General features: G+C 41.9%; 2 protein-coding genes and 1 non-coding gene across 4 annotated transcripts; 2 read left to right on the top strand and 1 right to left on the bottom strand.

The window, feature by feature from the left end:
* Positions 1-606: 606 nt before the first annotated feature.
* Positions 607-46,399, bottom strand: LOC132579082 (transmembrane 9 superfamily member 2-like). The gene is made up of 17 exons (XM_060249233.1): positions 46,037-46,399; positions 42,058-42,125; positions 41,711-41,804; positions 40,029-40,156; positions 39,679-39,808; positions 37,719-37,846; positions 33,696-33,807; positions 31,820-31,899; positions 30,863-30,971; positions 27,307-27,439; positions 25,260-25,379; positions 23,805-23,862; positions 18,593-18,752; positions 16,456-16,607; positions 14,022-14,133; positions 11,228-11,399; positions 607-1,212 (listed from the first exon to the last, which is right to left on the bottom strand). The coding sequence occupies exons 1-17, from the start codon at positions 46,172-46,174 to the stop codon at positions 1,145-1,147; spliced, it is 1,962 nt and encodes a 653-aa protein (XP_060105216.1). The 5' UTR covers positions 46,175-46,399; the 3' UTR covers positions 607-1,144.
* A 4,186-nt stretch (positions 46,400-50,585) lies between these two features.
* RBMX (RNA binding motif protein X-linked) lies at positions 50,586-61,920 on the top strand. Of its 2 annotated transcripts, none has more exons than XM_060250186.1 (8): positions 50,586-51,862; positions 52,047-52,153; positions 56,478-56,646; positions 58,098-58,217; positions 60,022-60,136; positions 60,250-60,375; positions 60,730-60,830; positions 61,323-61,920. In XM_060250186.1, the coding sequence occupies exons 1-8, from the start codon at positions 51,754-51,756 to the stop codon at positions 61,631-61,633; spliced, it is 1,158 nt and encodes a 385-aa protein (XP_060106169.1). In that variant the 5' UTR covers positions 50,586-51,753; the 3' UTR covers positions 61,634-61,920. The 2 variants fall into 2 exon arrangements, with proteins under 2 accessions (XP_060106169.1, XP_060106170.1); XM_060250187.1 differs by having other exon boundaries at positions 60,745-60,830.
* LOC132579790 (small nucleolar RNA SNORD61) lies at positions 51,906-51,978 on the top strand. Its single transcript, XR_009556008.1, has one exon. It is a non-coding gene; the product is annotated as a small nucleolar RNA SNORD61 (small nucleolar RNA).
* Positions 61,921-70,164: the final 8,244 nt, after the last annotated feature.

Here is a 70,164-nt window from a genome sequence, read left to right on the forward strand (position 1 = left end):
TCCAACACATGTACTTTGACTTTTTCACTACCACAAACTTTGGAGTTGACACCTGCAATGAACTTTACAGCATCACCCCAAGGGACCAAGGCAAATTCATGGGGGAAAAGTCATGATAATTTAACAGACTCTCCATGTTTACAGACCATATAGCCCTTGAACAACAACTGCTGTGGGACAACAGTAGGCCAGGGCTATTGCCTCATGTCCTGATTGTGGGCTTCCTGAAAGCACCTGGCTAGCCAACAGAGGCAAAAGGATAGTGGTCCTCTAGAGTTCTTCTCAAGATCTCTTTCTGCCCACTGACCCCACCTGGAGTTTCCATTGAGTATGAACTGCCATTCTGTCCCTTTAGTCAGTCTGAGTGAATTGTTATGGAGCTCTTCACTGTTTAGGACTTCATCATCAAGAATATAGCTTCAGTGCAGTAGCCAAAGAAATAAAGCTTGGTAAAAGGCAGTAGAATTGTTCAGAAAATGGAATCCAATCGGAGACACCAATTATTAGATACTTGACCATGACTTTTCTACCATTTCCAATGGCTCTCTGGGAGTTCAACAAACAAAATACATTTGCTGCCAACCTGTGAAATAATCGAACACCAAGCAGGCTGGAAATGTGCAGTTTTATTTAAAACAAGGAAGTTGGTATTTTTCAGAACCCGTACACACACTAAATGCTTGCACATTCGTATAAGGTGACAGGTTACCTGCAACGGGGGATGTAATGTATTATGTATAGTTGTACTTTTTAAATGTTAAAAAAGTCAAATTTTACATTAGATTTTACATGACGGTCCCATACTGTGACAAAATAATCAAATAACTGTAAAAAGAGGAGTAACTGAGTCACAATAAAATTCAACGGGGGTGGGGGAGATGTATAATGTACATTGTCATCTGTTGTTCAAACTGGTGTTGCTCTTTCAGCTTCACATTTTTTAAAAAAAAAACTTTGGATGTGCTACTTGTAAAAAGCAATTCAAGTCAAGTTCTTCAAAACTGTCCCACGTTTCTTCAATCCCATTCCATTTAAAGCCTGCAAACTCTGTAGTTCTAGCTATTTTAAAGATGTGATTGTTTATTCCCAATACATGGTTTAAAAATATCTAGCAGTGCAAGAGATATGGTCAAGAGCACACTCCTCAGTCCACTTTCACAACGCTGTAAATCTTACTAACGAACCAAAAGCAGGCAAAGAATCCAATTGTCCCTAAAAAGAGAGAGAGAGAAAGAGAGAGAGAGATAATATCCAAAAGAAGTTAAACAGCTCCTGAAAGGCAGCAGGGTCTCATGAACAAGGGCGGGCAAAAGATAAATGGCAAGCCAGAGGTGGATCAGTAAATAGTTTCTGGTGGATCAAGAACTTCCTTGAAAGAATGCAGAATGGGGATGGGGGCACACAGGGTAAGGATGATCATCCAACCCTGCAAAACACTTGAATTCTTACACAAGAATGCACAGATAAGATCCATTAATAGTTAATACAGAACTGATCAAAGGTAACATTAAAAAATTCATCACACACTAGGACCAAGATTCTTCCTTTTCCCAACCCCAGGCCTACCTCACTCAGCAAAAAGCAGTTACTCAATATGCTTATAATCCACAACTCCTGAACAGGACTAAAGCAGCTACATTGTAATTGTTGAGAAATGCTACATAATACTAATCTTTGTAAAATTACACACACAGTGAAGGGAAAATAAGTCGCATCTCTAATCTTGATTTCAGATTTGCATATCAATCTTTTTTTTCAGATGTATTTCTGTGTATGTATTCTGCAGCTGCAATCAAAACCCACATTTTTTCTTAATTGGGATGAGAACATACCTTGTGACATGCAGGGAAGGGGGGTGTTCAGCAAGCATCTTCCCTTAAAATCCTTGTGCATGCATTTTAGCATTAGTTAGCTGAACAGAAAGGAATGCAGGCAAGGGGGGGAAACCCACCATTGAAACTGACCAGACTTTTCCCACTGTGTGTGTCATTACAAGCTGTAATCATTGACAATGTGTGTGTGTGTGTGCATGCACCAAGCATTAAAAGATCAACACAATGCTCCCATTGGCCCCTTCTACAACTATTTCTCTCTTCTCTTCACATTCTCAGCCTCTCCCCCCACCCCCCAATGCTAAGCCTTGTTCTTCCTTCCAGGTTCTTTTTGCCCACACCAGATCTCCATGTTTCACTTTAATGGGACCTTCTTTGCAAACCTCAGTGGTTTAAGTTTTGGCATTCATAGGACCTTCTGGGAGTCTCTCGTTCCAGTAAGACTTGCTTTTCTTTTCTACCAGCCTGGCAATGGGAGGGAGAGCAACTTAAAAAGCCCACAACTGCAAAAAGCAGCTCTGTATGATGACGGGCTGTATTTTCCCACTCCCCCCACTTGTTAATAATACAATTTGTTGACTGTGAACTTGAAGCTTTCCAGAAACTTCATTCTCCACATGCAGAGTCCTACACCTCATTGTCTTTCCACTCCCTCCCCCAACACACACATATTCTGGCCCCTTTCCCCCCACATCTGTTTTCTCACCTTCTCCCTGGGGGGCGAGGGTGGTTTGCAAGAAACTTCCCAACAGGACCTGGCTCTTTATTAGTTTCTTCCTGGTTCCTTCCCCCACCCATGTTTTGCAGTGAGTTCTCAGGTCGGAACTGGTTGTCCCCTTACCTCTGGCCAAAGGGTTGCAAGTCTCAGTTCCCACCACCTCAGCTGATCCTGAACTGATGAGGAGGCTAGAGAAGCAGAATGAGCAGCTTTGCATTCACCACACTGCTTCTAGAGACAGCTTCTCAACTGTACATTGAGTTGTTGGTGATTTAAATCTTGCTTGTACACTGATGAACAGGAGGAAGACTGCAGAAGGTGCAGAGTGGGAGGCACGACCTCAATGTGGGTGGGGGACTGGACTCTGAGGGGCAGGAAAGGGGGAGAATTCAAAGGAATGTGCATGCTTTTGAATTACTGTAGTTTGTAAGCAAAGCAAGGGGGAAAGCACTACAAACCCACTTTCAGAAAAGCCAGGAAAACAGCAAATGGAAAGATAATTGAGAGCCAAAGGGAAAAAATCAATGCAGAATTTTAAAAATACCCAACAGACATGCAATGTGAAAGTGGGGGGGGGGGGGGGGGAATGAAGAACTAAAAAGATAATGCAACAGAGAGGCATTGTGAAAGTGAGGGAAACCACCGTTGTATAAAGGGGCCAAATCTAATGTTAATCTTGCAGCCGCAAAAACAAACCATTTAAAAATCTATCAGATCAAGCTACACATACATTGTTAAGTTCACAAAGACAATTGTATTTTTATCCTGCCCTTCCTCCAAGGAAGCACACACGTTGCTTCCTTCTCCACACTATCCTCACAAAATGAGCTTCACAGCTAAGTGGGGGTTTGAATCTAGGCTCTACACCACTGTGGCTCCAACAGATCTAAAATTGCTTAGTGGTTAAAACATCCTTGTAATTCACCATCTAGACTAACTTCTGAGCTACAGGAAAGAATGTATGACTTTGAGGGCTTTGTATTACTATTGCATCATATCCCACCTTTTTTACACTAGATTCCCAGGTGGTCTTCCATCTAGGTACTTGACCAGACCCTGTCCTGCTTAGCTTCAGAACAGTGGCTGCATCTCATGCTCTCTTTAACCAGTGGTGGGGAAGATCAAGATTTAAATCACCAACAACTCATGATGGTCTTACTATTTAGCCTCAGAATAAGGTCACTCATGGAGTAGTTCCTACCTCCTCCAACCTGTAGGACAGAGGAATCCCCTCTCTATTGTATACTTTAGACTCAGACAGCTGTCAAAACCTAGAGTCAGAATCTTTGCTGCAAAACAAGGAAGACTGAAGTGGCTCGAGAGAAAAGAATGGAAGTGGGCCAAGAGATATTAGAAAGCATGGCAATATATGTTGTGTTTCTTATGGTTCTTTGAATTCTGAGGGAACCAGGGAATCTTTATTAGGGATTCCTCAAAGCAAAGACCAGCCATGGTTTTTCAGGCTGTACGTAAAGCCATTTTACTCCCTGTTACCAATCTTTTCTTGCAACAGTGGAGGGCTGAGCAGGATAAAAGGAAAGACAGTGTTCTGCTCTTGTGGATCTTTATTCAGGAGCTAGAAGTTTTGGTTATGCCAATGTGCATAGCATTCCATTATTCTTTACTTCCTCTCAAGCCACATGTACTTTTTCTAGTTTCCCATTACCAATAGTTTATCATCCAGTTGCTACTTCTACATACCATCTTCAAAATAACCAAGTAATGGAGAGAAGACCAGACTCATTAGAAGCATCCTGCCTTCTTAAGTGACCAAGCCTCTGGGGTATTTAATAGTTGCAACTGATGAAAAGACATACTTAGGAAATAAAATGAAGAAGCTTCCCCCACTTCTCCCTCCCCTCCACACTATACACCTGGCTTATTTCTCCAGTCTCCAATATTGCCACTTCTCTTTCTAGTTAAGGCTTTTTCCCACAGCCTGCTATTATCTTCTGCAGATTACCCTCTTCCTCTGGGTTTGCAGCTATCATCCTCTCAAACAGTGGGGTGATGGCAGATTTACCGCGCTTGATAGGAGATCATACGCCAGCCACAAAAGGAATTTAATTCCTTTATGGGCTTGACATCTCCAAGTCTTTCCAGTTTACGGTCAATTCTCACTCCTCCCTACTGTGTGTGGCACTCCTGCGACCTTCATGGCCCCCCTCCCTGAGTCTTGCATTTGGAATCCTCATTTCTCATTTCCTTGGTATCCTCCTCCTTATCTTTGCCCATTTTTTAACATCTAGGGCTATAAAAAGGATTTCCATGGCTAAATGCTAAAACACCACATTTTTGGGAGTCCATGAACTTATCCTACTCAACCCAAAGACATATAGGAACCACTGTGTTTGGTACACTCTGAAGACTGGGGTTCTGGTAGCCAATCATTCACTGCCCCATATTACCAGAGGCCCCAGTAAAATGGTTCTCACAGGTCTGTGGGCATTTACATTATAAATTGAAGTGTGCCATATAACTGTTTTGCATGTTTTCATTCCTGGAGTCCCCAGTTTGTTTGTTCCTTTTATGCCATTTTAACACAATTGATGCAAAGACAGTATGCAGTGAGTGGGAAAAATTTTGCTTGAGGAAACTGAAATGTTGTAAAGGTTAAACAACAGACTCAGTTCACACAAGAAAGAAGCAAAAAACCCCAAAGAGATTTCCAAACTGAAATAGTGTGCCGATGAAATTCAGCAGAATCCTAATTTCAAACAGGAAGGGGACTTTTAAAAAAACACAAGTCTACAGATCCTACTGGCAGATCCTACTACAGTCTACAGATCCTACTACATACTCTTTTTAACGTACACGTTGGTCTCAAAACTGGCATGGCTTAGAGGTCCAGCATGATCAAGAATAAGATTCCATCACAGCAAACCAAGATCGCCTTCATGCAAACCATAAGTTGGTGATCTAGCAATATGATAGTAACTAGAAGAAAATTCAATAAGCCTCTTTGGGCTGTTGCAGCTTAGCAGCAGTGCTCACTGACACTGAAACCTGTCATCAATTAGTTCAAGCAAAGAAATAATTGAAAACATCAGTGAAGAACCAGCTCACAATTGCTTCTCCCAAACTCTCACAATGTGTGTTGTTTTATGAACACAATATTTTGCAAAGCTCTCTTTCTAAATACAGATAGCAACACACAAAGAAGTATGTATTTCTCTACCCATAACACTAAAATACTGGTCACCCAATCAAGTTGTAGGCAACAGATATAGGACAACAGACAAAATGGGTAACTAATGGAAATCACTCACAAGATGCAGAGATGGCTTGGAAATTGGACTAGAGTAGATCAGTGGCTATTAGCTATAATAGCAAAATGCAATCTCCATGCCTCAGGACAGAGCGAGAGCAGGGCCCAGAGCTGCTGCATTCATGCTGCTAGTGAGCGCTCTGAAATAACGTAGTTAGTGAGGGCGAGAAAAGGGATGCTGAACTTGATGGAACCTCTAATGCAGCAGGATTTTTCTTATATTCTTTTGAATTCAACAATAAGACCAACTTCTGTATGATACCAAATTTTAATGTAACTGATTGCTAATGTGATGCTTTGTGGTTGGAATATCAATATAAGATTAAGCTGAATTATTTACTTGATAAAACATAATAATTATAACTATCAAGGAAAGCATAAAACAGCATGGATTGAATTATTTTAACTTGGACAGACAACATAAGACATGGTTTGTTGTATGACAGTCCTTGGACACGAGTTATTGTTGATGACTGTCTCATATAAATATCCAATAAGCAAATGTATTGGTGATTGAGTCCCCTGTCATTTTTATCAAAGCCAGTTCATAAATTACAAGTGTCTGCCTTGGTGATGAAAATTATAAAGGGTTTTATTAAAAAAAACTCATAATGCAGATTAGTACACATTTATCCAACATATTCTAATATCTGCTGGAGATACATCAAGACAGGCAGATTTAATAACAGACCTGTCCAATAACTGAACCTTTTATGCATCAAGACTCAGATCTTAACTGCCTGTAAACCACCTCTGCAGCCATTGATCTGGTTTTTGTGCTATTTAAACAATGTTATATGTGATATATGGAATCAAACACTGACTTAAAAGCAGCAACAAGAATGTATTGCTGTGTGTTAGAAATCACAAGAACTTATTTCTTTAAATTATTTGATAGTTTGGATTTAGGAGTTACCTAATAGGTTTAAATTGACTCACTGGTGCAGAAGTTTAAGAGACTCTAGTAAGAACTAGAGCTGCAATACTGCAGTCTGAGCTCCCTGCTCATGGCCTGAGTTTGATCCCGGCGGAAGCTGGGTTCAGGTAGCTGGCTCCAGGTTGACTCAGCCTCCCATCCTTTCAAGGTCGGTAAAATGAGTACCCAGCTTGCTGGGGGGAAAGTGTAGATGACTGGGGAAGGCAATGGCAAACCACCCCGTAAAAAGTCTACCATGAAAACCTTGTGAAAGCAACATCACCCCAGGGTCAGAAACAACTGGGACCTTTACCTTTTAGGTTTATTGAGAAGTGTTTGTTTTTTGTAATAGCTTGAAACAATAAAATCAGAGATGGAGTTCAACCATATGTATTTTTAATATGTTATGATGTAGATAGTATGGTCTATTTTCTTTGCTATTTTCATTAATTTTTAATCAACTGCACTAATATCATACAGATGTTAAATTGTAAATCAAAGCTCTTCTCTTAAAAGTGATAGCATCTACGAAAAGGCTACTTTGCACACTTTGGCAGACACAAAGTCAGAAAAGTTTACTCTTTTATCAAAGGAACAATTCCTTTGATCACCACTACACCCTGTGTAGGGGAGAATACCTCTGGGTCAGGTTATAAATGAAAGATAGCTTCTTATACTACACACAAAGCTAGGAATTTATCAGGTAAGACACTGGAATGGATGGATCAGTAGTTGGACAGATAAGGGAGTTTTTAAAATGTTTTCTAATTCAGGAAGTATAGCAAAACAGTCAAAATGCTGGATTTTAGTTCATTTCAGCACTCAACTACCTTCTGTGATTGGCTAAAGATCCTATTTTCCATAGCACATTATTAAAGAATGAATCTGATTTAGTGCATGAAACAATGGTTCATTCAGCAACATAAATACAGATGCTTTTTAGGGAGTGGGTTTACCAAAGAGAATTGGCTGTTCCCATATTGACACATGCTAACTGAAAAAAAAGCACACATTTGATAGCTGATTCATTCCTTGGCAATCTTGTCCAATTGCTAACCCTCTTTATTGCAGAATATATATCACTGTATTCAAATGTTTGAAATAGTCTATAACCCAAAATGCCCCTTCTTACAGCAATAACTGCAGTATTTTACTAACCACTGCTTTAGTCCCAGGTTCTCAGGGCTCCATCTGCATTCTACCTGCAGAATGCAAACAGCATAATATAGAAAACACACAGACACACCAGGTAGCAGCTATCCAAGTGCAGTTTGACAGAACGAGCAAATAACTACAGAGCTCCTCCACACAAATAACTGTCAAAGTTCACAGCCAAAAGAACAGCCTGTAAACACCACTGCTGAAACTAAAGCAGTATGGATCCTATAAGTAACCGAGTGGGAAACTATGGGGAGCCCTCATAACTTGCACATAATATATTTTTAAAGGCTTAGAGCTGATTGAATGATATGTTCAACAGACTTCCTTCGTCCTCACATGTTAACAGTGTGTGTACATGTACATACATTCTCATAAAAGGAGCGTTCCTCTTTAATTACAGAGGGACACTCAAACATCCTACCTACCTTCTGCAGCAATGCAGTCCAGCAACAGACAGAGCATGACAGTACTGACTGCGCAGTAAAGTTCAATACTTTGAGATAGGTCCCAGCAACGCAGTGGGAAATCTTGTTTCCCAAACAATACGCAGCTCAACTGAGACCTGTCTTTCCTAAATAAGCAGCCCTCAGTACAGCAATGAAAGTCAGAGAACCCTTTCCTACCAGGCACTCTGTAGCTGTTGTTTTCTGTAGTCTGCCATCTTACAAATGTAGATGTGGTCTGATTTGTTGTGGGTTTTTTTGTTATCACTTCTACAGAACATTTTACCTGCCACAAAATTGGCAGGCAAGATGTTGCTCAGTGCTTGAAGTTGCTTTCTTTTTCCAAGAGCTGAAAGATGGCTAACTCATCAGAAATCAGACCCGTTTTATTATGCCCAGACAAACATCTCCTCATCTTCCCTTTGATCTTTTGCCTTCACTGCCTCTGTAGCTCGTAACACAGGATCAGCAGCAATTCTGAATTTGTATATCCCATGTTAGTGTGGGAAATGGCTGAAGTTTAATCAGCTGCATTTTTACATTATTTACAAAACACAACCACAGCCTTGGATCACTACAACAACCAAAGCCAAGATTCTTGAAAGCTAACTGCCTGAGTCCGCTTGCGGAGAAGGCAGGATAGAAATTTAAAGTAATAATAAATGAAATAATCTACTGAGCTCCTCACACCTTCATTTAATGGAGAAATTAAAATTCTAAGCATGGGATCACTGCAAGAAAGCAAAAGAGAAAGCATTCTGCAACCTCACTCTATATCATATTGCTTTCAATCCACAAACAGTGATGGCTGTTTCAGAATCTGGAATTCTAAACACTATTTATCCAGAAGATCAAAATGCAGTTTTGAAAATGTTATTAATTCACAAGTGAAAATGATGATCCCAAATAGAGAGTGCAGGACTGCCATGTATTTAGACTAAATGCAGCATTTTCTCTTCTGCCCAAAAGCAATAAGGCAAGAAGTAATAACAACCACCCCTCCTCAAATATTCACTTACCATATCATTGCTTTGAAATCCATACTGTAAATTGCTAGGACCAGGCAAAAAAAAAGGTAATTGAGAGAAATCATGTGATGTTGGACCAACCTAGCCAATCCCTGCATTGCTGTCATGAGCTACTGGGGCAGCTCTGAAAGCCCCAATCAGTAACTGAGGGATGCCCGGGGGGGGGAGGGGGCGGGATTGCAACCGCATGAACCCCTCCCATTCACTGCCATCCCACAGAGAAAACACATCAGGGCTATCTGAGACTCTTATTAGGCACTCTGGTGCTATTGCAGAAGGACTTCATTAACGTCCTTTCTCTTCATCTCATTTTCCTACGAACAATGACACTGCCCTATGCACACTGCTTTTACCTCCATTTTTGTTTCCCACAACAGATTACCCAGAGAGCCTGGTAGGATGCTTTTGGCAAGAAATATGCTGAAGAGAAAAGGGTTACGGAAGCCCTCTCCCCAGCATCAGTCTCCTACTTCAGCAGCTGCATTTTGTATAAATAAAAAAGAATCCCCCAGAAGACTCACAGGCTACAAATAATGCAGCTTTGCTGTCAGCCAGCAAAACCACAGTACTTGCAATGGCGAGGTGGTGCTTCCTCAGCCCATCTGTGGCCAGCCTTCCCTCAATGGGTCACAAATTCTAACTTCACATTGTCATACTGAAGGCGGTCTTTGACTGCACTAAAAAAATTGGAGGAGGGTCCATAGTTAAAGGCAGATATGCAGAAAGACCCAGATCAAACCCCTACCATCTCCAGTATCATAAGGAATGGGGCACAGGGACTAAAAAATTGGGACCACTGAAGTGTTAATGAGGAAAAACAAACATGCGGTTCTACAGAATGTTCCCAGATCATGGCTCGGAGAATCAGAACATGATGCCGGAACCAAGCCTTGATGAGGGAACACACAGACTCAAACTTCACCAAAGCATATTTAGGCCTCAGTGCCCTTCATATCAAAGAGACCAGGGCAGACATATCTGAAGATTTTAATCCCTTTCAGCAGCTGTTATGACAATTTCAATTATCATTTCCTATAAGAAAAGGATATTTCTAATTCTAGCAATTTCCATCATGCAAGTCAAACTGAAATTGGCAGAATGGCAGTTAACCTCAGCTAAAACCCAGACAGGCATTAGCATATTGTTTTAGTTCAAAATTAAAACTTTTGAATTTATTTGGGGTAAATTACAGAGGACAGCTGGAGCTTGCTTGCAGAGCTGGAACTTAAAAATGGGGGGGTTGATGGAAACCTGCCAGTTCTCATATTTGCTTTCTAAAGAAACGTGGGATTAAATCCTGCTTGCTTTTTATTTCCTTTCATTTGAAGACAAGAAAAACCTATTTCCGCAACCCCAAAACAACTATGAAAAAGGCCATCAGTGCAAAAAATGTCTCACTATTTGGTAGCTAACTCTGTAATGTGTTTCATTTTCCCAGCTACCCAACCCATATGCATTTTTTTTTTAAAATGTGCACACACACTATAGCGCTGGTCCACATATATGTGTTTGTTACTTCGCTGCTGGCATCTGAACATGTATAGATTCCTCTGAAAAACACTGAACAAGTGCTTGTGTTTTAAATAGGTCACAAATTCTAACCTCACATTCTGCTGTACTGAGGGGATCTTTGACTGCACTGCTAAAAAAAATGGAGAAGGGGTCACAGTTAAAGGCAGATATGCAGAAAGACTCAGATTTAACCCCTAAAATCTCCAGGCTAAAGACTTCAGGGTAAAGGGACTGGGAAACAGCCTTGTCCGAGACCTTAAAATGCCAGTCAGATTACTGAAGCACATAGTCCACTGAATTAGCAAAACCAAAGCTCCCAGCCTGGTTTGCTCAACTACTTGGCACTCACCAGTGAAAAGGAAGAAAATCAGAACCATGATCATGGTATATCCAAAATATAAAATAGTGCTGGCAGTTCCTGTAATCTGAAGTTTTGAGAAGAAATAATGAACTGCATAGATGAAGAGATAAAAGGCTGTGAAGCTGCTGGTTAAGAATGATCTCCACCACCAGTGATAATCCTGGAAGGAAAATGAAGAGAATATTTACTCAGTTACTTACAAAAGCTTTACATGCACAGCCAAAGGACCTATTTTAATTCTTCATTGGACATACCTCTGCTAATTACCCTGATCTACTGGGAAACAAAGTACTGCCATTTCTCATTTTAGTTTCCATTTGGAAAAACTTGGCCTAAGAGTTCGCATTCTTTAGCTTGGGTGGATAACTAGAGCTTAACATCTGGTACATACCTGACCTTAATTTACTAGAAAATTTTAAAAATTTGTCCCTAACCTTAAAGCATATTTGCATGGAATGTAATTAGGTCTTGGGATAGCTTCATTCACTATAGCTGATCTAAATTTTTGTTGGTAAAATGAGTACCCAGCTTGCTGGGGGGGAAAGATAACTGGGGAAGGCAATGGCAAACCACCCCTTAAAAAGTCTGCCATGAAAATGTGATGCAACGTCACCTCAGAATTGAAAACAACTGGTGCTTGCACAGGGGACTACCTTTACCTTTAAAATACTCCTGTACTTCCAACATTTAAAATGCATAGCTTTTTATATATGATGTAGGCAACATGAAACTAATATATAAATATACTATAATTTCTACAAGCACAAGGTATTCTCTTCCTACAGATTCTTCCCACCTGTCTATTGGAGATCTCCACATTAAGGGATGTGCATTTGTTAAGTATTGTAGGAATCAGAATCAAACATTAGCATGACTGGCCACCTGCCGATGTCACAGCACAGTTGAGTGGCCCACCCCCAACCAGAAATGCTGGATCAGGAAACATCACAGGGGCTTCTGGGTAATGTCCCATATCCTGATGGGATGCACACAGGAGGGAATGGAATCCTGACTCTTGTGTGGTTTTAGATCCATAGGCACTGACACAACTAAAAGGAGCATGATACAAATTGTATTCTACTCCTTCCAAAGAAGTCAAGACCAGGGAGGGGCAAGGAAAAGAAGAAAGACATGTTGGAGGGTCCCCAGATAGCCTACGGGTGAGGCAGTTGGCCCCCTTCCTGGAGCATCATGACTTGGCAACAGTGATCCATGCAACGGTCACCTCGAGACTGGATTACTGTAATGCCCTCTACATGGGGATGCCTTTGTGCCGAACCCGGAAGCTGCAGCTGGTGCAGAATGCGGCAGCTAGGCTGTTACTAGGGAACCCGAAGTGGGAGCACATACGGCCGGGGCTGTGCGAGCTGCACTGGCTGCCAGTTATATACCGGGTTCGTTACAAAGTGCTGGTCATTACCTTTAAAGCCCTATATGGTCGAGGGCCTGCCTACCTTAGGGACCGTCTCTCCCCATATGTGCCCCAGAGAGTGCTGAGATCAGGGGGAAAGAACTGGTTAACAATCCCCGGGCCGAAAGAGGCCAAATTGAAGAGCACGTGTGAAAGGGCCTTTTCGATCATCGCTCCGTGCTGGTGGAATCAACTACCGGATGAGGTGGGGGCCCTGCGGAGTCCTGACCAATTCCGTAGGGCCTGCAAGACCACTCTTTTTAAAATGGCCTTCGCCTAAATGAAGGCTTAATGTAGACCTGCAGTAGATATAATCTACTATATCCATCCGCCACACCCACTGAGGAAAGTATCCGAGATGTAGCACCGAAAATGTTAATTTTAATTGCAAATGATGGTTTTGTGTTGGTTTTATTTATGAATTATGTATTGAACTGTATTGATGTTTTATATTGTAAATTGTAATTTCATATGTTGTAAGCCGCTCTGAGCCTGCTTCGGCGGGGAGGGCGGGATATAAATAAAATGTAATATTATTATTATTATTACGCCCAGCTAGTACTCACTGATGGTGAGCAATGTGTATGAATATGCACATTTCAAATGTCCTAAGAATCTCTACTAGTCATTAAGGAAAGAAAAGGGTGGACTGGTCAGGGATTCAGGACACTGCATAGCTATCAACTTCTATATATACAATGTCCTGAACCCCCAATCAGCCCACCCCTTTCTTTCCTTAAGGAATGGCAGAGAATCTCAGGACACCAAAACTTGCATAGAGACTCTGCATCTCAGTGGTGCAGTTAAGTTGAGAGACTCTCACCCACTCCTCAACAATAAGCCATTTTCATGATGGTATTCAGCTCTGAAACTCAGAAACAAAAATGGCAAATGCAACCAAGAGCCCACACTGTTGTGTTTAAAAAAAAAAAACCTGTTCCAATTGGTGTACAGATACAACAGCATCTTGATGGTACAAAGAAAAGTGGATTTGGCTCTGGAACAGCAGCAGTCTGTTTCACTGGCAATGGCAAACAGAAAAATCTCAGTTTCTCTTCCCCCTTTAGCATCTTGGTCTTCTGCCAGCATGCAGAAGTGCTCCCTTCCCCCCTCCAACAGCTGGCCACAACCAAGCTGCTTATTACATAGAAAAGACCATCCTGACGTTCCAAGCATAGTATCACCCGCTTTTCTATCAAAGCAGTGAATTTCTGCACAGCTGGAAGCAATGACACCACAAATCTTTCCAATATGGCTCTGTGCTGGAGGACCAGTAACTTGCAGATGTGGCTCAGCTCTCCTGAAACCACCAGCTGGCCAATCTATCCAGCAATACACTGTGATTGGCTGTGAAAGGAGACGTCTGTTTACCTCAGCACATAGATGAAAATAGCACAGCAAGACTGTTGCCTCTGAACACGTGATCAGAAGGATAATAAACACTAAGAACAGGAAGCCAAACATGTAGTACATTTGGTGGGACCTAGAATGAGAGAACACACTCTGTTGATATGCAGTCCAGTCTCTCCCACCCTACCCAAGTATCCAGTTATCACTGTGAAGATTTAAAAGGGGATAACGAGTGGTAGTACAACAAGAGTTACTATTATTTTATTTTTATGGCACTGTCCATAGGAAGGATGCTTTATGGGGTATGAGAACATCAGTCCCTGCTCTGGAGACTCCATAACCTAAAATTCAACACAAGGAACTAAACAAAGCAAGGGGTGTGAGATGGTAGCAAAAACAATGGGGAAAACATGTATTTAGTCCCACTTATGGAAAGGTGAGTGAGTTTTGAGGAGGGATATGAAGGCAGCTAATTCTGGCTTGCCACCTGGGTATCTCTCAGAATTCATGATGTCTGTAATGCCATAAGAATTAGGGTGTGAGTCTGCAAACCCAAAACCTTTGTTTCTCATTCTTGCTAACATGGTTTTTCTTCCACTGTCCTTCAACCCATGTACACATCATGTCTATCTTTCAAACAGACTTTTGATTAATTCTCTTGCTCCGCTGCAACGCACACCAGCTGTGATCAGATACTTTTTTTTAAGAACTAGTCTAGCATAGTAGTTAAGGAAATGAACCATGAACTAGTAAGCCCCTTGTTTCAAGTTCACCTTGTTCATGAAGTACCTCAGGGCTTTTCAGTTTAGGGAAAAAAGTTTAAAAGTATGGACGAAGAAATAACTTTTTCTTCTCCTAAAATATTAGAACTCAAGGGCACCCAATGAAATTGAATCAGCATGAGATCTAGCATAGACAAAGGAAAGTACTTCTTCACATAACACATAATTAACTTGTGGAATATACTGCCATGAAATGGAGTGATTGCCATTAGTTTAGACCAGTTGGCCACTGTAAGAAACAGGCTGCTGAATGTTGGTCCAATTCAATAAGGCCTTTATTATGGTCTTTGTTCACTATACAAGCTATTGGCTCTCAGCCTCACTAAAACCTAGGGTTGCCAAGTCTCCCACTATGGCAGCAAATCCCTGACCACCCACTGGGTAGTCTGGTGAGGAGTAAAGCATACACGCACTGCCTTGGCTGCAATGTCATTTCCAGGCTGAACCCAGGTGGGATATCATACCACTTCAGAACTTGGCAGAAACTACATGGTTCTACCACAAAGTTTCCTCCAAGTCCTAGAGCAACATGACATCATTTCTCGTTCAGCCCAGAAATGATGTCGAGATGTTGCAGCAACACAACCCTGCCCGCCCCCCATACTCCACTCCAACCCAAGCAGGATCATTCATCTGAAATGTGGAAGAGAGGAATTCTAGCCAGCCTTGCTGAAGGGATTATTACATTAACATGTATGAAGCACAGCAAGGACTTAGCAAAGTGGTATGTTAACAGTAGCCCCATACTGGACACTGCCATCTTGAAGTGGTATCCCTAAGCCTACTAACTGGAAAGAACAGTTCTGACAGCTTAGAGGGACTTTCCCCCCTGAAATAAACTGGAGACAATACACTCCAAAACATATACTTTAAGTGGCAAAAAAGTAACAGTTGCCGATTGAAAGAGAAGCAAGCCATATCCTGTTGTTCTGTATGTGTTACTGTTCTAAGGGTGGGCCCAAGCCAGAGCAGAGACCCCCACAGACATGTAACTGGTAGCCTCCCTGGAGGACATGCAGTTTTGCCACAAGTCTCCATCAGAGGGGATTGCATGAGACCTTGCTCCCAAGGTAGATCCCCCCTCCCCCCATTTGTCACATTTCCTACAAGCCAGACAAGTGATGGCTTGTTGATAGTGCACACAGATGCAAGAAGTCACAGGTTCGGTCTCTGGCATTTCTTTGCATAGCAAGTAGCAGGTGTTGTGCAAGACCTTTCTCTGCCACAGACCCTGGAAAATCACTGCCAGTCAGAGCAAACTATCCTCAGCTAGACAGATCAATGGTCTGATAAGATAGCTAAGGGGAGGATCCCTGACTCAGTGCCACAGCACATGCTTTGCATGTAACATATCCCAAGTATAATCAATGGCATTGCCAGTAGTATAAGCAGGGGGACACTTTTCTCTGCCTGAAGCCCTGGAGAGCACTGCCAGTAGACAATACTGAGATAGATGGACACATCTTTTGACTCTGTATGAAGCAGTTTCATAAACTTTTGCTGCAAAAATGCAGATAGGTAGGTAAAAAGGATTTAGCCAACATCAGCAGAAACTCATGAAACAGAGTTAAGCCCAAGGCGATTAAAATCACACAGAGATACAACTGGCAGTCACCTCTGATCAAGTGTTGCCTGGGAATTAATAATTCAGAACACCAAAATTTCTCACTCACCAAATGCTGTTCAGAATGAAAAAGAGCTGAATAAAGATGCATCCAAAGGGCAAGATACCACCCATGATGATACCTGGAAGAGGTTTTGTGAAAAACGATTGCTCTGGGATCTGTCGAGGAATCTGGTTTGTACGCACTGGGTGTTCAATTGGCTATGGAGAGACATTGACAAATCAACAGGTCAAATTCCCCTAAACCAACAAACCAGTAAAATAAGGAATTGGATGGGGGAGGCAGAAAGCAGCAATAACTTGAACTATACAAAAATATATTTCTACATTTGTATTAATTTGGAACAGTTTGATCCCACCCTTATACCAACACTGGCATCCACGGTTAACTTGTATTAATACATTTGTATTAATTTGGAACAGTTTGATCCCACCCTTATACCAACACTGGCATCCACGGTTAGCTTGCACTGATATTGGAACAGTTTAATACAAACCATTTCCCCCACACAGTACAGTTAAATAGCCTAAACCAGAGGTGTCAAACATGCGGTCCAGGGGCCAAATCAGGCCCCCAGAGGGCTCCTATCAGGCCCCTGAGCAACTGGCTGTCACCTGTTTCCTTCTCTCTCTCTCGCTTCCTTCTAGCAGCTTGCTTTGCCAGGCTCTCTCAATCGCACAAAAGAGCTACCGAACCAACTCTCTTCATTCTGAGACTCCTCCCCCTCCTAGTCCCCTGGGAAAGGAAGGGAAGAGCCAGAACTCCTTTGCCCAGTTCCCTGGATCGTTTGGGAGAAATACAAAGAAATCACCTTTGAGTGTTAATGTTTTAAGGATGTTTTAAGGTGTTTTTTTTAAGGATGTTTTAAGGTGTTTGTCTGTGTCCTTTATAAAGTTTATATCTCTGCTACTTAATGTTAAATAGGTACACACATGGCCTGGCCCAACCCAACATGGCTCAGTCCAACAAAGTCTCATTTATGTCAGATTCAGCCCTCATAACAAAGGAGATCGACACCCCTAGCCTAAACTGCCATTCTTCACAGGACTGCCAGAGGACTGGGCAGACAGGAGGTATAAAGTTGAGAGTCTTCAATGTTGGTCTTTCCCGTTTAGTGAGAGAGGTTCCTGAAGATGCAAAGGAATCCAGTCTTGTACACAGCTGCAATTAGACTAGCTATATACATTTATTTACAACTATAATACAAACTAGCAAAATGCTCCGCACACAATTCACCATCCAACCTCCAACAAGTAGCAGAGTACTACTGTACATTTATACATGTCCTCTAGGTAAGTGACCAATCAGGTTTAGTGCTGAGTCATGGTCACATCACTCTGGCTGATGCAATCTGGCTGTCTTCCAGATTCATCAGATTCATCTTCCAGATTAGTCAGCCAGATCATCTAATGTCAATTAGATCCTTTGCTGTCAGCAGTGGTCTGTCGCCTGCAAATACACTGACATTCAACTCATTCTTTAGATCAGGGGTGTCAAACATTTGGCCCAGAGGCCAAATCAGACTCCCGGAGGGCTCCTATTAAGCCCCCAAGCAACTGGCTGTCACCTGCTTCCTTCTGCATAACAGCTTGCTTTGCAAGGCTTGCTCAGTAGTACAGGAGCTATAGAGCAAAACCTCTATTTTTCCATTGTCTGAGGCTCTCCCTTGCGGTAGAAGGGGAGGAGACAGAGCTTGCTTTGCTAGGCTCTCTCAATCATACAGCAGAGCTATTGAGCCAACCCTCTCTTCCTTCTGTTGGCTGGGGCTCCTCTTCCTCCTGGTCCCCTGGGAAGGGAGGGGAAAAGCCAAAGCTTCCTTGGCTTAGTTCCCTGAATCCCATGTAAAAAACACAAGAAAGCACCTTTAAGACCAATGAGTGCTAATGTTTTAAGCATGTTTTATTTTAAGGCTTTAAAAAAAATCTTTAATTGTGTTTGTGACCTTTATAAAGTTTATATCTCTGCTACCTAATCTTTAATAGGTACACGCATGGCCCAGCCCAACATGGCTCGGTAAAACAAGGTCTCATTTATATCAGATGAGTTTGACACCTCTGCTTTAGATGGTTCTGCTGCTGTACCAGCTACACATTACGCACTGCAGCAAGTCCAGCAGATATATCTCCAGAAGCAAGTGTGTTTTGCATTTAAGAAAGAAAAATAAAAAACATAATTCCCAACCTACCTTCTCCTTGAATCCAAAGTATGCACCAATAAAAGTTAAAGGGACAGATATTCCAAACCACATGGCCAGAATAGCAACTAGTGTGTCAAAAGGGATGGCAGCTGATGACCCTTTCACCCAAAGGATAAGATTCATGATGAAGAAGTCAGCAAAAACAACGCTGGAGAGAGAAACAAAAACAAAACATGAAACCACTCCAGAGTAAGTTTAGAGTTAACACAAAGCTCTCTAATTGCTACGCTGTACCCCATAGGATCTCGTTTGCAGCCTGAGAACTTTCAGGCCAAGAGAAGAAGGTATCACCACCACCATGGATGATGGTTATTGGAGACAACCTTACTACATTTCTTCATCACAACACTGATTTTCCTTCACTGGGAACTCATCAATTTTGCACAGGAATTGTGCCAGAGCTCAGAATGATGTTAGCTAACAAAAGCTATAGACACTGCAAGAATCACAGAATCATAGAGTTGGAAGGGGCTTCCAGGGTTATCTAGTCCAAGCTCCAGCACAATGCAGGAAATTCACAAATACCTCCTCCGCAAGCCCCAGGAATCCCTGTTCCATGCTCAGAAGATGGCAAAAACCCTCCAGGATCCCTAGCCAAACTGGCCTGAAGAAAAATTGCCTCCTAACCGCAAAGTTGTGATCAGTATTTTCCCTGGGTGTGTAAGAAAGGGCCATGAGAACTAAGCACTGATGCAACCCTTCCTGCCCTCCTTCTCATGATCTGCCTAAATTCACAGAATCAGCAATGCTGTTAGATGACCATCTAGTCTCTGTATAAAGAAGGAGAACCCACTACCTCCTGAGGAAGCCTATTCCACTGAGGAACTGCTCTGTCAGGAAGTTCTTCCTAACATTTAGCTGGAAACTCTTTTGATTTCATTTCAACCCATTAGTTCTGGTCCAACCTTCTGGGGCAACAGAAAACAACTGTGCACCATCATCTATATGACAACCCTTCAAGCACTTGAAGATGGTGATCATATTACTTCTCAATCATCTCCTCTCCAGGCTTCTCAATCATCTCTTCTTCAACCTTTCCTCACAAAACTTGGTCTTCAGACCCTTACCATCTTTGCTGCCCTCCTCTGGATACATTGCAGCTTGTCTATATGCTTCTTAAATTGTGGTGCCCCAAGCTGAATGCAATATTCTAGGTGAGGTCTAACCAAAACACAGTAAAGGGATATCATCATTTTGCATGACCTAGACACTATACTTCCGTTGATACAGCCCAAAATCACATTTGCGTTTTTAGCAACTGCTGACTCGTTCACGTTCAGTGTACAGCTCACTAGGACCCCCTAGATTCTTTTCACACATACTACTGACAAGACAAGTCTCCCCCATCCTATAATCATGCACTGGATTTTTCTTACCTAAATGCAGAACTTTACATTTTCCCCATTAAAATTCACTTTTTTTGTTTTAACCCAGTTTTCCAGCATGTCAAGATCATCCTGGATCCTGACTCTGTCTTCTACTGTATTTGCTACCCCTCTCAATTTAGTATCATCTGCAAATCTAATAAGCATTTTCTCTATTCCTTCATCCAAATCACTTATAAAGATGTTGAACAAAACAGGTCTCAGGACAGATCCTTGAGGACCTCCACTTGCCATTCCTCTCCAAGAGGATGAGGAACCATTCACAAGCACTCTTTGGGTATGATCTGTCAACCAGATACAAATCCACCTAACAGTAATAAGATCCAAACCACATTTTACTGAAATCAAGATAAACTATGCTTATAGCATTCCCCTGATCCAGCAAGGTAGTAACAAAAAAAAGAGATAAGGTTAGTATGACATGACTTGTTCTTGAGAAACCCATGTTGGCTCTTAGTAATCACAGCCATCCTTTCTAAATGTTCTAGGACTGACTGTTTGATGATTTGTTCTAAAACCTTTCCAAGAAGAGACATCAAGCTGATGGGTGGGGACTCCTTTTTCCCCTTCTTGAAGATGGAGGACAACATTTGCCCACCTCCAATCTTCTGGAACATCCCCTGTTCTCTAAGAGTTCTCAAAGATAATGGCCAGAGGCTCAGAACTTATGTCCATGAGTTCTGTTAGTACTCTTGGATGCAGTTCATCTGGTCCTGAGGACTAAGTTTTATTTAAAGAAACAAGGTGTTTATGTACTACCCCGTGCTGTTCCTTCTCTCATCTTGTGTTCTATTGTTGCCATGTTGAGCACCACTTCCCTTGCAAAAGAAGATTGAGGAAAAGTAGGAATTGAGAAACCCCTGCCAGCTTAAGTAAGCCACTGTGAGAAGATCAACTATCTTCATTGCACAACAGGAATTGGCTCTAAGTTCACTAAAAAGAGCACTAATTTTTGTATTGGAACAGAAATTCAGGGTTACTTTAACACAATCTGCAAAATCCATTAACATTAGATTTAATTTACATCAGGTTTCCTTGGAGCCCATTTAATACTAATTATCTAACAATACACACCTGATTTGTTTTACTTATCTCTCTCTATATATTTTATCTTGTCATTCCTTGAAAGAGGACAGGGGGGCACAAACAGTTTTTCCTCCACCATTTTATCTTCACAAGCACCCTGTGAAGTAGTTTAGGCTGAGATCAACTTGCTGGCCCAAGGTCACTCAATGAGTTTCATGAGAACATGGATCTAGCTATTATTACACCACACTGATTTGTACTTCCACTGTGAGACAACTCAGTCTTGTACAACTTGCTTATTATTCTGGAAAATTCTGGATTGGTATCAATGCTGGGTGATCACATACTAGCTTTTAAGATACTTGTATTTTATACTTCTACCTTTACAGAATGACACCAGTATAAGTGGAAAATGCAGACACAAGTTTACTGAGATGTTAACATTCCCTACTGTCAAAGTTATTAAGCTGTGAAGCCACAAACTATACCAAAACTTTAAGTACTATGAATGCAGAGAAGAGACAAGGATGAGGCCAGCATAGTTTTAGACAATACTCCCTCTAAGCTGTGAGGTCTTGTGAGCAAAAATTCTACTTTGTGAGCTCCTGGCATTAAAGTTGTGAGCTACTGCATAAATTAGTTTGCTCTGGGGCCATTTTTCCTGAACTAAGACAAAAATGTGTGAGCCAGAGGCTAAAAAACTGTGAGTTAGCTCACACTAACTCAGGTTAGAGAGAACACTGGTTTTAGGGTGCTGTTTTTTCCAGGAAACCCATGGACTAGATTGCCAGTGATTGAAAAGCTGTCTCCTAATCAATATGCACACATAAAGGCCAACCACGGGAAGATGCATATTTCCCCCTAGCATCATCTGTGCACATCCCATTGATTATAAAGAAGAAATAATTTCACTACAGCAGAACATTGCCTGGCAACTGAAAACATTGACCCCTTCTAAAACCAACTTGTGCAGCTGATGCTCCTTCTGTTCATTGGATAGCAGTGCCACACTCAGCAGCCTGGGACTCATTACGTAAGTATTCTTAAAGCCAAATTTACAAAGCTGTCAAAAGCAGATCCATTCTATACAATACTGAACCAAAAGAAAACAGATCACCAATTCTATTAAAGTCTTGGGAAAAAACTATACCCAAGACCACAGCCAAAAATATTTTGGAAACGCCCATGTCCTTATGAGATAAACACTCTGTAAACTATTAACAATTGTGAATGGCAGCCCTTTGTTTTATTTTAAAGCTCTGTCCAAGAAAGCTATCAATTCAGTTACTCCTCCAAAAAGAGAAAAGGGGGGAAAATCTACCCATCTTCAGATTCTCAAAATCAATCCACAGTACGTAATTGCCTCAGGCTGTTTATGGCATTATGCAAATGTGTTGAACTAGCATAGCATAATCAAGACATCTGTTCTTATTTTGTGCTCTCTCCCTACCCCCTTTCCCTGGGCAATCATTCTACTTCTATGAAGTGGAATTTATATACTGGAATTTAAGCTATCAGGATAGCATTTTGTGACCTACGAGATAGTATCTAGATGACAGCAGGAAACAAAGAGCAGTTCTGGCTGGAGTTTAAGGGGCTGAACAAAAAAAGAGGACACACAAAATTGGAGGCTATCCAAACGCACAAAGTTTATCTATGGCACAGTTTTTAAAATGATGTTGACAATGTAGAAGAACTTATTAGTAAGACTTTGCATTTGCACAGAGTAAAGTGAGATATTACCTGAGCAAAGCACCTACTTGGGCCACACAGGGTTAGGGGCACATAACATGTAGCTATTTCACATGGTAGCCCAGTTTAAATAGGACACTCAGTGAGTGTAGACTGTCATCATTTTCTTTTGCCTTACCAACCTTACTTATCAATCAAGCCTAAGTATAATCTACTCAAGTGCATTATTGTTTACTGATTATTTTTGCTTTTAATTTTGAAAGAAATGCCCCCATCAAGTTTGAAACAGAGTCCAGACATCCCTTAACCACAGTGAGCATTAATAATGCTTGCTCCCACCAGCAAGACACACTTGTTACCCTTCAAGAACACACACTGGAGCAACAGCAGAAAACTGCTTTAACCATAGTTTGCTCCCAGCACATTTAATGCTTAACCACAGCAAATGCAAGCCACTGTTTAAATGGAAGGGTGAAATGGCTTTCCAGGGACACTTCACCCGCACCTTTCTGCTGGCAGTGGCTCACAGCAACCAGCAGAAAAGTAGAAGACCCTTCACGGAGAATCCCCACCCACTTCTCCTGGCCACAGCCAGAAGAAAAAAGGAAAGGAAGTCCCTTCGCAGGAGATCCCCCCCCACCTCCGCTTTCTGCAGACTGCTGTTTTTCAGGCTGTTTTCTGCAATCCTTTTAAAGTTTAAAGGGACTATAGAAGACAGCTCTAAACAGCTGAGTTCAGCTGTTTTTTGGACTTTCTACAAACTCCATTTAAAGGGACTGCAGTCCCTTTCAATGGGGTTTACAGGGCCACAAACTGCACAGGCCAGTTTGGTTCATAAACAAGCCTCCTGGTTCAGGGTTCAGCCATCAACTGAACTGCATTTTTCAATTTTGTGCCCATCCCTACATGTGGCACTATAGTTAAAAGCTATATAGGACATGTGCATGCATAACTGGATCAAACCATCCCTACAACACTGGCTGTTATGTTGTAGTAAGCAACAGAAGCAAATGTGCATATTAGACAAATTTCAAGGACAACGATGTGGACAATTGCTGCAGTATGCATTGTGAGAGGAGGAAAAAGAGAATACTAACCCAGGGCACAACAGAGCAGTCAATAACACATTCGTCTTCCATTTTTCACCTCTGAATGCTGAGGAATAATGAAAAGAATATTCAACGAACATTTATAAAAAGTAGAAGGTTAAAGATAGTCTTGATAACATTATGGCAAACTAGCATAAAAATGATAACAAGCCCATCTGTGTGAGCCTAACCAGACATTATGAATGACACAATTTCACCGTGAGAACTTGCAACCATGCTGTAGCTGCTAGTTTCTGGTAGTTAACTCATCAGTATGATGCACAGCAGGATTTTATTCATATCAGGACCACTGTACAGGAGGAGGAGAAATTTCCGCCTTCTCCCCTTGACTGTTTTTGGCAGCTGAAACAGTCCTAGGGAATGGGGGGGGGGGGGGGCAGCAGGCAGTGTTATTAGCTCCATTGGGAGCTACCATGTGCACAGAGTGGATGTGCTGGTTCTCCAAAGAGAAAAAAAAAATGCTACCTGTGGCCCTTGGCTCTTTCAGACACCAAACAGCACAGGGAGAAGGCAAGAATTCCTCCTTCTCCTAATGCCAACTGGGTCCTGCTGCCACTCAGAACAGCATTCAGTACAGCTACAAATCCCTGTGGTGAACTCATGCAGTTAGGCTCTGAATCTTAATCTGTGAGAATGTGAAACAGAACTAAATCCCAGCAAATGGACATGTACATTCTTCTGCCAAAATTCAAATGGTGCCAATATCCAGTTCACAATCACCATTTACCATAATCCAACAAATTTATTTAAACTCTCTGCCCCCATTAAAACCCTGGCAAACTTCACTACAATTTGCATTCTACTAAGTAGAAGGAGGCTAAGAAACACAATGAGTCTTGAGTAGAGATTTTGAACCACTACCCCATGTCATCTACAGATCTGTGTTTAATATCTGCCAGTCCGGTTACAAAATAAAATTGACCTGCTGAGGACATGATTTTAGATCAATAAATCTTCAGGTTTCAGGTAAATATAAACTCAGAATTTGGGAATTTCAAGCTGGGAATCATTAGGTTTGCACAAAAAATTGTTGCAAGGATGTTATAGGGAAATGTGTATTTTATGACCTATGGTTTCAAAGACAGCCATTACACATTTTACAGTCCAAAAATCAATCACCATGTAACCTAAAAAACTGATTGATGTGACTGTGAAACCATGGGATTGATATGTGTAAGGAACAGCTACTATTTCCTTCCTATTCACTGTATGAAGACCTCTGAATAAAGCCAGACATCCTTTATAGCAACTAACATTTGCCATTACATCTGTATATTCAATCTTCCATAATGAAGAAATCTAGTATCTTGTCAGACAGTCAGTTCTGGGTCTGAACAATGAGAACACATCCCTTTTGTATTTCCACATATGGCTCGCCACATCAATATGACCCTTGCAGTTCCAACCAAAAGAAGGACACCTTCTATTAAGTTCTGCACTTACTTTTGTACATGCGAGCAGATACATAGCCTGCAGGAGTCCCTAGCAAAACCCAGAGCACAACTGCACAGGTCATCAAGGCCCCTCTGTTGGCTGGAGAAAGACATCCAAGGCAGGCAAAGACTGAAAACAAAGCATAGCAAGATTTGGAAGACTACAGTTGCCAACACATTGCCATATACTTTTCAGTTCATACCTGTCTACACCTCACCTTGCCTCCCTTCTTTTTGTCATTTCTCCTGTACAAAATTGCAGCATGTAAACCTCAGAGCAGGGTGCTCCATGCACTACACATATGTGATAGTGGTGTTTTCCACACGGAGATGGGTTTGTATGGTTTCCCATAACTGTTATGGCAACCAGTGGAGCACAGCAGCAGCAACAATTTCTTTGTGGGCAGCTTCCCTGTATTTTCCCTGCCCCAGCAGTTAGGGTTGTCATCCTACCCCCACCAGAAGGCTTCAAAAATATGCATTTGTTATAACATTATAAAGGTATAAAATATGTCTATCAGTTGATCAGGTTCTCTGAATTCCCAGCTTTTATTTTTAGGGAAGTAACTCTCTATCCTCTTTCACTGTGGATCACCTTGATGCTGTGGGGAAGCGGGGGTGGGGAACGCTTCCAAACAGCACCAAAGGCAGGACAAGCAACTCATGGGTAAATCCCAGCATTATATGCACAACAGCCACAATGACATAAATCCAGATATAAATAAATCTAGAGAAGCATTTTCACACTTGCCAGGAAACCCATGCATTACAGGGAGTTCCAGGGCACATTCAAGGGTTCATGCATGGTCAAGCCTGTTGTATCTCACTGTTGCCCTACCTCAACTGAGTGTGTGACCCAGAGCATAGCCTCACACTTCCCTACAGCTGCTCACTGCAGATGACGATAATCCAGTTTTCAGAGGAAGCTCACCAACACTGATCTTCTTATCAACAAATATCTAAAGAATCCTTGGTTTTCAAAGACAGTTTGAAAAGCACTGCTCTAGAAACACACAAGCTTCCACTTACTTTTTATTTTGCATTTTTTTATTTTTCATGTGTGGGTGTCTGTAACTGGAAGTCATGCCAACCTCTGGGGGCCTGGAGGATATTCAGGGAGGTGGCTGAATAAGCCTTTCCCAGCCTCCCAACTGGGTATTTCAAGGACAGACTCCCATCCAAGTACTAACCACAGTTGACCCTGCTTAGCTTCTAAGATCTAACACGATTGGGCTTGCCTGGACTATCTAGGCCAGAAAGCTCCCACTTACTTTTGAGGTTGTTCAGTTCTGATATATACAACTGTAGGGGGGAAAGCCTGCATGGAGCTAGCCGCTAGATGATCCCCTCTTCCCAAACATTGCACTTGCTGTTGTTACCAACCCAAGCCTGATGGTGCCCACATGCTGGTGGTGGTGTCCAATGAGTGTGTTGCCATGTTTCCTTTCAGGAAAACCAGCAAGTCAATGGAAAGTGCCTGTCCCAAAAGCATACAAAGGTGAGAAGGAATCTCAACAGCCAGTTCCTGAAGTTACTAATATATTTTCAGAAGAAAGAGAATACCCTTACCTTGAACCAGTTTATACTGTACACACACATAACCACACACATGAAGCTGCCTTATATCAAATCAGACCATCAGGGTCAGTATTGTCTACTGAGGCTGGTAGTGGCTGTCCAGAAACTCAGGCTGAGGTATTTCCCATCACCTACTATCTGGTCCTTTTATAACTGGAGATACCAGGGATTGAACCTGGGACCTTCTGTATGCAAAGCAGAGGCTCTTCTACTGAGACATAGCCCCTCTCCCCTAAGTGAAAAGGCTATTACAGTTATTTATAGAACCCATGTTATAATAGCCTGATATTATTAACATTATCATTTTACATATGGCAGTCATTCATCCCTTGTGATCAACACCCCTCCCCTCCCTTTATTGTCATATCTAAAAATTATACATTCCTTGGGGCAGGGATCTGTTTATTTATGCTGTGAAATTCCAAGTATATCATCAGTACTATATAAATAATAATTTTAGCCAATCCAGTGCTACTTACACAAAGTAATAAATGTCATTATGAAAATCTGCGTCCCCTGGCCCAAGAAGACAGACAGCAGCATGCCCTTCCTGGGAGGCCTGAATACATCTCCATGGACCAGCTTCCACCCAAATTCCTCCTGGGCATCCTCCTACAATCACATCTTTATTAGGCATACATCATGCAACAGTGAATTAGTACAAGCTAGACGTGAAATTCACTTTCCTAGCATGATTATCTTTCGGTTTTGTTTCTGAAGGGAACTAATTGCATCAGCTTCATTACTCGCTGATTTTACAACTCCCTAATGGACTGCTAGTTGGGGGTGGAGGATGCAGATTTATTAAGAAACGCTTATCTAGAGAAGGAGAAACAAACATTAACATACTTAGCTAGAGTATGCAACATTAATTGATACTAAACAAAAGATTGCGTTTAATTTAAGCTGTATCACAAGCCCTTAGCACATTTATCTGCCTTTTGTCTTCTACAGCCAGTTAAGCCAGTTTCAAATCCAACTAGAAAAAAAACAACAACATATCACATCAAAGCCCAGGTTCCATCAGGTGTCTTCCTATCATTTCCACACTTTTGATATTTTTTTATCACAAAAAAGCCAACATAACAAAATACAAATTATAAAATGCCATTTCAAACTGGAATTCCCTCATTGCCCACTTACCAAAGGCCAACTGAAAAAAAGGTGTTACAGTGATTCTGGAAAACATACAGGCTCAGGTTTTGGTAAGTCTCCAGGGAAAGAGAATTCTACAAGGTGGGGCACGGTATAATAGAAAGGGCTTATATATGCACATTTAAAATACACACATGTGTACCCAGAATCTGGCATACTCCTGCTTTTCTAGAAAGTCATCATCTGTATAAGCAAGGGTGTCAAAAGCCCAGCCCATCGGCCAGAACCAGCCCACCCAGAGTTTTAATATGGCCCACGAGCTGGCTTCAATATGCCTTGGTTTCCCATGTGCAGCTGGCTTTGCCTCCCTCTTCCCTCCTCCGTGCTTTGCCTTGCTATAGTGGATGGGGGGGGCGGTTCTATTTTTTTGCTGGGCTTCTTCTAGAGTCTCCCGGGTGCAGCTGGCTCTGCTTCCCCTCCTCCGTATTTTGCCTTCCTACAGTAGCTGTTTTATTTATTTTTATATTATTTATTCTTTTATTTAAGAACATAAGAGAAGCCATGTTGGATCAGGCCAATGGCCCATCCAATCCAACACTCTGTCACACAGTGGCCAAAAAATTTATATATATACACACACACACACACACATATACACACACTGTGGCTAATAGCCACTGATGGACCTCTGCTCCATATTTTTATCTAACCCCCTCTTGAAGCTGGCTATGCTTGTAGCCGCCACCACCTCCTGTGGCAGTGAATTCCACATGTTAATCACCCTTTGGGTGAAGAAGTACTTCCTTTTATCCGTTCTAACCTGACTGCTCAGCAATTTCATTGAATGCCCACAAGTTCTTGTATTGTGAGAAAAAGAGAAAAGTACTTCTTTCTCTACCTTCTCCATCCCATATTTTTGCTGGGCTTCTTTTGCCTTGGCTTTCCCTGGTGCAACTTCTTGGCATGCAAAGAGTCCCAGTTTGTATCCGTGGTACCTCCAGTTAAAAGAACCAGACTTTGGCTTTTAAGAAAGACTTCAACCTGAGACTCTGGAGAGCCACTGCCACTTTAGACTGGGGGTTGGGGAGGGGAGAGAAGTTTACAGTGCCCATCCATTTCATGTTTTCTCATGGGTTCTAGGCTGGCTCAGAGCACTGACCATGAGAACTGGTTTGGGAAGGGGTTTGCTCCCCACTCCAGGCAGCATGGGGGCATCAGAGTGCTGCTCTGCTGGCTCTCCAGTCTGCCTATGTGGATTTTCCTCTACACCTGGGGCCTTGTGGTGGGGCAGACCAATTTGATGCTTACCAGGAACACACAAAATCCATACCTACCCAGAAACTGGTAAAATATTTTTAATTGTGTGTGTCTAGGTTCGTTACAAAGTTTAGAAAATTTTAGATCTCTGCTACCTGGCATTACATTTTATGATACAAATGGCCTGGCCCAACAAAGTCCCATTTATGTAAGATCTGGCCCTCATGAGTTCGACACCCCATATCTTGTTAGATACTCTTAAAACTCAACACTGTAAAAAGAAAAAAAAGAACTCATAGGAATCCACTATCCCCAGAATCCAAGGCTATTTTTTCCATATTGAATTCAAGGGTAAATAGGAGTCCATAGGACAATCCATGTCTATTTCAATAGAATCCTGATCATATATTAGTTTAGTTTACAGAAGACCAGTTTGGAAAGGGGGCATAGGCAATTAGTCTTTACCCCATCCTTCCCATTCCTGAGTATCTTGTAAGAAACTCATCATCATGAGTGTGTTTTCCGCCACCACCCCAATATACTGGGTTGGCAAGGAAAGGAACAGAGAGGAACAAAAGAGAAGCATCTTTCCCCCATTCCCCATCTTTATTAATACTGGTCACAGACTTTATTGAAATATAGCCTTTAAAAGTTGTTCCTTTCCTCTGGTACTCCAATTCCTGCATCAACATTAACTCTACCTGGCACCAGCACTACTTTTATCCTTGAAGGAAGGGTATTTTAGGTGCAACAGTATGGGTCCGAGGATTTTTAGTACTATTAGCTTAGCCCCTTCCCCCCACAATCATCCTATTAAATGCCTAAGTATTTGGAATGAAAGCTTTTGTAGCAGCTGGAAAGAATAACAGAGATCATCAATTTGTTAAATATAGAATGTTAATTCTCCTGATAACACATCCAGAGATGTTTGCCAAATTAAATTGCCCATGTGACAAGACAGTTGAGCAAATTATTTTCCCTTGAAACATGGCAAGAAGTTCCAGTCTCACCAATGTCTTTATCTTGAAAGCCTGATACTATTCGATTGAGGGAGGAGAAAAATCAAATTATCTAAACAAACCATGAAAGCTGAGCTCTTGATTTGTTTCATATTAACCAAGGCACTCCTCACCTTGGGGAACCAAGATTTTTGTAAGTCTTTTCATTAGTTCCAAATGACAGCTGATGAAGTCTGTATCTTGCAGACTTTTGTTTTAATTAGTTAAGCAAATACTGCCTATTTGGTTAAAGTTTTAAAAGCTCTTCACAAAGGCAACCTCAGGAACTGTTTGCCATGCAGACCACCTGTAGCTTTCTAGTGAACAGTCTGGCAAGAGGAAAGAGAAAGCTTCACAAAGCAAACATACATTTTTAGAAACACTGCTGAAATTATGTGGCAGGCCTCTGAAGACTGACACAAATGGCTGCTGTGGAAGGTGTGATCACTTATCTCCTCTCAGGTCAGTATTAACTGTTCAGTCTTAAACAGGAAGCCAAGTACCCACAGTTTCCAATCCAGGACTCCAACAGAGGCAACTGTGTGCCTCCCTTAGTGTTAAAGGAAATTGCTACACCACCTTCAGTATTCATAGCCTTACTTAGGATTCCCCTATCTTCAGTCTCAAAGCTCACCTGTGCCTGTATGGATACATTCCCCAAATTCAGGAGCTGCATCTTACTTACAGAGGAGTCCATTTGGTTGTATCTTGCAATATCTTTATGAAGTGTCCTCAAAAGAATCATGGCCACCATTCCAGATAAAAAGAGAACTATCACAAGAGAATTCATTATACTGCAAGGGAAGACGAATGTAACATTTTAATACAGGCTCTTTCCGAACACTGGTAAATACTGAAGACACATCTGAAGTATACAAAGAGTAGAATTAAATAGTCAAATGTGCAATCATAAGACTTTAATAATCAAACCAGATAGTGTACTTAACAAACATCATGATGTTCTCGTCTAAAATGACAAGCGTATTTTAGACAAAAGTATTAAGACGACCACTGTGCCAAGAATTGAAAAGCTACAGTGCTGCTCTAGATTGCATACTACTACACAATATCATGCGGGTGCACCAAATTAAATTCATGTACTTCCATTAGAAATTAATTAATGCTCATTAAAAGCTCAGCAGCAGCTTCCATCACTTTCAGCTTCTTACTGCATACTGATTTCAAGACATACAAACATACTTTTAACTCAGAAGGGGGGGGAAAGCGGTCCATATTTATAGTCTGTATTTTTAACTAGTGATAAATACCAGCTTCTGACAAAAGACAGAACTCCAAAGTGAACCACAGGACAGATTGTTTTAAAGTTGATCAACAGGACAGATTGATCAACTAACACCTCAAATTTTCTGAAATAAGATATAAGTAAAATACAGAGGTTGCTAGTCTTCAGGATACAGAAGGCACATTCTTCAGATGAAATACAATACTTCAGCTGTTCCCAAGGGAGCCAATGCTGAAGAGTTACTCCACAAATGAAGATATAAAAGTTCACTTGCCTGAACATTCATGGCCTTTTTTTTTAACCACATAAGAAGGTACAATTCCCAAAATAAAACATGAAGATCCTAATCTCTCTTTGCTTGTCTGCAAGGCATTTATTCTAGAATGAAACATTTCTTACCTAAACCACTGAATATTGGTATGAGGCATAGATTCCAAGATGTAGTCCCATCTTGAAGCCCATTTAATGCTGTTATTTTCCTGCATGGAAAAAGCAGAGCTAAAATAACTGATGCCACTCCTAAAAAGATTCAAGTATTCACAGAAATCTGACTCTCACTGGCTAAGTTGTGTTTGTGTGATTCTGTGACTGGCAGACATTTCTGCATTTGCTTGTGTCACCTATTTTCAAAAGACCTACTGCAATGCCTGTGTCAGAAGCATGTTGCTTCTTGTGAATTGCACTTGCTATTGCAGGGATGCCACAGCAGTTCAGCTTCCCTATTTTTTACACATGCAGTTTCTTCTTTGGAAAACACAAGGGGAGCAATTACCCCTTCCCACAGCAACCTTTAAAATCCACTTTTGTGTTGCTCCTGGCGGTCCCTCATTCCCCTGGAGCAGTATTTCAAGCTACTTTGGGAGGGAGATGGAAAGGAAGTTGCATGTCTGTGGATGGAATTTAGATACTATCCAAACCAGTACATGAATCCTTAGTTTAACAGGTCATGTATGTGCCCATAGCTTATCCTACAATCAGTTATAAAAAAAACAATGGCCAAGACCCAGAAGCAACAAGCATACAAGGACTTTCTGTATTCTTAGGATTGGCCCTATTTTTTTTCCTATGTTGAAGAATGCTCAGTGATGACACATAGGAAGTTCCCTGACTCATGCAATATGTAGCATTACATACAACAGACATTACAGCTGCTACTTCAAGTTGATTACCTTTCCTCTATAATTGTAGAGACCTCCAAAAGGCACTGCATTATTTGAATGAAGTCAATGTTACAAACCCAAATTTCATCACACCTTAAAATCTTTAAAATACCGACAAGCAGTTCATTCATGTAGTCAAATTAAGAGGGCTGAGTGGCTCCAGGGAACAGTAATGGGATACAGAACCTTGCACTTCAAGGTCAGGGTTCAAGTCAAATTTCATTTGGAAGAAAACGAAAAGTTGTTAGCCTATGACGGGTTGCCTGGCCAAGCACCAGCTAATGGTCTTTGCCTACTTCCTCACAAACAGGTGTCTTGCATCACAAAAAGCCAGCCTTAATTGCCACCCCTTGGGGCTAGTCTCAACACAGTCATTGGGATTTTAGAGGATATGGAAACCAAGCTACCAAGCTCTCTCTGTAGTTCCTCATGCTGTGTCATGTTTAATCAGAACATGTCTTCAAAAGCTGTCAATCAACCACTCAATACCAACACAGAATTTTTCTTAAAAGTTTAAAGCAGAGAGCAGTTTGTTCAATTTTTTATTTTGTAAATTAAGATCAGCAATTGTATGTATTGTATGTAAGTTGACTACTAAAGAGAAAATTCATTCATGTACCAGTTTGCAGAAATCTCTCAATACCCCAGACAAACCTCACAGTTCATCTGATATTACATAAAATTCATGGTTCATCTGATATTTACATAAAATCTGCTAAAATTCATGGTTTAAATTCATACAGGTGTATTAATGACGGAAAACATGAGGTCAAACTAAAATTCAACAGTTGTTATGTACGAATGCTGCAGATGGTAGCACTTGCTGTATAGCAATCACATTTACAGAAGAGGAAAAAAATCAGGTCATTATCTGAATTTAATTTATTGGGATTTGGGTGCTTAATACACACCCAGCTCTGCCTAAGAAATTTATCTTTGCTTTATGATAAGTTAAAATCTGAAAAAAATTAAGAAATTACAGCTGCAAGTATATTGCTGCCTTATGTTGTTGCTATTCAGTCACACAGTCGAGTCTGACTCTTTGCAACCTCATGGACAAAGTCACGCCAGGCCCTCCTGTCTTCCACCATCCTCCAATGGTGTCTTATACTTACTACAAATTTCACAGAATAAGTGTAGATCAGATCCAGCTTCTCGGAGAACACTGCAGGAATTTCCATCGGGAGGCCTTCACAGGTTAAATCATTTTTTTCTGGATGTTTGTAACTGCAAAGATAATTATAATACATTTTTGTAAAGTATGCATTGATTAGCACAACATTTTATTTATTTTAGATAATTACACGCTGTTCTTCCCCATGGGAACCCAGAGCAGTTCCCATCATCCTCCCCTTCTCCATTTTATCCTCACAATCACCTCCCTTCTGAGGTATGTTACACTGAGAGTGTGTGACTGGCTCAAGGACTCCCATGCCACAGTGGGGATTTGAACTTGGATCATTAGAAATACTCCCTGTAAACTGTGGAGTCTTGTGAGCAAAACTTCTACTTTGTGAGCTACTGGCATGAAAGTTGTGAGCGGGTGATTTGACTACTGCATAAATTAGTTTGCTCTGGGGTCATTTTTCCTGAGTTAAGACAAAAATGTCTGAGCCCGAGGCTAAGAAACAGTGAGCTAGATCACACTAACTCAGCTTAGAGGGAACACTGGTCATTAGGATCTTGATGCAGAACACAGAAAGGTTTCCAATCTTCTGCCTGATTTGTGAAGCCTTCTCAGATGCACCTCAGACCAGGTTTTGATGCTAATGCTTTTTACAAGTTGGGCAGCTGGCCCACCGATGGAAAGCAATACAAGCAAAGCTTAGGTCAAGCTCAACTACAAGAAGAGGGGCAGACTAAAAATCTCTTCCACCAGCAAGACAGACGTGAATTTTTATAAGGTGCTTCAGAGCCACCTAATGGAGGGAGAAAAAATAGCTGCAGTAATGGAAACTGCAATGCATCTACCCAAATTTTAAGTACTTAAACCACTCAACAGCATGAACTTACTAAGTTGTTGGGTTGGGGGCACAACCTTTTCCTTTCAACTCAAATAAATCCTACTGCCAGAAAGCTTTCACCTTCAATAGCTGGCTGGTCACACTATGTTTTTGGGAGTCTCAGCACTTTGAAGGTAACAGCATTCAATAGCATGTTATGTAGATACTCCACCTGTATTCAAATAGCAACACTGCGCAAAATTTTAACAATTCAGCTCAAGCATTTCTGAACGCAAAAAAACAAAAGCATACTTTGCCTCCAAGTAAAAATGAACAGTGCAACAGTAAGCGGTACAGAAACAGGGGAGGCTCATGCTCACCCAGAGAATATAACAGCACCCCCTTGTGGTAGGCATTACTGGAACACTGACTACAATGGTAAGAGTGAAATCAGACTATACTTCCTATGCTGACTCACAATTTCCTACAACTGCACTCCTCAAAACAGAGCAAATGTTTTAACACTTGGGCCTCAATACAAAGAGGGGGGAAAACAAACACTTAATATATAGTAAAAAAAAGGAATAAAAGATGTAAGCAGGATACATGTCACATAAAATAAATTTCTGCATTGTTCTTTAATTTATTACTTGGTTAGTAGACAGAGAAGGCAGCTGTCTACTCCAAAAGTACTGCAACTGGACAAAAATTACTGAAGATGCACAATTTCAGATCCCCTTTAAAATTTCATGCCACTAACATCTGAACAAAGATACACAAAATTGTGCTGTAAAAGTCATTATGTGGTCATTCCTGACCCAGGAAACCACTGTAAATGGGGTGGATGGTTTCTAAAAGAGCCTTCTGGAATTAGGTAAAGCCACTGGAAGTTTCATGGTTCTTTTCATTTCTGCTGTATCACAACCAAACACACCAAAAGTCCACAACCTCTCTTCAATAGACGACTGAAGTGTATATCACTTCTTCATACTAGTGTCTTCAGAGAACTGCTTGAGGTGGCTCACAGTTGAAAACAATTCCACAAAACCATAAATACAGTTATTATCAATATCGAGAGCCTGTTTGGTGTAGTGGTTAAGTGTGCGGACTCTTATCTGGGAGAACCAGGTTTGATTCCCCACTCCTCCACTTATAGCTGCTGGAATGGCCTTGGGTTAGCCATAGCTATTGCAGGAGTTGTCCTTGAAAGGGCAGCTGCTGTGAGAGCCCTCTCAGCCCCACCCACCTCACAGGGTGTCTGTTGTGGTGGCGGGGAGAGATAGGAGATTGTACGCTGCTCTGAGTCTCTGATTCAGAGAGAAGGGCGGGGTATAAATCTGCAGCCTCCTTCTTCAATATTAAAAACAAGTCACTGAGAGGAATCATAGAAAACCAGACTTAGGAGGGCAATCTTGTGGGCTGGATAGTATGGGAGGAACTGGTCCTTCAAGTACCCTAGGACCCAAACTGTTTAGGACCTCAAAAAGGAAAGAACCAGCACTCAGAATTGTGCCTGGAAACAGATGGGCAACCAATGCAGATTTTTCAGCACAGCATGATGCAATCCTTAAATCCAGTCTCCCCCCACCAACCCCACCCCAGCCTAGCTGCTAAATTTTGGACAAACTGAATTTTAAATACAGTTTTCAAAGATAGCCTCATGGAAGTCACATTACAACAATCTAATCTGCATGTGATCACAGCATGGATCACTGTGGACAGATCATGCTTTTCAAACAATGGCCACAGCTGTAACAAGTCAAGTTAAGATGACACCTAAGGATTTTTAAAGAACTCAAATGTAAAACTGCTGACCTCCTAACAAAATATACAGCTTCTAACTATTGGTCTCCATAAAAGACTTGAAAGCAAATACAATACCACTGTTGTTTTAAAATGTATCCCAGGGAAGCCAAAAACATGACAGGCCAGTTAGTTTACTATCCATTCCAAGCAAACTAGTGGAAAAGCATTATTGAACAGAGCAACTATGAAGAACAGGCCCATGGAAGAAGAATCAGCATGGCTTCTGCACAGGGGAAGTCCTGTCTTGCTAACCCCTTTTTCCAGGTCTTAACAAGCATACGGGTTAAGAGTAATCTGATAGATTATATCTATTTACACTTCCAATATGCATGTGACAAATTATCTTGCTCAAGTCATAAGATGACAGGCCCACTTTTGGATTAGTAACTGATTAGTACACAGGTCTCCAAAGTAGTACCTAGGCTATGGGCATCATGGTACCTGACACTTTTTGTGGTGCCCACCAAGTATTTTTAGCAAGTGGGTGGGGCGAGGTGGGGCTCTTGTCCAGCAAGGGTTCTGAAGATTTTTAAAAAGCTGCTTCTGCAGCGGACATCAGTGTTCAAGGATCTTCACTGTGTGGCTGAAGGTAAGCTGCATGTATGCAAGAAAAACAATTCTGAACAATGTGTACTTTTAAAGGTATCCTGTTACACAGCTTCTGCTGGAAGTGTTGAGTATGATGTCATTGCCTGACATTGTGGCCGGCTGTGGCAGCCAATTTGTGGTTGCACCCACTAACCTATGTCAGAATCCCAAAGTTGCCTGCGGGCTTAAAAGGCTAGGGACCCCTGAATTAAGCCAACCAGAAGAGGGCAGAAGTAAAAAGACAGCTCTTATAGTGGCGCACCTGCAGGGATTCGTACGGGAACCACTGCTGTTCAATTTAATGACAAAGGCAAGGGTGAACCGTGAAGGAGTCATGGTTGCAGACACAAAGTTACCCACGATGGTGAAAACTGAAATGAGCTACAAACAACTCCAGAAAACTCTTCGCAAACTGTGCAAATAGGCAACAGCACAACAAATGAGATTTGGTGTTAAGTTCTACCTACGAAACACCACCATAAGTTTTTCCTCCTGAAGATTTAGTTGGGTACAGTGAAGTACCTTATAAAAATTATCATATTAACAGTCCATCTGACTTAACACCACAGCTGCCAACCCAAAGTCACAGCTAATGATCCCTGACCTTCTACCACAGATATTCCAGCTAGAGATGCCAAGGTCTGAACTGGGGATCGCTCACTGATGTATATTTATTCTACCAGTTTACACAAATAAATGCTAACATGCAAAACCCTATGAACACTGTGAATAACCAAAAACAAATTCAGTCCAAGTTCAGTTGCTCCCTGCAAAGCGATTCACTATGAAGAGGCTAGTTACCTTCGGGGTTCCAGTCTCGCTGCAACTAGTCGAGCTCCAGGCCAGTTCTCATCCTTTCCACTGTGATACATGATAGTAATATCAACATGGTTGAAAAGGTAGAATGTATTCTTCTTGTTGAAGTCAGCCTTGAAGAGAAATTAAAAAATGTTTTGCAGTATTGTCCTGGCACTAACAGTAACAGTTATAGCATTACTGTATGTTTAAAAAGAGAAAAATTGAGCACAATCCAAGTATGCTAAAATGTTGCCATTAGTCTGCAAAGAACTTGAACATCATAAATCCCTATCCAGGTTTCCCAGGAGAGGAGCAGTCAAGAGGAGAAGTTACAAAGTTCATCAATAAGGACATGCTTTGTCTATGTTTGGGTCCATATCTCTAGTAGAACAAAAAGAGAAAAGTGCCAGGTGATAGATGACTGGTTTATTATACAAAGTCCCTACACATTTTACTGTGCAGGTTTGGTCAGGGAGAATCAGAACATTCACTTAGTGTTGGAGCTGTCCATAGTCATTAAATTCTGATAAATCAGTTATCACCTGGCATTTTTTCCTTTTTGTTCTGTTGGCACATTGCTGGGTCTAGCCCAGTTTTTCTTTATCCACGTATCTAGTAACAGCCAGAATCCAAAGAATTTTACTTTGGGCACACCCAAACGCTTGGATAAACTCAGTGGGATTGGGGCAGGGCATTCTATTTTTGAAAACAGACTAGCATGTATGGTGTGGTTGGGCCCACCCTCCTGCCCTTATTCCCTGGACCAGCAAGAGAAATGCCTGGGGCAGAAATTATGTCCCATAGCATGAGATGTAAGAGTGTCAGGCATATTCTGGGAGTACTTATCATGGAGTTTTTGGAGACTTCCAGAACATCACCCAAATGTGATATTTTACATAACCCTTTGCCCCAGCCCCAAAGATCTCATCAATGACAGGCGACAGCCTGCCATCCCTAGCCATTAAATATTCTGACACATGGAAACAATTTCAAATCCCATCCTGGTCCTACCAGCTCTTTGCCCCCCAGAATCTTCTAACATCATAGATTCTTAAGCAGGCAGGTTTGGCCTCCCTCTTTACCCTTTAGACTGATTCTCAGCTGATCTTAATATTCTGTTCCATCCGAAAATTTTTCAGCCCTCATGAGGCCATTGTTGGAGGGCTTCCCCCCCCCTTTTTGATTAGTTTATAAAAGTTGTATTTTTCTGCACACCCAGAGAGTCCCCTGAGACACCTACTTGTCTCCAGTAGTGCTGCTTTCATCATCCCCACAGGAGACGCAGCCAATATACTATTGAATATAGGAACGGCAGGAATTTATTCATGTAAATATGTGATAATAAAGAATTCTCTACAAAGCTTCTTATGAGTCCAAAACTGTTTGTTACCAATTGTTAGCAGTATGATAATAGCACTGTTTCACTGTGTTTTTAGTTTATTTTTACCCCACTCTAGGACTCAAAAGCTCCACAAAGCAGCTGTAATATCAATATTAGCATCCATAGCAATCAGTTGATTCCAAATGTCTTCTGAAATAACACTGTTTTAATCATACACCTGAAAATAAGCAGGGAAAGTGACAAAAGTGACTCCCTACCAAAACAGGGAGTGATTCTCCTGCACACCCACCCATCAAGTCTAGATAGTGGGGCATACAGAGCGCAACTTCTTTGGATGACCAAAGCGTGCAGAAAGGTACATATGGGCCTTGTAGTTGATACTAAGCATGTTTACTAAGGACCAGGTCCCATTGAACTCAGTGGGATTTACTATTGCATAAACATGTTTAGTATCAATCTATCTGATAAATGTTCTGTATTTTACATCCCTCCAGAAAACCTTTTTTATAAATTGTTCTGCAGGTACTTCAGGATTTAACAATAAGACAGGATTCTGAAGAAAACTAGAAGTTTGCATGTAAAGACTTATTCAACACCAATAGAGATACAATGAATACTTACACTTATAACACAGGCATCTTTAACCCGGCCAGCTGCAGTAACAAAACATCCAATTGGAAATCCTGGATTACAATATTTCTGTCCATCTTCTACATCATAACACCAGGTTACTGGCATATTATCAATAATCCTGAGCAAAAAAATTAAGAAAATCATTCTATAGTTACAATTTTTATAAAGTGCTATAACGTATTGCATAAAGTAGTGCTATTTGGTACTTTCAGGAACAGAACACTCATTAACTATTAGGAAGAAATTAGCAAGGAAATTGTCATAAGAATATTGTCAGACTTGTTAATTATTATTTTTGTTTCCAAAGATCTGACATTCGAGAGAAAGTATTAACTCACCAGTGGTGCTGGTAATTCAACTGCATTCCTTTCTTTAAAAATGCCAGCTTATTCACATCTTCAGCATTCTCTGGGTTGTAAGATTTCACACAGACCTTCTTGCATGTTTCTGGTTGGTTAAAGGTAAACTGTAATAAAAACAGGTGCATTTCAAATTGTTCGCTCCATGCCACTAAAAGCACTTTCATTCCAAACTGTACTTTTGTAATTGTCTAGGTTAATGTCATCAACAAGGAATCTATTAAAAACTGACATTTAGCATCTTGCATCTAAAAGCCTGTAAATTATCTGCAGTTTTATTTTCTGTCCAATGCTCTTTACAAGAAATTGGTGCCTCACTCATACATCCACACTCCCTGTACACAGGGTACTAGATTACACGTGAACAACATGCAGCCATAAGAGGGTGTTAATGTGCATGGTGTTAATCTACACTGCACAGGCTACTGCTGGGATTTAGGAGGATTTATTTTTTAAAAAAGGGTTTCTACCACCTCTCATTGACAGGTAAGTTATACCATGGCAAATATACTATCGAACCAGAAAACAAACAAAAATTAATCAGAAAGTCATTTCTTTTGTTCTGCATTAACAACCACACTGCTTGTTGATCCAGGGATACATCCCAGCATGTGTGCCAAAAAGCAGCATGGCAGACTATTTTGTTTATCATGCTGGGCTGGTTTGTCATCCACTGGAAACTTTGTTATGTCTGGCCAAGCCAACTTTATCTCTCATCTCTCTCCACCCCACTTTATCTTCCAACACATCAATATCTTCACAGGTACATGAAGCAGGTTTTTGGCACTCAGATCAAGAAGGATGCCTACCCCAGATCTAGTTCAGCCCTTTGTTCCCATCACTGGCCAGTCAGATGCTTTGAGAAGCTCATGGTAGGAGCTGGAGCAACAGAAGCAGCTTTGCAAATGTCATAAATAAGTATACTTGATTCCGAGCCATCTTTTAAACTTCTCACCCATAAACAAATAATAATACCTTTCACCATACTAGAAGACCAGAGGAATTTTCTGCTAATAATTTCTTATTTTATGTAGTTTCCTACCCAAGAACACACTACTCAGCAACACAGCACCCCCACCACGCATGCTTGCAAATCGGATAGCACTAAAATCTATTCACAGCGTTTCTATTCACACAATGTTTCACTGAAATGCTTGAACCTGAATGAGCCTGTTAGGGAATTTAGGAGTAAAGGAACCTTTCCTAAGATTCCCATCCCAACTGGTTCGACAAGGAGTGTGTGTAAAACCAGCAGGAATCCCATAATTAGAGAGAGAGAGAGAGAAAGAATCTGTTCCAAAGTATGATTTGTTGAAAGAAACTCATACTGCACAGATTTTCAAGCACAAAGTAATTTCTGAAGATTCTGCATCAGGACAGATTAAAATAAAACAGGGCTTGCTTCACATTAGCCCACCATATTATGGGTACAGGCACGGAAACCTACAAAGACTGGCCAGGTTCAGGCAGGTTTCAGTAAATTCCCATTACATTTGGAAAAATTTACTGGCAAAGTCAACACACTTCAGTGTTTGGGGAAAAGGCCTTGCAGAGCAGCAACAAGGCAAGTGACTGCCACAAAAATTAATAGGATTTAACAATATACAGCAAGATTAACAAACCAACAGGTATTCCAAATAGTGTCTAAAAGCCACAATAACCTTGTAAGGGGATGAAGCTATTCTCTCTCCAAACAGCACCTGTCCCAGGTTTTCTGAAGGCCTTTTCTCTGTGGCATCTTGACAAAAGTCAAAACTAAGGGGGGAAAAGAACTGTTTTTAATATTGTTATGCTTTTATCTATTTTAAAACATTATTACTACTGAATTCTATGGCTGAAATTACAAATTCTTCACATGCTGTAACAAGGTATACCATTCCACAGATACTTACACTTCAGTTAGCAGCCCTTTGAACTCTTACTGTACAATCTGGAAGCTTCTCAGATAGTTCTTACCCCTTCCAAAATCTAAGCATTTACTTAAAAATATCGGGGAGTATATACTCACGCATCATATTCATATGGTAGGACTGATTCTACAGAGTCCAGTCGGTTCACAAACAGCTCAATTTGTGACTAGAAGAGTAGAAAAATCTGTTACAGCACATTGCATTTAATGATAGACTGTTTTTTTAAAAGCTACACAAGTTATTCTGATGCTATTATCCTAAATAAGTTTATTTAATAGTCAATTTGGCATATCACTAGAGAGCTGGACTCAGGTTCAAATCCCCACTCTGCTTTGAAACTCACTGGGTATTCTTGGGTCAGTCAGTCACTCTCAGTCTAGCCTACTTCATAAGGTTGTTAGGAGAATACAGTGGAAGAAGGAAAATAATCATATATGCTGCCCTGAGTTCCTTAGAGAAAAAAACAGGGCCAAAAATGTACTAAATAAATAATTGGAAGCAATAACCCCATTTAAATTAATGGAACTGACAGTGAGTAAACATGGTTTGACTGGGCTTTAAAGAGGCTGCTTCTCTGCAGGTCTATGACCAGTGTTCCCTCTAGTCTAAGCTATGCACGTGAGTGGCCATTCATTAACATAAGAAGCACTGCTTGGCAACAACTGAAGCCACACATCCACTGCCTATTCCCCATTTTAAAATTATAGCAGTTATATTCTGCTCAGGATGTGAACTGCTTCGCTTAGTATGGGGAAAAATTAGAGGAAACATTGTCCACAACCCATAAAGGCACCAGTTCACATGCTCTCATAATAACAAGTCACTCACCAGTATTCCTCTTTTACAGATAGACAACTGAGGCAGAGAGAAAGCCACTTGCCCAAGACCATGACAGCAGGCCCAAGGTCTGAAACCAGGTTTCCTGAGCACAAGTCCAATACCCTAGCCAACAGACCTCACTGGCTCTCATCTAGTGACAACAACAGAAAGAAAAAACAGCAGGTCTGCTGTGAATCTAAAATCAGCCCTGGATGTAGTCTGTTGGTTTATCATCTTGCACTTTTTACTTCAGTTTATTAGGCTTTACCCTATTTATTTAAGATACTTTGGATCCCCATTTGAGGGGGAAGCAGAAGAAATACCTAAATAACTTGAAAAAGAAACTATTTCTCACAGCATCAACCCAACTAGTTACTTCAACCCAGTTTCTCGTGTAAAAGCTTCAGCCTAATACAACTTTATTTTATGTCAAGCCATCCTAAAGAATGTCAACTTGTGTAGTAAAGGATGGGTGCCCTTCAACTGCACTTACCTAAGACTGGTCCTTTTATAAATAGAATAGGATCGTAGTTTTATGTATTTCCTTCATTTATATTCCCACCTGTCTTCCCAATGGAGCCCTAAAGCAGGTTACATCACCTCCTCTCCTCCATTTTATCTTCACAACAACCCCATGAGGTAGGTTATGCTGGCAGTGTGTAACTGGCCCACAGTCACCCAGCAAGCTTCCATAGCAGAGTGAGGATTCAAACTTGGGTCTCCCAGCTCCTAGTCCGATACTATATGCACTACTCTACACTAGTATAATGCTTCTCATCCAAGTGAGATCATAAGTAGGTTATTCTATGTATAATATTGTTGCTAAAGGCATTTTTAAAAAAAATGTAAACTCCTACAACTTTCAATAAGAAAGGGGGACTATAAATGAATAAGGAAATAGCTTACATGAGAACACTGAGAAAGGAATCTAGTGGAAAATGTTCAAGAGTTTCAAAGTAAAAGAAACGTGTTACAATTTCTGGCGCACTGGCTTTTGATGCAGCAAACGTCTTGCTCAACAATATAGATGGCCTATATACTTGCCACCTTTTCAACCAGCCCAGCTGCTGTAGCTTCATTATATTTCTTCCCTGCTTTTCTACAATACATGGACTTAGGATCATAAACAGCAATCTTAATTGCATGCTCATACACAAACATGGCAGGAGAAGTTTAACACTGACATTTTGTCTGCCTCAAAAATATAGGGACTGGGAATCCATCCCCTGTTGAACTGCTGCCTGTTAAGGCTGCTGTTCGAAACAGAATAGGAGTCTGGGTCAGTAAAAACAGGTGGCAATTTTAGAAGCCTTGGACCAACCTCTAAACTATCTCTCACAGTTGTAAGGAATGTTTTTTTAACATCCTTATACACTGCCATAAACTTCACAGAAAAATAAGCAGTAAATAAGTTATATTTCCTATGAACAGCTCACAGAAGTATGGTTTTGCATTTTTCCCAGAGTAGCTAAGAAGGTATAATCAGGGCTTTTTTGGTAGAAAAAGCCTAGCAGGAACTTATTTGCATATCAGGCCACACCCCTGGCATCACCATTGGTTCACATAGGACCTTTTCTACAAAAAAAGCCCAGCAGAGACTCATTTGCATATTGGCCACACACCCTGACACCAAGCCAGACGGAATGCATTTCTGTGCATTCCTGCTCAAAAAAAGCCCTGGGTATAATGTTAAAAATCTAAGATTAAGGCATGGGTACATGAACGCTGACAGATACCTAAATCACCCAGACTAACAGAACTGGGGCACAGTTGAAAGGAAGTAGGTTTTTAAAATCTGTTCTTTTCTAATTGTTGGAAAACTTTTGCTATGACTTATCATTCATAATAGATACCTGTTATGCATCTCTGTTGTGAATGTACTGCATGTTATTTTTTTTTTATTAAGATGTGGTTTCTTGATAGTATTTTATTGTAATGTTTGTTGTACTTTCAAAAATATTTTAAAAATTCGATTTAGTGGAGGGGTGAGATGGGATACACATCATGAAGATCAGATATAGAAATTTCACTTCCAAATATAATCCATAAGTAGTGTTCAGATTGTGCTGTGCAATTTGATCAGGGTGGGGACTCCCTCCCTTACCCTGATACATAGAAATGGCTGAAGTGGCTGAATCAAGGCATGATCTGTCTAGGTAAATTTAGGAGGGTTCTAAAGAAAAGGGCTCCTTGTGCCTTGCTTCGCCCTCCTTTTTAACTGGCATCTTTGCAAGATATAAAAAATAGTTTGGGAGAAGAACAGGAAACACAAGGAAGGAAAGTAAAGGATTCACACATATGAACATATGAAGCTGCCTTATACTGAATCAGGCCCTTGGTCCATCAAAATCAGCATTGTCTACGCAGACTGGCAGCGGCTCTCCAGGGTCTCAAGCCAACGTTTTTCACGCCTATTTGCCTGGACCCTTTTTAGTTGGCGATGCCAGGGACTTACCAAGCAGATGCTCTACCACTGAGCCACCATCCCTCCCCACCTACTCCCACCATATGAACATAACACACAGTACATGTGTAAAGCATAGGGGAACGTGCATTGCTCCCTTTCAAAAATAATTTAAGGAAACTCTGACAGAAGGGAAGGGAAAGGCACCTTGTAGCATCTCTGCCTCTTTTAGATTTGTGGGGGGAAGGAACTCTCGGAAAGATGAGAGAGGGTATACATGACCTATTTTCCCTCCTACCTCCTCAGACGCAGAAATGGCCCCATATTATGAGAGCCTGAAGAAGCAAGCCATCACCTCAACCCAGTGTATGGTTATCACGGTGGGCATTCCTTGCGACAACGGAAGAAACTTCGGAAGATGATTATTCATATGACTCCCTCCCTTTTTTTAAAAATTTATCATCCTGATTATAATTTATTAGAATTATGCGGTAGAAGAATGGGTTAGCTATGCAAACTTGGGTCATTGCACCCCATCAGAGGGAATACCCCTCTTCCGATGTTTGGGGAACTACAAAAGGCAACGCAGGACTTCCTTGAGAGAATCTCAAAGCTTCTCCCCCTCCTTGTCAGACACTAACGAGGACACTAGGTTTATGCGGGAGGCGAATGAGCCAACTGAGACAGAATAAATATACTCGAAAAATAAATGGCCCCCACATTGTGAGGGGGGTTTCCACCCCCACTCCTCCCAGGAATCAGCTGAAGAAGAGGAGGCATAAAAGTGGGGCTATCCTGAGGGAAATTTGGAGAGGAGCTTCTCGTTCCTTCCGCCTCCTCCCCTTTCACCTCACCTTGCAGCCTTCGGAGCCCTCTTGGCCGGCCTGCGGAGGCTCACAGAAGCTGACAGGGGCCAAGCCAGGCAAGTAGAAGGCGCCGCAGAAGGACGCCAGGCCCACCAGGAGCAGAAGCAGCAGCCTTGCCGCCCTCATCCCTGCCGCGCTGCCGGCTCAGCCTCCCACGGGGGCACAAGGATCCAGAACGGTCGGCTGCCAAGACTTCCGCGCCGGCAGCGGCGTCACAATCGCCCGAAGGCAACAAGCGGCTACAGCAACCAAGGGCTGCGCTCGCTCACACGGGGCTTCAGCCTCCCACGTGACCAAAATAACCCTCACCGCGCGTTACCATCTTGACTAAGGGCAAAGTTGCCAGGGCTTCCTTTGTCGGCTTTCTTCCGGAAGGGGAGGGGAGGCTGTAGGAGTGCAAGCGGAAATTAAGCCGTCTGTTAATTTCAATGACATTTATTTTATTTGAGCGTTTTAACATACTTTTGAATTTATTTATTTATTTGAATTTCGTATTTGAATCTTTGCAATACTGTGATGGTGTTTTAGCACAATCCTAAACTCCAAAAATTTAGAATGATGACTAAAGCCGTATGCACCACATATCTCAAAGATCTATGCTAAAGAAGCAGGTTTGTATCTCAGGGAGTGCTGGTGGACCTGGACCACCTGTTGGATAAAGAGTTGGCAACAGTGCCCAACTTTAATTAGGTAAAAAACCTTGCTCAGCTTGGATTAGATTATGATAGTATAACCTATGTGGGGCTGTCTGGAAATTATAATTGGTACAGAATGCTACAGCAAGCATGGCGACTGGAGTAAGTTGTTAAGGACCATATTACTTTCTTCTCGCATTTATACTGCCTTCCAGTTTGTTTCTAGGCCCAGTTCAAGACCTTCAAAGCCCTGTATAGCTTGGGACCAGCATGCCTTAAAAACCACCTACTCCCATAATAACCATATAAGCATTACAATCATCTTCAGTTGGTGAGAGGTGACAACATGAGACAGGACCTAATTGATTGTGGCATCAAAACTATGGAATTCCCTTCCCAGGGAGACTTGTCTAAGGGTGCATACACTACATTAAATGTGTTTTGCAACTGGATTTTTACTGTGCAAGAATAGCAAAAATCTATTTGCCAAATGCATTATTTAATGTAGTGTGAATGCACTCTATGTCTGGCATTACCTTCCTTCAGCAAGTGAAGATTTTCTTTCTCTTGAAATTCCCTTATTGACCCTCATTCCTGTTTATGTTTTGTCAGTTTATATATTATCTATTGTTTTGAATAGATAGTCACCTTGAGGGCCAAACTGGGTGGAAAGGTGACATAATTAACTTATTGGCTGGCTCTAAACTGATCTCTTCCTTACACCACCTTTCTTGCTCTAACCTAGGTCCTGCACCATTCGAAGCTGCATGACTTGAACAGAGCAACACAGCTATCCTCCTGATGGGTATGTAGAAATAGAGGTAGTTCTATCTCTGGTCCTGCAAAGTGCAGTCTGCAAAGGTACTGCTGCCTCACTGGAACAAGAAGATTGGCAGCCCCATTCATCTGATGTGCTGTTAGCATTCCTGATGCTGTTCGCTAAACATGGATTGCTGTACCAATGGCTCCATTTAATTGGGATTTGATTGGGGTTTGCTCCCTGCTTCTTACTGACTGCAGCTGTCTTCACTAGCTACAAAAGTGAGTTTTACCATTTTTGTCAGTACCCCCTGGCCCAGTCTCTGAACCAATGACTCCAGTTAGACATGAATGCCTTTTCCTAGTGAGCTATCAGGGAGGTAACTGGAATGCCTTTTGTAAAGGTGTTTCTCTTGATGCTGTCCAAGATCTGACAGGTCCTAGTTATTCTTTTGGGGATGCTTCTGCCATATGAGCTACGGCTGCATATAAATACTGTGGCTGGAGTAGCAATTTTCATGTGCATAGAACACTGTGTGTATATATTTGTGCATACATGTATGCCTGGCAAAAGAGAATTTAGTGGTCAAAGGGAATTCAAACCCACATCTACAGAGCTTTTGGAGTCTCTCTACTCTAGTCTTTTAGTCATACCAGTCTTCAGTTTGGTAAAAGCTGCTATGTTCCTTCCTTTGGCGTGTTCTGCATCTATAACGGCTGCACAACCTGAGATCAGGGACATGGTCACATCTGTGTGCAGTGCACAAATTGTTTTTCTGTCTGGTTGCCACTAAGGTGGCAGCAGCAGCAGCACACTGCTGCATGACTAGTAGCTTGCTGTGCAGTTGCCATGTTCTCGGCACCTTGCTGTGGATGTTTTTGTTACATATTTTCTACTCTGTAGAGTTGCATAGGATACCGACTAGCAGTGCCATGCTGATGTCAAGAATATGATGAGGTCAAGGTCAGGATTGTGTTGTGAGATAAAAATCAGGAAGTCATCAATTCAGAGTCTGAAAGACAGAGTTTTGGGACAGATGTGTACGGTTTCCTCAGTAATGCTGCTGTTGCTGATACAGTGCAGTAGCAACTGAATTTCTACACAGCAGCCTTCGCCGATTTCCCATGTTTCCTGGTTCCCCATGTTCTATGCATCTGCTTTTCTTAACTCCCAGCTTTCTCTTTTAAAAAAGCATCCCCCTTCATTGTGGAGGAAAGGTATATCTCTTCAACAAAAGGAGCCAGATATTTGTACTACAGCCACTCAGGCTTTGCTGTGATCCTTTCCAAAGCAAATTTGCACCACAATGTTGTGGAGAAGCAGAGGAGGGGGACACTTTCCACCCATACTGAATCTGAAACAAGTTACCAGTGTGGAAAAGGAGAAGCATATCAACCCTGCTGAGTTGGCTGAAGCTTCTTGAAGGTGCAGGATCTCTTTCTCTGGGGATATGATATGGGTCTGATGTCCTGTAAGACTGCCTCTTTACCTCTGTGATCTAATTGTATATTTGTAAATAAAGGAAATATTATAAAATTCTTGTAAGTCTCCAGTGTTCTGTTGTCCAATGGGAACCAACCCAGCCCTGACCCCAGAAATTCTTGCCAGTTGGAGAAGGAAGAAGCACATCAAATTCTCCTATCACAGTCTGATTAGGTGCTTTTAAGCAACCTACCCTCACAGCCTCATTCCATCTGTAATACGGAAGTAATAACACTGGCCTACCAGACAGATTGTTGTAAGGACTGCAGAAAAATATTTTGAAGAGCTTCACCGCCAAGTGGGTAAACTCCAGTCACAGTACAACTCTCTAATTCCTTGGCTGCACTACCACACAACCTCAACATTTACAAAGAAGGAATATATTAAGTGAACTGAATATTTATTTAGATATCTATGCCCCACTTTTCTCCTTAATGGGGAACCAACAAAGCTAACAACACCCCTCCATTTTATCCTCACAACAACCCATTTGCCAGGCCAAATCTGCCATTCTAACCTCTACACCATCCTGACTCTAAATATTAAGTACTTATTTACTGTACACATAACCAAGGCTATGTGTAATCATCATGTTTAGATAGATCCAAGCAGGCAGCCGTGTTGGTCTGAAGCAACTGAACAAAGCAGGAGTCAAGTTGCACCTTTAAGACCAACCAATTTTTATTTAGAGCGTAAGTTTTCATGTGCTCTTAAGCACACTTCATCAGATGAGGAATCCATCACAGTGAGCAGAGCCATACATAGCTGGGAGGCAGTGGTCCAGAATGCAACATGGTACAGATTTAAGAACCAATGACAGTGAAGCAAAATTATCTGGTAGGCAGTGGTTTAGAATGTAAAATGGTACAATGACAGAATAGTAAAATAACAAATTGAGCAAACCTTTGATCTGAGTAGCATGAGCATGCAAAAGCAACAAAACAGTAGTATGTCAAAATGTGAGATTGTCTATCAATGACAATGGGAGATGGGTCCAATACATGTAATGAGATAAGCAACCGAAGTTCCTGTTTGAGTGTGTCAATACAGCTAAAAGAGAAATACATTGGATAGTGATGTTCTTGTCCACCTAATTTACTTTTTAACATGTAAACATAATTCTAATTTGCCATAGGAAAAAGGAATACAATAAAATATAGTGAAAATGGGTAAAGCATATGTAATGAGATATACAGCCAATATCCCTATTTTGAGTATGTCAATACAAATAATTATACTAATACACAATTCTAAAAGAGAAACACATTGGAATACTGTGGAGGTATAGCTATACATCACGTTTAGCAACGGAACTCACTACTACAGGATGTAGACAGATGGTTTTTTTAAAAGGTACGACACAGGCCATCAATAGCGATGAGCCCGTGGTGGCTTAATTCCAACTGCTAGAGGACAGCAACGGAGGAAGCTTTAGCAGCTGGGCTGGCTGGCCGCCGTGGGAAACAAACTGGATCTTTGTTCGGGTCCGCCCTGCTCGACGTCCCCTCAAACCATTTATTTCTTCCCCTGAGCAACCCTATTCTTCCTATCCCTTTCTCTCATTTCCCCGCCCCTTCTTCCATCCGGGTTTCTCTGCATCGTTCGGCAACGTACTGACGTCAGCTATATAAGGTCCCGCAGCCCCTTTGTTCCTTCTCAGTGCGTCGTTTGCGGTCTTGCAGCCTAGCGTGGAGTGAGGTTGCAAGGCAGTTTTTAAAGCGGGTGGCCGACCGACGGGCAGGTAAAACAGCTGCTTTTCTTCCCTATTCCCATCACCTCGACTTGCTCTATCTGCTTTGTGCGGAGGGCTTTTATCTCCCTCCCTCTGGGTTGCCCTCGCTCTATCCACACCCCTTTCTCCTCATGGATGCTTAAGCGCCATTTTAATCCGTAGAGCAGGACTGAGGGAAATGAACGACCGGTATGAGGACAGCCGAGAATGGCGTTTTTAACTGAACGGGGGAGGGGTCGGGAAAACGCTTCTAGAGCCGCCATTTTGTGGCTGTTTTAAGGCGCTCCTTTTCAATTCTTCCCACGGGGACCCGGCTTGAGGGTGGTTGGCGTGCGTGCAAGGAGAAGCTGTGTGCGCACGCGCCGCACTTTCTCCTACCCATCGGCTCTCGGCGCGCCTTTTCATATCTTAGCCCGCCACCTCTCAGTGCGCATGCGCTCTCTGCCTTAGCTTTTTTTTTTTCCCCCAAATTGGTTCTTGAGTGTAGTTCTGTATTAAAAAACGAATTGATGCTTTTCTGGCTGGCATCTTAATTGCGTTTTCATTAAGTCGTCACTCACTATTGGGTGGTATATTCGTTTAGAAAACTCACATGCCGCCTCTCCAGAGACTTCCTATATGTGGTGGCCTGTTACCAATATTTCTCCTTCACGCCCGCCCAGTGAGATAGGTCAGGCTGGGGTGGAAGGAGAGACTGTCTCAAGGTTATGCAGGAGGCTTTATAGATTGAGTTAAGGTCTCCCTGGTCCAATACTGTATAACATATTATTTCTCCCTTTTCTTTTGGATCCACATTGCTTTCATGTTTTTCACAGATCTAAGAAGATAATTGTGGGGTAGACTGAAATTTTTTGGTATTAATTTGATGTGCAGAATGTTTTGTTGAAAGATGAAGTCTTTAACTTGATGGGATTTGATTTTTTTGAGCAAGCAAGACCTAACAAGAATCTTGGGTATCTGTAAGAGGGCAGGTCTATCTTATCTGAGCCACCAGGCTGCAGCCAAATTTTCCATTGGAAACATGGAGGCATTTCAGTTTTCTCCAACAATTGAATTTTTTTTGTTGCTGTTGTTCTAAATTCTAGATAGTGTAAAAATGGTGGAAGCAGATCGTCCTGGAAAGCTGTTCATTGGTGGGCTGAATTTAGAGACAAATGAGAAGGCGCTTGAATCTGTCTTTGGCAAATATGGTCGTATAGTGGAAGGTAAGTGTGAAGCATCTTAAGTGGTGGTGTTAAAATTAATTTTGCAATGATGAACTGAACAATCCTGATCAGCTGAAATGATAGAGCTTGTTTGTCCTCTAAGAAGTTCTGAGCAAGCTTCTGTATAAACTCAGTATTTTTCTATATCATGAGCTAGTAGGATGACACTTTGTTCTGTCTTCAGTTCTTCTTATGAAAGATCGTGAAACCAATAAGTCAAGAGGATTTGCTTTTGTCACCTTTGAGAGCCCTGCAGATGCCAAGGATGCTGCCAGAGATATGAATGGAAAGGTAAAGTTGAGAGCAGTTGCATTGCCATAACAAATGAATGCTTTCATTTTATATATAAGGGAAAGCTAGGCAGCAGGATGTGAAGGTCTGGGCATGCAGATGGTCTTTTGTTTGCCTTATTCAACTAAAACAGTTACTAAGAAAGGTCAGCAGCCCTCAGTATAGTGATAGTATAGTCCCCACAGTATTGATTATTTTCTGAACTAAATTAAAGCATGGTGTTTTTGTAAGAATAGTCAGGAGTTTAGCCAAAACAAATTTGTGATTGCTAAATTTAACACATTTAATGTGCTTTTATAAGCCAGAACCCATTCCCTCAGATGCATTAAATTTTGCACTTATATAGGAAGTGATGATATACAACATAGTTACAAATAGAGGGGCGGGGGAGGAGTTAGTGTAAAAAAGGAGCTGGAAGGCTTAGAATCTCAGATATAATTCTGTAAAAACTTAATAGTTTCATCCTGCTTAAGGGACATGGTGGCTAGTTCTGTGAAAATGTTGTAGAGCTCTGCCAGATATTTAATTTTAAAATAATATAATATGCTTGGGCCTGATTTGAAATGTGAGTGGGGGGACTTGCCTGTAATAGAATTTAACACACTGAGCATAAAAACCAGGGATGAATATTCATTTGTCTGTACTGTAGCATTTGCATGACTATATAAAAATCTTTAGGTGATGTGATTCTGCATTGTAGTCATTATAAGTAATATACTACATATGTATAAGAGTAAAATCCAAAAAATATTGTATTAAGTAAGTGCCAAGCTATTAAATAGGTGTTCTAGAGATGTGGTGCTACCATATGAAGCACAGACTGGACACTTGGAATGGAGTCCACAAATTGTCAGTTGGTCTGGATTCTTAGATCACGTTAAAGCTTCTAAACCTTTAATCCGTAAGATGATCACCAAATTCCAAGTGGATTTCCCTAATTTAGACAAAACTGGGCAAATTCTTAGCCCATTTCTTATATACATGGCTATGGAAATAATGCTCAAGAACCTTGAAAGACAGATTTGTGAAATACCAGCCGAAACAGTAACATGGAGGCATAAGAGCAGGATTTGATTCTAGTAGTGGTTTAGAGACGAACAAGGGGTTTTTTGAGGGGGGGGGGTTAAAAGATTTCAAAGTCCCTCATCAGAGCTTTGACTCTTGAAAGCTTATACCTCATCAGAGCTTCCCTCATCAGAGCTTTGACTCTTGAAAGCTTATACCTCAAAAATCTTTTTTTAAACAAACTGATTATTGGCATGAACGCAGCAGAAAAGAGCCAGTGGGATGAGCAAGTTGACAAAAAGACATCTGAAGACAGGCAGCTACTGTTCAGTTTTCAAATCCTTTTTACTTCGAGAACTCCCAAACTCTTCCAAAGGAGGACTTAGAACTGTGACCACATGGCACAGAGGATTTCCACGGGATTGTCCTTCCTGGCTGGAGAAAGGGGGGCATCCTTCTCCAAGCATCAGATTAAAAAATGGTGGCACAAGTTCCTTTCAGTTGCCCCTAACCCTAGGATGCTGGGATGGGAGGCTCAAAAGATGCTACTCTGGTTTCTCTACAGATCACATAAATCTTTCGCCTTTTAATTTGAAAATCTTGTTGGTCTTTAAGGCGCTACTAGACTTGCAGCTAGCTTTTCTACTGTAGACACAACTACCCTACTAAAACTGTCTTCAGGTGTACTGCATGGTCTTCTACCATTACTAAAATTTTGCTGAAAATATCCTAGTACTGACATTGGACTGTATTTTTGGATGTAGGACCTAGCTTAGACATGTAGAAGCCAGACTGCTTCCCTCCCAGCATCCACAGTTTCCTACTTTTAATAACCACACTTTCTAATTATGGAGGAGGGTCTTACCAGCTTTTCCAATGATGAAAAAGGGATGAAGAGTCCTCTTTGGCCACCCGTCCTGCTATCATAAAATCTAAATTTTCTCAAGAATCCAACATGGGTTTCTGAACAACTGCAGAATTATTGGACCTACTAATTAGTGGTGAGCCTGTCACAAGTTCATTCTCAAGATAAAGCTGTCATCAGGACTCCAGTTTTGATTGTTTAATATACATTATTAGAGCAGTAAGAACTTTATATCTTTGCATGACATGTACCCATCTCTAACACTTAAGGAGTTTCCTTTGCAAAGTTACCTGTGCCCCGTCCAATTACAGCAGATGGGTGAAAGCAGCAGCAACCACACTAGGAGGTCAAGGGGGTTATTTAAAACTACATGAACTCACAGCTTAGCTTGGCTGTTGCTTCGTAAGAGCCACATAAAATAAACATCGCAAATAGATGGGGAGGGAGAGATGGAAAGAAAGCAACTTTAACTTTAAATGCATTCTCCCAAGTTGCTAGCTTGACTTGGAGAAGTGACTTAAAGAGACAAATGCCTTCTTCAAGCCAGCCAACAGGATGGTGGAGGCTTTGAGAGCCACAAAATATTTGTGAAAGAGCCACATGTGGCTCCCGAGCCGTAGTTCAGCCACCCCTGCTCTAGAAGGAGGCTCTGGGCGAGTGCCCCTCCTTGCTGTCTTCCACCCACCCAAGTGAAGGCATTCACTCCCCACCCACATCAAAGGGAGGATCTCTGCAATCTGGAGAGCAGTTGTAATTTTGAGTGATATCCAGCCCTCACCTGGAGATTGGTAACATTAGTTCCCAGGAGGAAATGTCTTCCCACCCAAGTGTCTGAGGTCCCATCTGTCCTCAAATCCCACCCTCTCCAGGCCCCATCCCTTAAATCTCCAGGAATTTTCTAACAGGGAGTTGACAGCCCTATCTCCTTCCTTTAATCTGCTCCTTTGACTTCAGCTTTACATTGCCTTCACCCTCCTTGCAGCCTCTATATAGGAAAAGGACAGTCTTTCTCCATAGTGTGTGGGGGGACCAAAGCAACTTCCTTCATTTTCCTCTCCCTCCCCTTTGATCTGAACAACCCTGTGAGGTAGGTTAGGCTGGAAGTCTTTGACTGGTCTTAAATCACCCAGAGCAAGTATCTGGGTCTGACAGACCCCCACTCTGAAGCCCTAACTCCTATGCCCTCCTCAAACTCCACCATAGAATCTCCAGGAATTTCCCAACAATCTGGAAGGGTATCACTAAAGGCCTCTAGGTGAGTGCCCTCCCACCCTTGCTGTCTTCCCACCCACCCAAGTGAAGGCATTCACTCCTCATACCCCCCCCCCCTCAAGGGAAGTGATCTCCAGCCCTCACCTGGAGATTGGTAACAGTGGTTCCCAGGAGGAAACCACATTATACCTGTCTGGTCCCACCCCTCCTCACACCCCACCCCTTAAATATCCAGGAATTTTCTAACCTGGAGTGGGCAACTCTACAGCCACTACATAGGAAAAGGACAGTCTTCACAGTGGGGGTGGGGACCAAAGCAGCTTACATCATTCTTCTCCCCCTCTTTAATCTGAACAACCACCCTGTGAGGCTTCCCTATCTCATTTTCAGGCAACCATCCTGGGATGAGTGCCCCCAACTCTTGCTGTCTTCCCACCCAAGTGAAGGGATTCACTCCCCCCCCCCCCAAGGGGAGCTGATATCTGCCATCTGGAGATCAGTTGTAATTCTCAGTGATCTCCAGCCCTCACCTGGAGATTGGCAATAGTGGTCTCCTGGGAGGAAATGGCTGGTAGCATCGGGGCACCCAGAAGGTGCTGCCAGGCCTAGGTTAGCCAGCCTCCAGATGGAGCCTGAAGATCTGGGGTCACAAGTGAACTAGAGACAACACATCTCTCCCCATCCTGGGGAGATGTTCCCCTAAGGCCAACCCTTTGCTGACCAACAGCCTATGTTGCCTAGCAGCAGCCTCTGGCTAGCACTTTCCAGGTTGCAGGAAGCACTCCCAGCAGGGCCAAGCCTCTCTAGCTATTTCTGCAGTCTTCAGAAGCTGAGTGTGTTGAGAGGCCTTTCGTGAGGCTGCAGTAGCTCTACAGCCCTTTCTGAGGCCAGTTGACAAAGGACACACAGAAGAGTTGAAGATGTGGCTCTCTTTGAGGGAAGACTGTGTCTGGAAGTTTGTTGAATATTCTTGGGCCTGAGTAGGCGGGGCAGGGAAGTCAGACAATGGGAGGCCAGAGACACTGACCAAAGTGTGATGGACCAGTCGTTCTGGAAATATTAGCCAATGGCTATCCTCAATTTGGCCATGGTGATAAGAGAATTATTACTATAGATAACTTCTAAGAAATAGAAGCAGTAATTGAATACAACAAAGCACCATAAGGTAAACAAGGCTAGGGATTTGCGCAGTTCTTAAAAGCAAGCTTTTCTTGCTATTAACAACCAAATGTGTCTGTTTAGTCTTTAGATGGAAAAGCCATTAAAGTGGAACAGGCTACCAAACCTCTGTTTGAATCTGGTAGACGTGGGCCCCCACCCCATCCAAGGAGCAGAGGCCCTCCCAGAGGTCTTAGAGGTGGAAGAGGTGGCAGTGGAACACGGGGTCCTCCTTCAAGGGGGAACCATTTGGGTATGTGCCTGAATTCTTCCTTGTAACTGGACAACGTATAGAGGTTGCTGTTTGGTAGTATGCTGGAAAAATAATTGTGTAGACAAGGAGTGCTGTTTTCAGACATTCCAATTGGAGCAACACAAATGAGGAACCTTGTTTACAAAAAGAAATTCATGATACCTTGGTAAGAGTTGAATGATTCTCTTGTTCTAATTAAAAGGATTGAAATGTGATCTTCTTTTCACTCTGTTCCCTCCTAGTAGTGCCCAAGTGTGTTATAGCAATAGAACTAGGGAATTAATCTCGTACTGGGTAGGCAAGTTGAAGATGATGTTTAATGAATTTCCAGAAACTTGTAGGCAATTCTCATCATGCAGAGTCCTACTTAACTGTAAAATATTGAATGTTTATTCATGAAGCGCCAGGATCACTCCCTCTGCCCTCCAATCCCAGCGCTTGCTTTAAGCATCAGAGCTGGAGCCAGGCAGACAGGCACCAAGGAAGCACCCGCCCCCTCCCCAAACCCAGCGCTTCGCGAGCGCTGGCTGTGGAGGGTGCAGCGTACTTCCTCCGTGCTTGTCTGCCTGGCTCCAGCTCTGATGCTTACAGCAAGCGCCAGGATCACTCCCTCCGCCCTCTGATCTCAGCGCTTGCTTTAAGCATCAGAGCTGGAGCCAGGCAGACAGGCACGGAGGAAGCACGCTGCACCCTCCACAGCCGGCGCTTGCGAAGCGCTGGGTTTGCGGAGGGGGGGGTGCTTCTTCGGTGCCTGTCTGCCTGGCTCCAGCTCTGATGCTTAAAGCAAGCGCTGGGATCGGAGGGCAGAGCGATCCTGGCGCTTGCTGTAAGCGTCAGAGCTGGAGAAAGGCACGGAGGAAGCACGCTGCCCTCTCCGCTGCCAGCGCACGCGAAGCGCTGGGTTTGCGGTGGGGGCAGCGTGGAGCGATCCCAGCGCTTGCTGGAAGAAGCTGGAGCCAGGCAGGCAGGCGTGGGGGAAGCGCCGGGATCAGAGGCGGAGGCAACAGATCCCCCCCCGGAAGGTACCTTCGCTCCATAAGACGCACACTCCCCCCCCTTTTGGGGGGGGTGCGTCTTATGGTCCGAAAAATACGGTAAATGTCCTGGAGCTGAATACTTGTCTTTCCTTTTTGTTGTAGTAAAATTACCTCATGTTGTCATGGCTCGTTATCTGAATAAATATTTAAAAATCCTACTTCTTGGTTTGGCTCCACTGTTTCTATGAAAACCATTGCTTGCTGAACTGGCTGTGATCCAGTGAAATGGAAACAGAGTAGAAGTCTTTTTGCATGTATTCCGAGTGCAAATGAGCCTTATTTACAACAATAATGGTTCCTGTTCCTAGTAAGGCAGATCTCTTTTCTTTGTTGGATTTGGGAAGCTTGCTTGTGTTGTTCCTGTTACTAAAGTTAGGTGTACTGCCTAGTTAACCCCAGCTGCTACTGTTCTAGGTTCTTCTAGAGGTCCTCTTCCAATGAAAAGAGGTCCACCTCCACGCAGTGGGGGCCCTCCACCTAAAAGACCTGCTCCCTCAGGACCTGTACGTAGCAGCAGTGGAATGGGAGGCAGAGGTAAGTCTTTCCAAACATGCAACTGAAAAAATGTAACAAAGATTGTAAAATATCTCTTGGTGCTCTGTGTAAATTAGTAAAACCAGTAAACAACCTCAACTGAGATGATCCTAAGAGATCCACAACTCATTGCAGGACTTGGTAGTCCATGCTTTTCATGTTTCTTCATTTAATTTGGTGTGTGGATTGATTAGGGGTGTGCATTCGGCAATACCAAGCCGAAAAAATACTTAGGAAATATTTTGTCAGTATTTTCAGGATATTTTTTTCAATGGAATATAAAGCTTGACATTGTCTAAAGCTATCTGAAATGGCCAAGCAAAAATCCCAAAAATGAAAGTGGGGAATGCATTTAAAGGGAAGATAGTCCCTTTAAAATGCCTTTTGCAAGCTATGCTAGGAGGTGAGTTCACCTGGAAGGTGTTAAAAGAAAAGGCAGTCACTTTACACACCTCCATGTGGTGTTGTTTGCAAAAGGTGTTTAAAGGGAACTTCCCCTTGAAATGCCTTTTTTCTTCCTGGAAATAATGGAGGATGGTGACATCTTCTTTGGGGGCTCATAGAATTAGACCCCCTGGTCCAACCTTTTTAAAACTTCAGAAGGTTTTCAAAGAGGATAGAGCTGCTGGTGCCTCCTCAAAAACCTCCCAAGTTTTAAAAAGATTGGATCAGGGGGTCCAATTCCGTGAGCCCCCAAAGAAGGTGCCCCTGCCTACTTTATTTCTGGCACCTCTACATAAAAAACCCCTGCCCCCACAGAGCCCCAGATCTCTCCATTGTATCCCAAGATGACCATTGACTATTGTCCCTGTAGGATATAATGGAGCCAAAAAATTTCAGGAATCCTGAATATTTACCAAATACCATACTGGTATTGGTATTTTTGGAATGTTGGGAAATACCAATAGTTTTTTGGCTCAGTATACCCAAACCCCCAAAATTCCAGGGGGGGGGTTGCACACCTAATATTGATCCCTTCAGATATACTGACTCTGTAAACTCCCATACTGAAATTACTTGCTAATTCTAAGACTTCGAGAGCCAGTTTGGTGTAGTGGTTAAGTGTGCGGACTCTTATCTGGGAGAACCAGGTTTGATTCCCCACTCCTCCACTTCCACCTGCTAGCATTGGCTTGGGTCAGCCAGAGCTCTGGCAGAGGTTGTCCTTGAAAGGGCAGCTGCTGTGAGAGCCCTCTCCAGCCCCACCCACCTCACAGGGTGTCTGTTGTGGGGGAGGAAGGTAGAGGAGATTGTGAGCCGCTCTGAGACTCTTCGGAGTGGAGAGCGGGATATAAATCCAATATCATCTTCTAGCGCAAAATTGAATTCCCATTCTTTTTTTCCACTTTGGCATGCTTTCTAAATGATGTTTATGTATCTTATGTCCTAATGGGTCATTGTTGCCCACTGAAGCAGTAATTTGTTAATAACCCACTATTTGGAATTATCTTTAATCCCTTGGAGTGAACATGTGTTTTGTAGGCCACTCCCCTTATGCCACAGAATCTCATGCAACGCTATTAGAAGTGTTGCAGAATATAGGCTTCTGAACCTTGCTTTATTTGCTGTTATCCATTTCAGAGGAATTGAAACCAGAGGAATTTATCCTCTCAAGTGACGTTATCTCTCTTCTTTCTTTCTGATAGTGGCTATATTAAGCCTCTTCTCTTCTCCTTCCTCTCCTATGTTGGTTTAGGAGTTATCTGTTTTCTTTATTCAACCTGGTGGAAGATTTGTATCAGTTTTACCTTAATTTTTGTAAGATTCACATCAAAATGTTTTATTTTGCATTTGATTGTTTTAGCACCCCTGTCACGTGGCAGAGACAGCTATGGAGGTCCACCTCGTAGAGAGCCACTACCATCACGAAGAGATGTCTACTTATCTCCAAGAGATGATGGTTACAGTACTAAAGACAGGTAAAATTAGGTGCTGTTAGTTGAATATTTTTAAGTTACTAAGAGATCAATAGTGTACTAGAGCTTTTTGTCACTGACTTCTCGAATAAGTAATGTGGTTTTCACTTCCATAGTTATTCAAGTCGAGATTATCCAAGTTCCAGAGACACAAGGGATTATGCTCCACCTCCACGAGATTATGCCTACCGTGATTATGGTCATTCCAGTTCACGTGATGAGTACTCCTCAAGAGGTTACAGGTATCTTGTGTTCCAAGTGTTTGTGTGTGAGTCTGTGATATAATATATGACAATCTGATCAGGTTTTCTGTAGGCTTGGCAGTTGGTGTTTGCAGCACAGTAATGGGAGCAAAGTAGTAAAAAAAAGAAATTTGAGGCCATCACTGTACTTGCGTGAGACAACATTGATTTGCTAAGAGCAGCTATAACAAGCCAGCCAGAAAATGGTGTAAAGGTACATGATCTCCTGTGTAGTAGTCCATCTGTGCCTGCATAGGATGGTACCTGGGAACCATATGAAAGCTTGAAAGAGGGGTGTAAACACAATATTTAGAAGTAAGTGTTCATGGGACAACTTGTACTAAACCTCAGTAGTTATTCCTCTTACAGTGACCGTGATGGCTACGGAGGGCGTGACCGGGACTACTCAGATCACCCAAGTGGAGGCTCTTACAGAGATTCATATGACAGTTATGGTAAGTGCTTATTTTTAGGGTCTTAAGGAGACTGTAACACAACTTGTTCTCTACTTGTTAGACTGCTTCTGTGTGAGGGGGAGTTTGAATGCTGGGGTTGCCCACCACAGTGGGGAAAAGTACAGTTATTTTATTTAACAGCACAATTGAATTGCAGTTCCCATAATCTAACGAAGCAAAAGTTCAACATTCATGAATTACAGCTATCACTGGAAAAAAATGTCTGAGTTTCTTCTCTAAAATTGCAAGCTGTTCTGGAATAACCCCAAAAAGAGCTGCCTTGAGAAAAACCGGCATCTTCAAACAGCCTTTTATTTCATTCACTGCCCGATACTTCCCTGCCAAATGTCCCAACGTTGTGAGATTTATATAATCTTCTCAGTTAATACAAAAGAGTAACAGAAGCCTTTGATTCAATTTTTAAACTCAGATGTAAAATTGTGGTGATATGATTTATAGTGTTGCCCTATTACCTGACCATTGAACCTGCAGGTAACTCACGTAGTGCTCCACCTGCACGAGGGCCCCCTCCATCTTATGGTGGAAGCAGTCGCTATGACGATTACGGGAGCACCCGAGATGGGTATGGTGGAAGTCGAGAAAGTTATTCAAGCAGCAGAAGTGATGTCTACTCAAGTGGCCGTGATCGTGTTGGAAGACAAGACAGAGGCCTGCCCCCTTCTATGGAAAGGGGCTATCCTCCTCCACGGGATTCATACAGCAGCTCAAGCCGCGGAGCACCCAGAGGTGGCGGCCGTGGAGGGAGTCGCTCTGATAGAGGTGGAGGCCGAAGCAGATACTAAATCTTTACAATTATTGGACCAAATCAGTTTTTTCCTCAAACAAATGGAATGTGGAAGTTCTATCTTCACTCCCAGAGGACTACTGAAAAGTTGTTTTTACCTTTTTTTTATTGTTGCCTGTTAAGTTCCCCTCCATGACTTATGTTTTTTGTGAGAAAAAGTAAACACTTGTTATTTCATTTCAAAATTGTTAATATTTCTCTCAAAAAGCAGATGTTAATGTATGACATTTGAGCCTGTATTACTAGTGTTGTAACTTTCACAGTAAACGTTAACCCTAAAATGCCTCACTTCTCACCTCATCAATGAGACCAGCAAACCTAAAGCTCCGCATACAACGTGTAGCCATCTAAAATGGCCATGGATCATTCTACGTATGCAAATGTGCCATTTTTCTGGGCACCATTTTAGTTGTTGGAGGGTGGTGGGGATGTGTGCCAAACTTAAAATGTTAGTGCTAGAATGCACACAAAGCTCCCAAATATGAAATTTCTTCAGCCTTGTGTAAAATTCAAGATACCATTCAGTCATTAAATCAAAACAACAAATGGATAATGCTGAATGTGCATTGTGCCTTCCTACGTGTTTCATTTGGGAATTTGCAAGAACCTCATCCCCCCCCAAATAAAATAATAATCTGTAGTAAGCAAGCTACAGAGTTCTGTAAATAAAAGGTTTGACCGGTTCCATCAAAGAAGCTACAAAACAATACTTGCTCTTACTGTTTCAAATTTTTGCAACCCTGTAGTGTCTCATTTTTAAAGGAACATCTTTGACTCCAAAGGCAAAATGGAGAAAATAAGATAAGCAAAGAAGTCTTTCTCTCCAACTTCAGTGAAAGGCTTATGGCTTCATATTAACAGTGAAACTTACAGCATTCCACAACAGATATAAAGCACCAAATGCCTGTGAAACAGCAAAGATGGTAAGCAAAGCAAACTAGTTTTTCAGTCTAAGTCAAACTTGAAATCAAAACTATCATCTTCCTAGTACGGTAGGATATGCTGTACATCATGGCAATGGAAGTTCTATCTAGATGTAAAGAATGCAGCACCCAATGGAAAAACTGTGCTGGATAACCTTAGGCGAAGCCTTCTAAATTCAGCATAACCTTATCTTGGATGAAAGTGTGTATGGCACAAAGCTTTTGAAAATGACACTTTAAAAAAGCAGCTCATTGTAGACAAACTCCCTGTAAAAGGGTTGAAAAGGGTTGCTTTTTGCCCAGTGTGTTTCAATGAAGATCCTTAACCAGGCTCCTCTGTATATTAAGAAATTAAAACCCTAACATAAACTGAAATTGGCTTAAGTTGCCAAAATCTAGATCATCTTGGGGAATTTCGAGCAAGCCATGGTTACGAACCTGATGTTTAGTTGGATGCCTGATCACTTTTTGTACTGTAGTCTTTTGTGGAGAGTGTTGATGCAAAATGGCAGGACCTGTGGCACATTGTCATGACCCAGGTGCAGCCGCGAAGTTCAGAGATGCTCTTGTTAAGACTTGAAGACCTCCAACTAAAGTTCCACTGTAGTCCTCAAAATATATTTGCCAATCAACTTATGGATTGACCATGAAAATCACCATTGGAAAGGAAATAAGAATCCATAAGCCATGCAACTTATCACTAAGCCACCAGTTCATTTCCAAGCAAGTGAACCTTCCACCTCAAACTAAAGCATTAGAGCTTGAAACAGATTAATCGGCAAACCCAGGCATACCAGTTTGTTTTTTTGAGGGGGAGGTTATGGGCTTGGGCAACTTGTGCTAGCTCTGTTTTTCATACCTGTGCTAACTGTTGCAGGCTGACCATCACCCAAGGAGATATGACCTGAGATGCAGTATGTCGATGGTGGACAACATGGATATTGGCTAAAGCAGTTCAGCAGGTGAATTCTAAAGAGGAACTGTAGCTTTATGAGCAGTACAAAGCCTTTAGCTTGAATCTGAGAACTAGTACCTGTTTCAAAGTAGAATTGAAATTGAAACTAGGTACTTCAGCCACGGAGATTGTCCAAGTGTCAAGATTCAAATACAAAACCCCCCCGGCAACTTGTGTTCTACTCCAGTAGGAAAAAATGCTGAGAAGCCAATAATCAGTTTCTTTGAACTGAAGGCTTCTGTACATGTTCTGAGTAATTCCACTATGTGGAGAAATGACTGACTTTTAAAATGTGACTTATGGTCAGTGGCCATAAAGGGTGTAATTTTCAGCTGGTTAGGTTTTTAACTGGAGGGGGAAAATCTGCCCTAAACACAAACATAGAGCCTGCTACATACTGTGGATGTTTGTACACAGGTGCATATTAGTGTAAGCCAGGGGTGGCCATGCTGGCTGGGGCTGATGTGAGTTGTAGGCAAAACACCTGTAGAGCCACTGTTCCCCACCCCTGGTGTAAGCTCAAGTTGCATGTAAAATACAAAACTTAGGTGAGCCGTTAGTAGAAATAGTGAATTGCTGTCCTTAAATAGTCCAGCAGGGGTGTCAAACATGCAGCCTGGCAGCTGGATCAGACCCCCAGAGGGTTTCCTATCAGGCCTGCAAGTAAGTCTGCTTTCTTCTCCCTCTCTCTTGCTTCCGTCTGCATCACAGGTTGCAGGCTTGCTCAATCACACAGGAGCTACAGAGCAAAGCCTCTGTTTTCTCCATTGGCTGAGGCTCCTCTCAGAGCCAGAGTTTCCTAAGATCAAGGATGTTTTAAGCATGTTTTATTTTAAACTTTTTTTAAATTTGCGTTTGTCTCTGTCCTTTATAAAGTTTATATATCTGCTACCTGGCATATTTTATGACTCACATGGCCCGGCAAGGTCTCATTTATGTCAGATCTGCCCTCATGGTCTACAGCTTTTCAAGAATTGAGTTGTGTAGTAGTTCTTGCTGCTAGAAAAGTATTGGTTTTGTTTTAGATGTTAAGGCACTCTACTTACTTTGATTTTCAGAAACTTTTCTAATGAGATGCAGAAGCAACTAACATTGTCTTTAAAGAGTGAGTTTGTGAGTGCAGCTTGCTGCTAAGGTTGTAGCAATGCTAACTGGAATACCCTTATAATTGATGGCAACCAGAAGGCTCTTTTGGACATTAGTGTATACAGTGGTGCATTCAAGTCGAGACAGGAAGTACTATTCAGCCATCTGGAAAGCAGTGAATAGAGTAGCTTATTGAGAAGCTGTAAACAGATGAAATAGAACCATGGTTTTCTAAAGATTCTGTGTACAGAAGTTGTGGAGCATAATTGTCACATCAGCAGTCTTTTGCGAGTTGCTACTTATTTCTTTTCTTTGAGGTTGATTCAGGTTAATTTACTGGTAATTCAGTGATCTCAAGCCATTTCTTCTCTTTGAAACAGTGCTGATTCTGCTTTCTCTCTCTTTTTTTTTTTTAGGTACTTGGCTAATTGTGGTGAAGAGCAGATGCCCATGGAGAATGCAGTGTTGGGCAGGCTTAAAACACAATTACAGTGTTTAAGGAAAACTTTTCAGAGGGAGGTCAAAGTGCTATTATGCATCTAGATTATGGGTCCAGGAAAGACAACAGGAAGCAATCTTTAGCATTTTTGCCCAAATTACCTGGTTCCCTTTAACAAAGGGGTCACCAGCCTCTAATGAGAGCTGCCTTGGGGTAATGAAGAATATTGTGAAATCCTTCCTTCTGTGTTATGTCTAGGGAGAGCACCAGAAATGAAGCTGTCAGCTAAACATCCCAGAGGAAAATTCTACAAAATCTTTATTTTAAAAAAGCCTAGAGCAGGCTATCTTTTCTGGGGTTTCTAGGGGATGCACTAAATCATCTGCAACAGTGGTCCCCAACCTTTTTGGCATCAGGGACTGGTTTTGTGGAAGACAATTTTTCTGCGGACCAGGGAGTGGGGGGAGCTATGGTTTCAGGATGATACAGTTGTACACTTTATTTCTATTAGTTTGGTGTGGTGGTTAAGTGTGCGGACTCTTATCTGGGAGAACTGGGTTTGGTTTCCCACTTCTCTGCTTGAAGCTGTTGGAATGGCCTTGGGTCAGCCATAGCTCTCACAGAGTTGTCCTTGAAAGAGCAGTTTCTGGGGGGAGATTGTGAGCCACTTTGAGACTCTGAAATTTGGAGTGGAGGCCAGGATATAAATCTAATATTGTTGTCTTCTTATGACTACATTGTAATATATAATGAACTAATTATACAATTCATGGCCCAGTTGCTAACAGGCCACGGACTGGTACCAGTCCACAGACCGGGGGTTGAGGATCCCTGATCTACAGTATCAAGTGAACTAACAGCTCATTAGCTCCCTAACAGGTGCCACTGTTAACAGGCCAGCAGCAAATGTATCTCAGAATATAGTCAAGCTGTCTGTTTAGTGGCACTAAAAAGCCTACTTTTGATTCTTCTGATTTGGGAGTGCCTGAAGTATCTGAGACATCTCATGTTATCAGAGTACTTAATGAAACTAGTAGCAAAGTTCCATATTGTGTACCTGCAGGCAGCTAATTTTAAAAGACCATATGCAACGCAGATCAAGCTGATTGACAAATCTTGAATAGGGCGTTAGAGGTTTATCCCCTACACCAGCACTTCCCAACCTCTTTTGCTATGGTGACCCCTCACAAGCCCAAATTTACTTGGTATGGTAACCCATCAAGGAGCCATAGACAAACTATGACTTCTGTGGTTAACTAGTCAAAACTTTCCATTTTTCTACAGAGTCTAACCAGATGTTTTGAGAAACTAACAAATGTTGCACAAAGAGTGCAGTTCTCTCTACTATGAACCCCAAGCAAGTGACATTCTAATATACACACCCTTTGCATATTATGTTTCTAGCTATTAACCACTCTTCCCTTTATGTTTCTAGCTAGAGGTTGCTGACTATTGACCACCCTCTCTTCTCCATTACTCCCTCTAGCCCCCCTTTAAAGATTCTAAGAAACTTCCTCTGGTAACCATCAGGACATGTTTTACTTAATCAACATGTATATTAAGGGGGGAAATACCAACTAGTATACGCCATGGTAGATACTGTTTCAGGGTCAGATCTTGGTTTCCAAAATACAGAGAGCAAGGGAAATGGCTGAACAGACAGTGTGGGCTGTAGGGAATGGCAGGGGAAGCCATTTGTCAGGGCTGACCTACAACTCACTTTCAGAAGCTTTGCAACCCACGGGTTTGGAAACACAGCCTTATTTGGAAAAGGGGCAGGACTTGCAAATAGCCTGGTTTTAGTAGATTTCATTTTTAATAAAAGTTCTATTTGAATAAAACAAGTCACAATTGCATCTGCTTTCATCTGTATTTGCCACCATTGAAAATTACACACATTAAGAAACTGGATTTTTAAATACTGTTAAATATTAACTTAAACTTGGTCTTAAAAAAATTGCTATGAACTAAGGAAGCCTTGTATTCTCTGTCAGTTTACATGTGGCTCTTTGGCAGGTTCTGTCCTCACTTGGTTACTCTAATCTCTGGGCAAGTGAACTGGTATCACACTTCCATTTCTGCCTGTGTTTGAACAAAACTACTGTTGTGCACTTCAAAAATGGAGAAAGCTAGCATAAATGCGGTTGGAGACCCAAATCCCTCCTCTGCAAGCATTTGAGTGAGATCTTTATTCAAGCCAGTGTGTTAAAAATTTGTAAACCTTCACTTCTTTATGTGAAGAATACTAGTTTCATCATAAGGCACAACAGCTGCCTATGTGAAACTGTAGTTGAAGAGGGAGACTTAACTACCCCATCCCTGAGCAAGGGCATCCAAAATAGAGGGTGTGGGGTTAGGTCTGACTTGTAAAACTATATTTCATTTGTTCACTGGGTATAATGGCTAGTGATATTGCTATTTTGCTGTCTTATCCTGCCCTTAATTTGCATACATTATCCATTAGTTGCTGCTTTCTGCTAAGTGAGTCCATCTTCTGGCTAATAGAACTGGATTCATGTTCTTTCTGGAACTCTCTTTAAAGTATTTCTCAGATCTGCAGCAGGTCAGTTATGACTGACAATGGATTTTTGGGTTGCAAAGGAGAGTTAAAAGTTCTCAACATGGCAGGGAGGGAGAGTTAACAAAGGCTAGTGGAGGATAAGGGTGGGAGTTGCAATGGCAATATTCGTTTGTCCTTGAAATACTTACAGACCATTCCTTAATGTATTCAGAAGTGACTCAGTTTATGGAGTATATCCCATCGAGTCGAAATGTTGATTTGTGACATTTTTAAGAGTCCTCAATTTGCAGACTGGTAATTCAGCATACTCTCCCTGGTATGATTTAACATCTGTACTTTTGAAGATGGCTCCTAAGGTCATTTAGCTTCATGGGCTTTCCCAACTAAAAATCTGCCTGCATTCCTAAAGGGATGTCAAGTTATTCAGGGCCTTATCTCAGTCTTCCCATCAAGTCCAGGTGTTTTAGGCGGAAGCTCCAAGTTTGGTGTTTTGTAGTGGGGATCACTAGTTTTTGCATCTGATCAAATCCTGTTTTCTGGTGGGTTTATCTGAATTATGTATATTGTGTGCTGTTTTTCTTGGAGTTTGAAGCTGAACTGGGGAAACCATACAGAAACAGGTACCAAAATAAACTACATTGGGCAGAAGTTCTGAAAAGCTTTCCTAAATAGTGAGTGCCCAGAGTAGCCTGATCTTGTTAGACCTCAAAAGTGAAGTGGGATCAGCTCTGGTTTAGGACTTGGTTGGGAGACCACCAAGGAAGTTGAAGGTTGGGCAGAGGCAGGCAACAACAATGCACTTCTGTTAATATCTGGCCTTAAAAACACAAAGGGGTTCCAGTTGACCACCAAAATATGCATTTTACTTGCCTTCACAAACTGCTCAACCTCCCCTGAAAAGGTCTTATCTGCATCAGCAGTCGCTAACCCTCACTTCTGCAGAAGGTGCTTCTTGCATTAAGCAGGTGGGGATTTGCTTGTTCCCACATTTAGAGCATAACATGAAAATGAAGCTTTAGTGACTAAGGAGAGTGGTCATGTGTTTTCGTATCTTGCAAGTAAATGAATTAGGCCAGTTAGCTTTGCATCGCCCTAGTTCAAAGTGTTTGAATTTCAAGCTGTCTGCCACTAGGTGGAGACAATGGCCCAGGCCAAATCTGCATGAAAGGGCTCAGATTTTTGTGTCAGTTTGTCACAAACTGGCTTGTGACAGGATGCCTTGCTTTAACTGGGAAAACATTGGAGGAAAAGCATTGAGGGGCAGAAGGTAGATGGATGTGTGTCAGTGTTAACTACCAGTAACCATTGTTCAAAAGAAATGCCACAGAACAAAATCTAGTTCGATAGCACAAGTTCTTCAGAGCATGAGGATGGATTTTTAAAACATGAGGCCTTACAAAGCCTGTAACAGCCCCTTTTTTTCCTTGTATTGCCCCTGCTTGTTGATTGCTGGTGTGTCTTTTAGCTATTCAGCTGTATACTTCTGGAAAACTCAGCAGCTTGCACATTTAATATTTTGGTTAGGCCAAATAAATTTCATGGGTTTGCTCCAATATGTGTTGTGTGAGAAAATGGAGCAAGGCTATTTTCTAGGAAGCAGGTTGAATTTCAGTTGTGTACTAAAATGTACAGAAGTTGCATATCAGCTTGAGCTTCTGCATTCAAGGCAGTCCTGTGTATGACTGCCTTGAATGCAGGAAAGGAAGTTCCGCTTGCACTAATAGACATTCTTTGGTCTTTTTATATTTCATGTCGTGTCTCTGATCCACAGCCCCTTTTCTAGTGTTGCAGATTCTTTTTTGTACCTTTAGGAAGAATTATTTACTTCTCTTATAGCCCACTTTCTTCCTGAGGTACAAGATGGATTCCCAAATATTAAGAGTCCAGTGGCACAGCAAAAAACTACAGTAGGAGCAGGGTTACAGAATCAGAAAACTAAAGTATGGTGTCATACAATAATAATAATAATAAATTTATTCTTATATCCCGCCCTCCCCCGCCGAGGCAGGCTCAGGGCAGCTCACATGACATGGTTTACACCATGATTACAATAAAATACAATCATTACAATAAAAGACAAAATAGTTAAATACATTCAAATTAAGTTAAATAAACAATTAAAATATCAGCTACAGATTAAAGTGCTACAGTTCAATATATGTGTAGGATGGCTATGTGTCATTACCCGGGTTCCATCTTAAACGCAAGTTGACAGGGTGGTTTTGCAAGCCCTGCGAAACTGATTTCGGTCTCGCAGGGCTCGCACCTCCTCTGGTAGTTGATTCCACCATTGGGGAGCCATTGTAGAGAAAGCCTGCTCCTTTGTTTTCAGTCTGGCCTCCCTTAGTCCAGGGAGTAGATTTTGGGAAGTGGATCTCAGTGCTCTCTGGGGAACATATGGAGAGAGGCGGTCCCTAAGGTAGGCCGGTCCTCGGCCATATAGGGCTTTAAAGGTAATAACCAGCACCTTGTAATGAACTCGGTACACAATTGGCAGCCAGTGCAGCTCCCACAGCCTAGGCTGTACGTGTTCCCACCGTGGTAGTCCCACTAACAGCCTGGCCGCTGCATTCTGCACTAGCTGTAGTTTCCACGTTCGGTACAA

The sequence above is a fragment of the Heteronotia binoei genome, chromosome 11 (genome assembly GCF_032191835.1).
Source record: "Heteronotia binoei isolate CCM8104 ecotype False Entrance Well chromosome 11, APGP_CSIRO_Hbin_v1, whole genome shotgun sequence".
In the NCBI taxonomy this organism is placed as follows: Eukaryota; Metazoa; Chordata; class Lepidosauria; order Squamata; family Gekkonidae; genus Heteronotia; species Heteronotia binoei.

Bases quoted from the DNA above. Each gene is read 5' to 3' on its own strand.
- LOC132579082 (XM_060249233.1), bottom strand. From the start codon at position 46,174: ATGAGGGCGGCAAGGCTGCTGCTTCTGCTCCTGGTGGGCCTGGCGTCC. The intron at 14,134-16,455 runs GTGAGTGAGAAA...CTCTCATTCTAG, and splicing joins TTCATTCTGAACAGCATTTG to GTCCCACCAAATGTACTACA. The intron at 1,213-11,227 runs GTGAGTGCCAAG...CTCTCTTTTTAG, and splicing joins GATTTTCTTCCTTTTCACTG to GGACAATTGGATTCTTTGCC.
- RBMX (XM_060250186.1), top strand. From the start codon at position 51,754: ATGGTGGAAGCAGATCGTCCTGGAAAGCTGTTCATTGGTGGGCTGAAT. The intron at 52,154-56,477 runs GTAAAGTTGAGA...GTGTCTGTTTAG, and splicing joins CCAGAGATATGAATGGAAAG to TCTTTAGATGGAAAAGCCAT. The intron at 60,137-60,249 runs GTAAAATTAGGT...TCACTTCCATAG, and splicing joins GGTTACAGTACTAAAGACAG to TTATTCAAGTCGAGATTATC.